The 69,678-nt window shown below is 36.1% G+C and overlaps 2 long non-coding RNA genes across 2 annotated transcripts; both read right to left on the bottom strand.

Annotated features, from left to right (window-relative positions):
* Positions 1-20,302: 20,302 nt before the first annotated feature.
* LOC306641811 lies at positions 20,303-32,772 on the bottom strand. The gene is made up of 4 exons (XR_013758287.1): positions 32,357-32,772; positions 31,147-31,217; positions 27,880-27,997; positions 20,303-20,562 (listed from the first exon to the last, which is right to left on the bottom strand). It is a non-coding gene; the product is annotated as an uncharacterized lncRNA (long non-coding RNA).
* Positions 32,773-34,381: 1,609 nt separating this feature from the next.
* LOC306641812 lies at positions 34,382-59,310 on the bottom strand. Its single transcript, XR_013758288.1, has 4 exons — positions 59,084-59,310; positions 57,616-57,823; positions 55,528-55,694; positions 34,382-34,829 (listed from the first exon to the last, which is right to left on the bottom strand). It is a non-coding gene; the product is annotated as an uncharacterized lncRNA (long non-coding RNA).
* Positions 59,311-69,678: the final 10,368 nt, after the last annotated feature.

A 69,678-nucleotide genomic window follows, 5' to 3' on the forward strand; every position in this document is an offset into this window, starting at 1 on the left:
TGAAGTCCAGGCTTGGACACAATGGCAAGAAAAGGGCAGGCTCCACCATCCTCAAAACATTCTCACTTTGTTTTCTTTTTTATATTTATTTTATTTTTTATTTTTACAGACTGCATTTTGATTCATTGTACACAAATGGGGTACAACTTTTCATTTCTATGGTTGTACATAGTCTAGATTCACACCATTCATGTAATCATACACGTACATGGGTAATGATGTCTGTCTCAGTCCACCATCTTTCTTTCTTCATAGGCCTTGCTCTTTGGATCTGTTTGTTCTTGCTTCCAGGATACTTCAGTGCTTGTTTGTGTCACATCACCCAACTCAAATTAGTTATTCAAACTCACAAACCAGCATCCATGTGGACTCTTCTGAGTTAAGGCACACAGGTTCTTGAAAAGTCTTTGGTACCCCAGGTATGGGGAGCAGCCTGTGTGTGAAAAATGTTCTATTTTCCATTCAGCTCCAAGAAAAATAGGCGTACTATTTATGTTTCCTTGAAAATAGTCACGAACAATGCCTCCCTTCTAGGGTGTATGACTTTGGTCTATAGACTTTTGGTCTATAGATGAGGCAACAGAATGTGAGTGTTCGCTCCATCCATAAATGGCACAGCTGGGTGTGGCTCAAATTCAGATCTTCTGACTCCAAACAGTATTCTTTCCCAGACAGCACACTACCCTTACCTTTTAAATATTGAAAGTTGTCTGAATTAAATAGGAGACATAGCTGGTTTAGTGTTGGGGGCTGTGCCATGTTGATCACATCGGCAGCGAGGAGGTTAATTGACATAGCACACTCAGGTGATTTTATCGTCCACGCACACAATGTATGCACATGTGTTCTCAAGCACTCCTAATTGTGCCTGATCTTTGTGTAAGAGGCGTGGCCCTGCTCTCCACCTCCTGGAGGTGATATAAGCATAGGCGGAGCAAGACAGAGACACAGCAGCCATTAGCAGAAAAGCAGTAGAAGAAGACACACGCGCGGCAGCAGCCAGAGGGAAAAACACACGGAAGCAGCTAGACGCGCGACAGCAGATAGTAGGGAAAAGCAGCACAGCAGCTAGCAGAAAGCAGCAGAAGGCAGATCGCAGAATGGAGAACTGAGACACATCACTAGGACACCTTAGGTAGATACACCCTTAGTTCACAGGATGCAGGACTCACCAGTAAGCAGCAGACCTTAAGTGAGGCGTAGCAAGTCTCTCTTCCTCTAAGCTCTAAGCAAAGTCTGTCCTTCTCTCAAAGTCTCTCTTATGCAAAGTCTCTCTTTCTCTCTGATAAGCAAAGTCTCTCTCTCTCTCCTCTCAAAGCAAGTAAACCTCATTTCCTCTATCCTCTATGAGCAAACAAGCAGGGAAGCAGTGCACTAAAGAGAAAGATAGAAGTAGCTCAGTTTCCAGTCCACCACCCATAAGACCCATGCAAGTTGTTGCTGCAAGCGGTGACAAATATCCACGGATTTTGGAACCGCAAAGAGCCAGCGACAGTTTAGTATTCATGGAGCAATTTTAGTTCAAAACTAAGACTATGATTCCTAATCAGATCACCTATTATTTGTTTTTGTTGGGGGTAGGGCTTGCTTCTAATAATTTATTTACATGATAAGCAGCACATGGGAGTAGTTAGATTCAAAGGTATGACTACTATGATTTGAGATGAACATTTTAAACAAATGTACCAAAAATTACAAATTCGCATACATCTTATCATCTGACAGTCTCATCTCCCCTTATTTCAGTGATGCTACATATTAATTAGATTACATCAGCTCCTAACTAATGTTACAGAATAGCCACACTCATCAAAATCTCAGCGACTTAATAGAATAAAAGTTTAATTTTTATTCATGTAAAGTCCCAAATTGGCTTTACTGATCAGCTCTCCTTCAGCTGATAAAAGGACTCTGATTTCTTCCATGTCACATTCCACTGTCTTTAATATATGGCCAAAGCTACTAATTGACCAGAAAAGAGCATGACGAATCTTATTCCTGGGAGGTGGTTCTTAGGGCTGTGTCTAAAAGTGCCAGAGAGCAGAACTGTCACATACAAGGCCTCTGGGAAACGTAGCTCAGCTATATTCTCAGGAGGAAGAAGGAACAGATTTGATGATCAGAGAGTAGTTTCCACCACATAATTACATCACATAAGATCTCTCTGGATTTGTCATTTTAAAATTACATTCAAAGTCAGCTTATGATCCTATAAGAAAAATAAAGGATAATGTATCATCTATCCATGTATATACTGTTTTAGGGAAGCATGTGTCACCAAAAATTTGTATTTCTAACCTATTAACCAACATTTTCATTAAGCTTGACTTCCAAGTAAGAGTTCTCCATAGAAAAAGACCCAATGGAAGATTTATTTATTTATTATAAGGAATCAACTCACATGATTTTGGAGGTTGAGAAGCCCAAGATCTGTAGTCAGTAAACTGGAGACCCAGGAGAGATGATAGTATAATTCTAGCCCAATAGGCTGGAGACCCAGGAAGAGATGATGTAGTACAAATAGGAAGAATGGAAAAAAAAATTAATATCTTGGCTCATTGATTGTCAGAGAGTCATAAAGAATTTTATCTTTAAATTTTATCTTTAATTTTATCAGACTTTTTGTCCTATTAAGGTCTCCAACTGATTAGATGAGGCCCACCCTGGTATTAGGGAGGTTGAGACTCTATGAATGAAAATGTTGATCTCAGCCAGAAACACTCTCAGAGACATACTCAGAACAATGTCTTACCAAATATCTGGTCACCCCATGGTTCAGTCAAATTGATATATACTATTAATTGTATATATTAACTATCAGGCTCCCCATCAACTTCTGGCTACTTAAAATGTTTATTAAAAAAAAAAAAAAGACAAATCTTTGCCAAAATTAAAAACTACAAAAATTTCACCGTATTTGTGGAAGGCAATTTCCAAAGACATTGTCCAAAGTCTATTAGACTTTGACAACTCAAAGTCTACAGTGAAGGAGATAATTCATGTGTACATGTTTATATGTTCTGCATGACTGCTCTAAATTCAGTTAGATGTATAGAGTTCATTGTCTTTTAGAAAGCACTTATATTAGCTGGACCCTCAGAGTATCATGTATAGAGACAACCTGGCCTGATGTAATATCTCTAATCTGGAAATGGGATGATGCTATTAACAATCTTTGGCTATATCATAAAATAGTACTAAACCAATTCCACTTATTATAGTGTGAACAGGATGGTGGTAGTTTTAGAGATAAGAACAGATATTGATCTTTATTTTCATCTCAATTTTAGATTCCTGTCAGCTGAAGAATCAGTCTTGTACTTTCATATTTCCAGTACCTATAGGTGATCAATAAGTGTGTATATGTAAACTAGAGGTCCCTCAATAAGTAATGCACTGCCTACTGCAGTCTGTCATTGTGCCATCGTTCTGCACAGTTGTGTGCATCCGTGAACACATCCCAGTTGTTTTAGTATTTCATGACATCAGTTATGACCTGCACAACAATTTTGACAAGTCTTTTTGGAGGTACCATCCCATTTTGTGCCCAAACAACATCTTTTCTAGATAAATGAAAAGACTTGGTAGAATGACATCTTTAGTTATTTTATTTTCTTAGGATAACTCTTTTTTAACTCTTGCATAATTTTCTTCCCTGGTGAAAGACCCTGAGCATGACACCTTACATGCTTCATGCTCCAATTAGGGAGTATGCTACTCCATCGAGGGAGGGAGCACATTGTTGTTTAGGCCTCCTGAGGGGCTAATTACCTATGACACATATTAAATCCAATACCTGGTGTTCCCATGCTGTATTGTTTTTTGTAATCTCCCTTATAATGCATGTACTTCTCATCTCCACATCTGAAATTCAGGCCCTCCCCATTCCTTATTGGTTGAGCCAGAGTGCCTCCCCTCGGTGACACGGCACAAGCCAGCCTTGCAGGTTGTGGGATATGCCGGCCGAACTAGTGAGTAACGTCTGGGAGCTCTTTGGCTGACTTCCTCCTGCTCAAGGACAATTTTGCATGTTCACACATTCTCAGCATGTTTCTCCTTTAGGAACAACATCTGACACTGGAATTTCTGAAACCTGCCGTACAGCGTCAAGCCAAACTTCTTCCCTGATTAAAGAAAACATGAAAGCCAATTTTGTTTTTCATTCTTCTGACTGTTTTACTGTGCTATGACCTTGTGCAGACTATTCTTTCACTGTGCCAGAGCTCTGTGTAGGTGACTTGGTACCCCCTTCAGTGCTGGTGCTTTCCTGGTATTCCAGGATCTGGTGGCCTCCCTACCCTCCACAGCTGCCACCTGGTGACTGCCCCTTGGATTTCTGCCTCACTTACTTTCACTACATCGTTTAGAACTTAATTATATATGACTCTATATTTGTGGACTCTTGCTTCTTAGTCTACATTGCTAATTTGCTAAAGGTATGGTTTGTATTTTATGTCTCTTCTGAATCCCACCCAAGGACCCTAGTGTGCTATTTGGAATAACCTGAGAGTCACTCACTCAATAGGTGCCATGACAAGGAAATCACAGTAATTGTTTCTGACAACACACTAGATCTTACACATTCAAATGAATACTTTCCTTGGCAAGGCTGCCACTAGGGGAGGATACTCACACATTCTAATGGTGTTATCAATGCTTGAAATAATTTTTCAATGTCCCTCTCCCTCTTTGAACTAAAGACTCAGAATCTGTGACCCTGATTTAATCTTTGGTATTTAGCATGTACTTCAATGGATGACAGTTTTCAGTGGGAACCATAACTCTTATTAAAGATTCCTGCTTACAGTTTGCAATCTTATGTAGAGGAAAAGACAAGGGTTTAATAGCAATGTTATAAGGCAATATGTGTCAAATTCCAGAGGGAGGTATGACGGATTATGGGGATCTGAGAGAAGAAGGGGTAATTTACAGCTGAGTCTGGTGGGAATTGCACAACCTCAATCTCTACCTTTGTAAATCTTTATCCTATAATTGGTTTAATTTTAGGCATCTACTGAAAGCTATTTGCAACTTAGACTCGGAAATAAGTTAGATGGATTTAAAAAAAAAATTGAGAGAGCAATAAATCATATCCCCAGGTCAGAATCTAATCTTAAAGGGGCTATTTCTTCAAGCAGAAGAAAGTGATAACTGACTGAGTTAATTAGGTATCTTAAGATATGTATGATGTAATTCGGTCTTGTCTAGTATCTAACTTTTGACCATTTATTTCTATGCTCCATGTATATCTCTGTTTCCTTAAAGTAAAACACTGGATCAAAGGTTTTCACTATGAAAAAACTCAGGGTTACAGACCTACTTATGAGACTTTGCTTGAAAAAATAAAAGGCATTAAAATAACAACTGAGAATTGCTGGAGTATGTAACCAAAGAGGTCCCTTGAAACTCACACAGTCTATCTTCTGCATGTGGTAGATGAGGAACAGCCACCAGTGCCACTGAGAAACAAGAAAGTCAACTGCCAGCTGCACATCATCTGTCCTGTGGCCAAAAAGTCTTGAGGATTCCAGACACAGCCCTGCTTATCTGTCATTCTCTCTCTTGTCACCTTGTTTTGTTTTCCCCAGAATACTCATCTTAAATGATTTGCCTATTATATATTTTCTCCACTAGAATATAAAATGATCCACAGAAGCAAAGAATGTGTCTCTCTTGTTTATAGCTACATCTTCAGTGACCAGATCAGTACCAGGGTCATAGTAGACACTCCAAATATTTTGATGATAGCAAATGAATGAATTGATTGATTAATTCTATGTCACATATAAAGATCCTGGGACTGATAGGAAGGTAATAAAATATAAAAATCAATTCAGAAAAAATATATTGAACACTTTCTATATTTCTGGCATTGTGTGAAGCACTGGGGATACAGAGTAACTGTGTCTATTTTTGGTGAATTCGTAGTTTATTTTGGAAATCAAAGCAAAACACCACATGTAGGATAAAAATAAAAATAATCACAAAGATCTCATTAGCAAATGGTAGTTAATCGGGAAATTATTCAACGCATTAGGCAGCCAGAGGAAGAAGAGGGATTTCTGTGAACTGGAAAGACCTAGAAGATGTCAAAGAAGAGGAAAATATCAAGAGTAGAAGTATGTAAGAAGTATGGGAGTCCCAGGCAAAGATTGGGCATGAGAGAGGATAAAGGACAATCTGATTGGAGAGGAAGAAAACTAAGTGTGATTGAGAGACTGTTGTATGCCAGGCACTAGACAAGGCATCCTCAGATACTTTTCTCATTTGTTTCTTACCACATTCCTGCAAGGCAAGCATTATCTCTGTTCTACCGATGAATAAACCAAGACTCAGAGAAGTAGGGAGACTTGCCTAGATTCACAAACCACAGTGATAAAGCCAGAATTTGCCCCAGATCAGCTTGATTCTAAAGACCATGTTTCTCCAACACCTGAGCTATGACAGCAGGCTCCAAGATGTGGAAAGTCCCGGTGTGTGTAGGAATGGTAAACAAAAAGGTTGACATCGATTTGTGGTTAGAACATGTTAAGGGCCTTCAGTGGAATTCTATATTTGAAGACGAGTGTAGTGGCTCCTTGAAAGTATTAATTTAGGAAATTTACCCTGAACGGATGGAGAGAGATAGAAACAAGGAGATTATTTAAAATTGTATCTCCAGAGCTGAGATAAATGCAAATGAAGTAAGAAGGAATAGGAATAATGAATGGGCCTGCATTTAAGAATGGGGAAATCTTCAGAGCCTCACAGGGAGAAAATGAGGAGAAACGTGCTGCCTTAATACAGCTGGCCATTCATTTTCTTTAGCCACACCCCCAACTTACCCTCAAACACTCTCCTTCCTCCCTCCCCCTGTCCCCGCGTATCTGCATCTTGTAGCTTTTATTAAAATCCCAAACAAATGTGGATTATTGTAAAACAGTAAGAAATGTAAAAAAGGAGGAACTTGTTACTAGTGACATTTTTCAAGGGATAAAAAGAAAGACATTCATTCAAAGTATATCAAGAATAGAAAATGAGAAGACTTAAATTGTACAATTTTTAAAGAGATCCATTAATTAAAATGGGAAGAGGGTTCTTTTTTGGGAGAGCTGTAAAACTTGGAGGGATTTTACTGAACAGGGAAGTAGCTGAAGTTATGGTAGACACTCATTCATACATTAGAAATATATAAGTACCTGCCTCTTTTCACATCCCTGAAACACTACAAGATTTTGTGAAACACTACAAGATTATGTAAAACACTACATAACACATGTGAAATTGCTTTTTTTTAGGAAGATTTATGGAATTCTATATTAAAAGAAAGAAGCATGGTCTAAATGGGACAAAAATAAACTTGTATTTTCTCCCACACTCTGTTATCATGAATCCTCTATGTCGTTTCTGGACATCTGGGAATTTAGAAAGACCAGTTATGCTTCCCAATGTGTTAGGCATGACCCTCAGCATTCTGTACTGTGATTATGTTTTTTACCTATTTGCCTAGACTACTGTGGATACCTTGAGGGAGAGGATATGCTTATGTAGTTTTGTATCTCTGGTGTTTTTAATAGCTAAGCTTCTCACTAAATATGTGTAATGAATGGATAGATTTACATAATATAATTTATGCTATTGCCAAAGAATTAATATTATTGAATTACTCTTGAAAGATAATCCATGTGGACTTTTTATTATCAGTTGGTAAAATCTGAATATTTTTGACAACAGGAAATAAACTTTTAAATATCTAAACTATAATTTTCTCCATTGGATTTTTATGAGTCCTCTGAAAATAAGAACATTTTACACTAAGGTATCTCATGGGTTCACAAAGCCACTTTTCCCTCTTCTCGTGCTGGAATGGAACCCAAGGCCTTAAATATGCTACACATGCACCCCCACCTTTGAGCTACCTACTCAGCCCCCCTTTTTTCTTCTTTTATAAATTAATTTTCTAATTGTTCATATCATATGTCATTTTAAAAAATTAAATGTGAAAGGAGAATTTTAAGTTAAAAGTAACTATTGTACATACATGACAATCATACTCCTCCATGCAAACGCCCCCAAAGATAAGAATAATTCTACCATATTTGTTCCTGTAATTGTATTCACATACAAATACTAGAAGGTAAAAAAGCATATATACTATCAAGAAAAATCGGCTCCAGTAAAAATACTGATCAACTTCAAGTAAGTGAAGGGGAAAGGAGAAGGCAGTGATAACTTTTTCCCTTTGGGTCATTCTGAACCACTGATATATTTTGCACATGTGGCTTTGGTCCTCATGTTTTCCCATCTAAGCTCAGGCCAACTCAAAAAAGGGCAACGCTCGGCAGTGGGAAGAGAACCAAATGTACAGTCAGACATTCCTGGATTTGACTCGCTGCCTCTCCACTATTTAAAAGTCATGAGTCCTTGGATAAATCACTTCACCTTTCTGATTCCAACTTTCCCCATTTGTCCATTGGGGATGACACATCACTATGCCATTATCTATTAGGCTCGCAGTAAATACTAGTATGCATGCTCTTTCTTCCCCACACCTGAATCTCTTAAAAAATAAACAGAAATCTCTTTGAATCTATTATTTCATGCTACCTTCTTTTCTTTTCTAAAAAAAAAAAAGTAATTGACAGGTAATTGTACATTTTAAGGGGTGCAGTGTGAAGTCTTCATACATTTACACACGTGTAATGATCAAATCAAAATATTTATCCATCATCTCAAACATTTATCATTTCTCTGTGATGAGAACGTTCAAAATCCTCTCTTCTAGCTATTTGAGATGATGTGATACAGTATTATTTGACCTTCTGTGGTTTTCAAAGTTGAATGTATGTGATAATGCATAGTACATTGTACTAAGATGTAATAACCTGTAACACTGTTTGCTCACACTGGTAGGTTGAGACTCAAGTTGGCCGCCTCCAACTGGTTATCTGCTGAAACACTTTATCCTTTTATAAGGGTGAATCCAAAGTACATTGAGTAATGCATAACAAAATTAGTTTTGGGAGAAGGAACCAAGTTTAAGAGAAAGAGAGAGAGAAAGAGAAAGAGAGACGGTGAGGGACAGATAAGCATAGTAAAATAATCTCCAATGACTTCATTGTGAAGTAATGACTTTTTACCAAATAACTGCATTGTAGTTTTATCTTTCCAACCAAGATTGTGTTAATGCTCTAAAATTAAGTCTCTTGTGAAAGTTATCTGGAATTTCTCAACAAGTTTTAAAGGGGTTTTATTTTTTCACTGGAGGTCATGCCTCAAGAATTTGTAGGAATTCCGCCTGGAAAGTAATAATCAGTGGAAACTGGCAGTCAAAGCTAATTTATATTACTCTTCCAGATAAAAATTCCTTCCGTCTTAGACCTGCATTTCAAAAAAGATTATTATCACTCTGGAGAGAATACATCAGAGTAGAAAAAAGAATGACCTCAAGGATGTCTTTACTGCCTCTGTGCAAATCCAGGTCTGCTCCTTTTTAAACCTCCTTTTAAAATCCTCTCTTTTGAAATGTTTTGAGGATTTTCAAAGCAGGAGGATGTCAGAGTCATGCTTGAGGAGAACTCTCAAAATGATGTTCCCTAATTTGCCTGCTGTGGGAGTTCATGACGCATCGTGGGTGGTGGGAAAGAGGACAGGAGAGGAAATACGGGGGAGAGAGTGGTTCAGTAACTGGCCTAAGAGGAGGAAGATGTTTTTCATACAGCAATATCTTCTTATTCCCCTAGTGTCTAGAGGGATTCGTTGTTCCCATTAGCTGTGGTTGTGTTTTCAAAAGCATGACACATTCACAAGGGAGATACTTAATGGAAAAGCTTTGGCCATTTTTTAATGACAGACCTAAATTTAAACCTCAGCCTTTACTGACTCCTCCACTTACAAGTTAATTAACCTCTCTGAGTCTCAGTCTCTTTCTCTATAAAATGGGATTCGTGGAGTTGTGAGAAGTTGTCAGAAACTGTTAATACGTAGCTCTTTTGGCTCAGCATTTGGTTAGTACCAAATAAAAGTTCATTAGAAAAACCCATGTTCTTTCCACTGGTTCCTTCTATCCTCTTCATCCCATCAAGAGAATTTGAGAAATATCAACTCCAGTGTGGGTAAGATGGAGTCTGTTCAAGGAGACAATCAATGAAATGCAAAAGTATAAGTCCTCTCTTTTATGATTATGAAAATAGAATCTTCCAAATATTTTTGAATCAATACCAACTGAACTCCCCAAAAGACATACACCACATCAGGCTCTGGATGACTCAATCAGGCATTCAGAAGCCCCAACCATTTCTCAAGAGTAGGATCCTACACCTAAGAGGCTAAGAATGACTTTTGAGGGTCACTTTTTATTCACAGGATTTCATTCGGAGACATTGCCAAACATACACGTGGTACCAAAAACAAATGGCCTGCCTTTTCTATCATCCCAGTTTTGAGTAGTGGGTCAGACACACCAAACTTCCAGCAAATCACAGAAAAACAAAACAGAGGAAGCATTCTATTTACTGAGAATTCAATCACACTTGTTGAAATATTTCAACAGTTGAACAGCATTTTGCTAGCATCATAAATACAATTTATACAACTCACAAAGCATCTATTTGGGGCAAGGCCATTGTTAGTCCTATGTGGTTTTTCAGTGGGTAGGTAATTATTTAACAGTAGAAACAGGAGACCGATTTGCTTCCAATTGTGAGCTCATTCCTAAGGTCACAAGTGAAAGCTGAAAGAAACAGACTCCAAAATAAACATCACTTTGGACTAGAAAGCGTTTCTCTGAGGGTGCCCAGGTTTATGTGAAAGAATTCCACCTCGGACCAGGAGAACTCTAACTCACTTTTCCCGGTTATTAGTGGGCATGTCTAGTGTCTGTCTATTCACATTGATCCACTCCCCAACTTCGAATCCATTTTCCAAAGACCCTGGCTAAAGAACCACATGGTCCCTGAGCTCTTCTGACTTGCACTGTAGTTGCTGAAGTGGGGGTGAAAAAATAGAGTTATAAACTATCTGTAGGGGCAGTCACTAACATGGTTGGCCCCAAAATCTCAGCAGGAGAGCCAAAAAGTTTAATTTGTTGTAACCTATGATTTCTTAGTAAATATTAACTAATGTTGGAAGTATGCATGGATTTACTTCCCTAGGCCGTTTGAACCTTTTAAATCATAATTTTTTAAAATGAACAAAAAAAAAAATTAAGCAAGACCTTTGAAGAGTGACTCATAAAAGAAGGGTGTTTGGTTAGCTTCCCTCAACTCCCTCCCAGCTACCCGTCTTCAGAGTGATGTTTTTCTTTCCCGGGCTTGTCCCCTCCACTTACATGCCTGGTTGATGGTTAATTCCCTCTGCAGGTGTCTCAAAGGCCCCACATATCCCTTTGGTTAAATGCCCAAGCAAACTAACCACTGTGCACTGAGGTCCTCTCCTTCCTTACCCTCGGCCTCAGTCTTGACACACTGTGTGCCCAGAAACATTAAGCATGAAGGTTTGACCATTTTCTCAGATCTAGAGCCCCAGGGACCCTGCACAGAATAATAGCTTTGCACATTCCCTCGCCACAAAAGCTATATTCCTGGCCCATCATACAGGAACTCATTTTTTTTTTTTTTTCTGGAAATAGCTATTCATATGTGGTGACTTCTTAGAAGTTTTTAATTTATTCATGTATTTACAGAATGTCAGATTCTACCCCTTTACATCCCATGAACATACATCTACTTTAGAATAGAGAAAATTTTCATCATGTATGCATCAATCTATTGTAATATATTGGATACTAATTTAACATCAACTATGTGCCAACTAGAGAAATGAAGAAAAAGGCACACTGAAAAAAAAAAAAAAAGACTTATAATGGCAATAAAGGCTAGAGGGTAGCATTCATTCACTGAGGAAGAAAGGAATCAACTGAACACTGGAAAGCTGGTGGGTATAGAGGAATGAACGCTCTAGGAAGGTCCATTGCCAAGACTTCTCAAATGCCATGATGAGGGTATTGCATTTGATTCTGTAAGCCCAAGAGAACTAGGAGAGCCATGATCAGATCTATGATGTGAAGCAATGGTAGTGTTAGCTGTTGTTTTTAGGATAACTGGAAGAAGGAAAAGATTAAGGGCAGGGAAGCCAGTAGAAAGACTGCAATCTAAAGGCTCTTGAAATAAGGCAATGAAGAGAAATGAAGAAAAGAGAAAATGGTAGGGAATTTAGGGATATAAAGTCAACCTGACCTCATGACATACCTTTAGCATTTTCTATTTCCTCCACTCTTACAAAATAAGTTGCTAGGGTATAGAAATCAAGAAATTTCTTGAAATTTGAAATTTCAAGAAATCACAGAGCTCTAAGTGAGTGGGCTAGAAAGAACTCACAAGGTCTGTAATGAATGTCAGGTTTTGTTGCTCAGATCTTTCAGGACTAAGGAAGGAACTCATTTCCCCAGAGAAAGGGTGCTGACTTCTTGTAATGCTAAGTATCTCCAGAAGTTGACATTAGGTGAAAGAAATTTCTTCACCCAAGGTTTAGCATGGGTATTGGGATGGTGTCAGTTGCCTCAACTAAAAACACTGGAAAGGTCATCTTAGCTCCAAAACTCCTGAAAGGCTGGTTGAGGTCTCTGTGGCAACCACTTTGCAGTTATACATCTCCCTCTGTATAATATTGCTTCCGTCCCTCCCCAAAGATATAGATTCCAAGAACACTTTCCAATAAACTTCTTGCATGCTAATTTTCATTCAGACTCTGTGCCCTGGAACCTGAGTTGTGAGAAGGCTTGACTTCAGATCTGTGTGTTTAGCTATTGAGCCATATAGTACAAGAATTTGAACCAGACCTGAAGGAAGGGTAGGATTTCAAAGACAAAAATAAATGCTTCAGCCACAGAGATAGTAGAAGGAAAAAAATCTCTGGGGAGAAATGACCAGATGAGTCACTCTGGCAAGAACAGGGGGTTCATTCAGTCATCAGAGATAAGTAATGGAGGGTTGGTATTGGGCTGCTTCTCGTTGCCTGACTGAGGAACTTATGTCTTACTTTCTTTTCTATGAAGATCGGAAGATTGACCTGATACGAACAATATTTTAATAAAATAAATCAGACATTGGTGAACAGAATGGAATGGAAAAGGGGGCAGAAATGAGTACAACTTGGTCCTAAAAAGTCACCAGGATCTTGACTAATTAAGGGAAGTCAAGGAAAATTAGGAATCAGAGAGACTTTTGATGACTTTAAGAAAGGCAGGTGTCCTTCCAGAGAGAGAGAGAGAGAGAGAGAGTATGTGTTTGCCCTCCCAGGGACAATCTTCATGGGAGATTTAATATGGATGTAAATGACTGAGTTCAAGGACAGCTCCTTTCTACCAAATGGTCAATCAAAATGATCATTTTTCATGAAATTTTACTTGATCACCTTCTCCAGTAAATTCTCATTTCCCTGGTGGTCTCAAGAAGACAATAAGAAGCTGGGTATGTTACTGGGGGGATAATCTGCAATTGTGGTATTTCCTCAGGAGTCAGAGTTGATGAACACATGGCTCTGTGTTAGTCATGCAACCCATGGAGCTTGAGGGACAAGGCAGAGAAAGCATGTCTCCTGTAATATAGGACATGTTTTCATGCTCTTACCGAAGGACATCTTTTTTCTTCTTTGGGTTCCTTTTAACCTAGATGCCATACTTGAGATGCAAGCTGTTTTAACAGATATTAGTTCTATCCCTAATATATTAAGATACTTAAGCTATTCGTTTCTATGGATGTGAGTGCCTGGTGACTCAGTCATAATCAGTTACTAATCACTTGGTGTAATTAAGTAGGAAAGACATTACACCAAAAAAAGAAAAAAAAGAAAAACTGTTTTGTGTTTTGTAATCAGCCTTCCAAAGACAAATTCTTTCTGGCGTTCAGCCATAGGAAACAAGATGTTTAATTTCAATGTGAATTTCCTGATTCCATATTTAAATAAATAACAAAATGTGACAGATGAGGAAAACAATGACTCCAACCATACAAGTGCACTAAATTGCCAAATGGTGGGTGGGGAGAGAGTTAGAAGAAGAGAGACCCTATTTTCAGCTGTTAGACAAAAATCAAAATGATAAACTTGGGTAACAGTATTCTTTCAGACTGGTATCTTTTACATAACATCAGAACCAACCCCTCATTTTGGGGAAATATCTTACATCCCTTCCCATTTTTACTGGCTCTCCCTTCCCTTTTATTTTTTCCTTCCAGTTTTTGATTGGCTTTCTAAGACCAGAAATGTCAAAACTCTGTGGAGAACAGCTGTTCTCATTTCTGGCTCATCTGCTGAGAAAGCGGTTGGAATCTCCTTAAGAAGCTTGTCTCCTGTGAGCTCTCCTAGCCCAGATTTAAACGAAGAGATGATTTTGTAGTCAGAGAAAGAAATGGTGAGATCCTGGTCTTGAAGTTTCCTCTTCCCAGGTAGGAATTATCTGGGGTGGCAGAGCTCTCAATGGCCCCCACATAGTAAGTCCACTAGTACATTAACAGGGCGTTAACAATCCTCACCTCCTGGGTTGGATCAGAGATCATTGCTACCCTTAGAAGAAAACTAGGTGGCCCCTACTCCACCAAGCCACCTCTGAAGCCCCATCTGTGAGGCAAGGTCAGTGGCTCTTCTGTGGGTGGTTTGCCTCTGTCTCTGTCTCTGCCTCCTCACCAACCCACTAAGTATAAAATACATATTTTACAATAACCCCCTATGTGATTAGAAGCTCAGGAGGTACCTTACTCAACATGGTACTCAACGGTGTCTGGCAACAGTATGCAGCACTGATGAAGTGTGCTCATGCGAGTATCCTCAAGATAGAATCTGATTTTGAATCTAGCTGGATGCACCTAGAAGATAGTTGAGGAGTGTAAAGATAGACTGTGTTGGAGAAATGATGAGGGCAGAGGGGCTTCAGCCCCAATTTCAGGTTTAGGTTCAGAGGGAAGAGCATCCTGCAGGCTACCAGGGCACCAGCCAGGGAAGTATGCATTCATGTCAAAAGAGTTATTCAGACAGTCACAGAAAAAAAGTTCTCTTTGGTGATAGACTTTGGTGATAGATTTAGGGCAGACCCTCTGGGCTTGGAAATAAATTGGAGTCACAGGGAGACCTCAGAGGTTTCTCATTCCCAGGAGAGATGTGGACAGGTCAGCAGGGAGGTCACCTGACCCCCAATTAGCTCCAACACAAGGTTAAGAGAGCGGCAGCACAAGGAAGTGTCAGGAAAGACAACCATCACTATGGAACCCTTTGTGGAACAAAGTCACATTTCTAGAGCCCAAATACGGATCCCCACCAATGTGGGCCCAACACATGCCCTGATAACCTTGTAAAGAGAACAAGGAGAATACAAAGGAAGGACTGTATTCATAAACGCCTGACATATGGAGGTTGTTTCCATTGTTGTGTTGAACTATCACCAATCCTAGAAAAAAATAAGCAATCTTTTTTGGGGGAGGCTTTATTTTCTAACCCTGCTATACATGGGTGGAGACTTTGGATGGCAATGAGAACATTGTACAACAAAATAAAGAAGCTATTTTTTTCTCTGTACATTTGAAGGAAGCATGAAGACATTTAAACACTCAAATGGTTATTTTAATTTCTTACCTGGGTTTAGAGAAGAAGAAGAACTGGCTTAACTTGAAACTAAATAGAGAGCTAACGACTGGAGCAGAGCTCCTATATTAGAGTGGAAGTAAAATTATGATTGTGGTCACCATCTCCAGGCCCACCAGAAGCCCAGAGAATCACTTACATGAGGTGTACACTAGGGAAAAGGTGGGTTAGTACTTAATCCATGAAACAAAGTATTTATCATCATCATCGCATCATCATCATCATCATCTTTGAAGAATTACTAGGAAAACATAGACTCCCAACAGAACAAGGGGCAGCAGATTTAGAGACAATTCAAAACTGGCATGCTGTTTCGCATGCTATTTACTTCCAGTACTTCCAAATCATAAAAATGAGTAAGCAAAAACAAACACCCAATGAAATACAGAAGACTGAAACACAAATTGAGGATATCTGGCTCTTTGATCTTGTATTATATAAAGTATTAGAATTTATTAAATATGTAAAAATTGAGTTTTTTGTTTTCTGACACTAAACACCACTGTATTAAATAATATACAAAATAAAGTTTATTCAGCACTTTCTCTATGCTAAGAACTTTGCTCAAGTTTACTCAGATGATTAACAACCCTACAAAGTAGTCACTATTAATTTCCTTTATTACAGAAAAGAAAACCCAGTGTCATTAAGCAACTTAAGATTTTACAGCCAATAGTACTGGATGTGGGATTCGATTCCAGGTTTTCTGTTACCATAGACTACGCTTAACTCCTACACCAGACTGCTCTTTGAATAGAACAAATTCAACAGAACTGTGTGTACCTACCTTGTATGACGTGCTATGTAGAGGATATAGATTACTCATGCAGGTTTGGTCACAGTCAGGATGTCAGCTCCAGAAGTCCACCAGCAGGAGAGACACAGTGTGTCTCTGAAGGACAGAGCCCAACGGACTAACAATTAAGTCCCATCTTGTTACCATTTCTACATCATGAGAACCAAAGCACCTAGTAAGAATGCCAGTGTGGACTATTGTTTATAAAAGAGTGACATTTCTCAGAAAGGTCCTGGGATCTTGCTGCTGACCTGCAGCTCTTCCTGAGCCACAGGTTTATCTGGGCATGGAGGATTTAGGATCAATGGGATTGCCTCTTTGATGCTATTTCTCATTCAGTTAAGGAGGAGTTGATGCATAGACATGTTTCCCTGTTAAAAAAGAAAGTGGGGTGGCCTGGTGGATTTATCTCAGAGAGACTTGCTTAGAGTTAAACCAAGTTTCGTCACTTAATTATGTCATCTTGGGAATGTTTATTTAACTTCTCTGAAGCAGAGTTTATTTATAAAATGAGGACGCTTAAATTATTGTGAGCATTAACTAAAACAGTGCACTTGAAAGGATTTGACAATAACAGGAGCTCAAGAAAAACAGCTAAAACAGAACATGAGAGACAAGGCTGAGAGGAACTTTTACTGGGACCCAAGAGTCCTCACTTAACACCCTTCCTCTGGCCATTCCTACATTCTACAGCCTGTGGGTTTGCAGATGGTGTATTTTCCCCTTGAACTAGTTCTCCTACCACCCTACTGATGTGTTTTGTCCCCTATTTGTAAGATTAAGTACAAGGATTATGAATCCTATATCTTTTATATTCTTCTCCCATAGTTCCTCCATAGAGCCTACATTCTGTGATCAGAGTGAAAATACACTGAATTTTACAATTAACATCACTATACCAGCACCACACAGCATTTCACAATTTAACAATTTTACACGCATCACCTCATTTGATCTCGCCACACCTCTCCTGGGTTTTCTTGGTTCTCAGATCACGAAGATTGGGTGGTGGGCAGAGTAAGTAATGATCAGGTTTCAGCATTAAGCATGTACTCTGATACTTATTGAATTTTTCTTTGCCACCTCCTTCTTCTCTCTAACCTTGTGCACTCAGAAATGTATCTCCATTACACACCCTCGGGTCCTGTACCTCCAAGAGGGTTCCAAGAGCCAAAGAAAACCAAGAGACAACTTGAGCCAGTACCATTTTGCACACCCTTCCTTGAAAGAAAACAGCATACATTTATCATCCAGATTAAGACATTAACATTTTTTGACCCAGATCAAGGAAAATGATTTAAACAAAAGCATGCCCTGTGGCATTTTGTGACAAACGTATGCCTTGATTTTTAAACTTTAATTCTTCTCAAATAGTCGCAGACTGAAGTAAATGTGATTTTTAGAATACATTTAGGACAATTATTTTAGAGTAGTTCACAACAAGGAAAGTACAACCTTTTCACCTACACCCCATGCATGCCCACAGCCTTCTCCACTTGAACAGCCCCACCAGAGTGGTTCCCTTGTTACCTGTCGATGAACCTACATTGACACATCGTTGTCACTCAAAGTTCATAGTTTAACCTTAGAACTTACTCTTGGTCTCATACATTCCGTGGATTTGGACAAATGTGTAATGACATGTATTCATCCTTATAAAATCACACGGACTATTTTAACTGTTCTAAAAATTCTCTGTGTTCTATTTAACCCTTGGCAATTACTGATATTTTTACTATTGCCATAGTTTCACTTTTCCAGAATGTCATGTAGTTGGAATTATACAGTATGTAGGTTTCCAAAGTGACTTCTTTACTTGTTAATATGCATTTAAAGTTCCTGTATATTTTTTCATGGCTCAATAACTCATTCCTTATGAATACTGAAAAATATCCTATTTGGATGCACCACAGTTTTTTGCTTGTTTTGTTTGTGTGTTTTTTTTTATTTATTTTTTTTTTTTATTCATTCACTTATATGTTAGTGTTGGTTACTTTCAAGTTTGGGCAATTATAGAAAAAGCTGCTATAAACAGCATCCATGCTCTGTTCTTTTTTATTTTTTTGGACATACATTTTCAACACTTTAGGATGAATACCAATGAGTATGTCTGCTGGATTTTATGGTTGGAGTATATTTAGTTTATAATGAATTGCCAACTGTCACCCAAAGTGGCTATACCATTTTGGATTCCTACTGGTAAGAAATGAAATTTCCTATTGATCCACATCCTTGTCAACATTTGGTGTTGTCAGTGTTTTGGATTTTAGCCATATGAATAGGCATGAAGTGGTTCCTCATTTTTGTTTTAATTTTTATTTCCTTGAAAACTTGCTTTTACATTTGCCTATTTGCCATCTATATAACTTCTTGAGTGAGGTTAATGTAATTTTTCAGACCAAACCCAAGATGACCCATGGGTTGCATGGGATACCAAAGGAAATCATCCAGAAAATATTTTCTGTAGGTTGGTTAACTCTCCTTTAAATACACTGTTAAGATTGTTCATGTAAGGGGAGACTAAGACATCTGGGCATCAGTCCTTGGCTTGCTTTCTCATCTCTTTCTCTGCATTTAAGAGAAAGAAAAGATAGTTGTGATTCTATAAGTTCAACAGGAAAGTCAGTGTCATCCCTATAGAAATTCTGAGGCAAGAGAATCAAATCTGGTAGCTTGGAGAGCAAATGATGAACAAATCTAACTCAACAAATGCAAAGACCATATGTTTCTGCTGCAGTATTCTACAATTCAACTGGAAAGATGAAAGAGTATGTTTTTCTATCATTTTGTGTTCTCCTTCCTTAATATCCTCTAACCTCAATTCTATGGTAAGTTTATTTAATGAAGAAGAAAGAAGGCAAGAAAAAAGTGGAAGAAATCCACTACAGGAAGATGTCAAAAAGCAAACGTGGTGGGCCATGAAAATCTATATAGTGAGCAGTTATTATACAAGGGACAGACAAAACTTTATGGAGAAAAAGACATTAGCCATTTTCCTGGAGTGACAATCTAGCTGAGTAGAGATGATAAAGTATGTTTTTCAGAATTCATGAATAAAACTCTACTTCTTGATGGGATGAGTGTCATGTTACCTGTTCTGACCAATAGAATGAAGTAGAAGAGGCCTGTCTCACTCTGCCTACCCAGTATGACTGGCAGCTTCTGTTTTTATTCAGAGAAGAGGAGACTCCTCAGTTAGTTACAACATATTGTGCAGAGGTAGCTGTAAAGTTCAGAGAGGACCAGTTTTAAACCAAAGCACCTTTGTTTTCTTCTTAGTGACCTCGACTGACTGCACTGAGCCAAGGATAGCTATCATTATGAAACTGGGATAGTTTTCACATCACATGAGCAAGGAGGGTATGCTGTTTTGTTTTGAAAGTTTCAACTGAGTTTCATTCCAATAAGGGCTGAAATTTAGAGGTATTAATCTTTGTTGCTGAAATATTGCAGTATTTCCTTTCTGAGTGTAAATAGCTCCTAACTGTTCTCAGAGTCCCAGTTTTTCCTTTCAGGGAAGGCCACTATTCAGCCTACCACAGCTGTCATGTACCAGTCTTCCTTTCCTGTGCCCAGTGGAAAAAGCTGCACCTCTACCATCCTAGTGAGCAAATAACTGGGGGCCATATGGACCCCATCAGGCTCAGTTCCCTGGCTACGTATAGGACCTGTCCCTTTTCAAGTGTATTGTGCCAGTTGCTTTATCTGTGTGTGTATTTTTGTCTTTCTCTTCTCCTCTATCTCTTACTTCCTTGCTTCCACTTCCACTGCCACCACCTATAAATGTATCTATATCTATTTACCCATGTAGAGGTTTACATAATACACCATTACTAAAGTACACAGCATTGTGACATACAATAAATTCTCTCATACTATTGTACAATGCCTTCTCTAACAAGCTTCAAAACAAATTCAATCCCCAACGAAAACCTCATTCCAATTAGCAGTCATTACTCATTCTTCCCTCCCCCAGACCCTGGGTCAATCTCTAATCTACTTTCTGTCTCTCTAGTTTTGCATAAACAGAATTATATAATATGGAACCTTTCTTACCTCGTTTTTATTTTTTTTGCTTCAGGTCACATTTTTGAGGTTCTTCCATATGATAGAATATATCAGTAGTTCATCCATTTTTGTGACTGCATAATATTCTGATTGTGGATAAAACACATTTTATTTGTTGGCGTATTGACAGATGTTTGTGCTGGTTCCACTTTTTATCTATTGTGAATAGTGTGTTAGATATGCTAGTATCTGTTTAGTGATATGGCACATGGGGTGCACCATTCATTCATTTACAAATTGTCTAATGCCTACGGCTGTTTTTAATTACCACAATAATTAAATGTATATAAATGTATATAAATGTTTACCTCTTTTGCTAATAGCATGTTCATTACTCAAAAACTCACATTTCCTTCAATTGATCTTAAATTTAATTTCTTATTTCTTGTGTATATTTAAGATGAAGAAAATAAAAAATCACTTTATTTTTAAAGTTGATTTGTTTTCTCAAGGAAATCCTACAACTGAAGACATATTCATGCCAAATTTTTTTAAGTAAAACTTTCTGCTCATTTTGTGGTAAGTGGGTCCTGAAATCTAAATTTCCTACATAATTATTTTAATCTTGCTGACCATCTTAACTATGTAGATGCTAACATGATGCAATTTTAAAATGTTATTTCCATTAATTTCATGTTAGTATTTTCAGTGGGTTGAATTTTTCCCTTGGTTGACCATGATTTGGGGTAAATCCAAATGCCTCAGTTGTCTTTGTAGAGGATTCAATCCTATTTACCATCCACTGTCATCCTTTCAGAACCAGTGTAGCGCACTAAGAAAGCAGAAGGTCAAGGAAGGGAAGGGGATAGATGTCTGGTCTGGGAGCCAAGCTGTCTAAATTCCAATCGCCCCTCCCCTGTGCACCAAGGCAAAATTTTTTATGTCTCTTTGACATCAGTTTCTCATCTGTATAATGGAGATAATATAAGAAGTTCTTATCCCATACAATTGTTGTGGAATTTAACAAGTTAATATATAAAAAGCACAAAGAACAGTCCTTGGCATAGAGTGCCCGCATATTGTAATAATTTGCTCTTATTATATTGATCCTTTTGAAGAGGATGGAAGAGGTAGAGCGGTCCTCTTGGTTGTTTAATCTCTCATTTCAATGATAAGGCCTCTTACTCACTAAGGAAGCTCATTTTTTTTTTTTTCTGAATCTCTCTTGCCTGATTAGTGTCAAAGCATGGAGTGTCCACCTTAGGCACTGTGTCTGCCTTCTGATATTATGAATAAGATCAAAATTAGCATCTCTTTGAAATGGGTTCTTAAAATATCTGACTTGTATTTTCTCAAATCGTCAAAAGTCAATGCATATAAGAGTAAATTGTGTTTAGCAATGATTTGTGGTTTGATACCTATGAAAATTTACATATGCTTCTCCTAAGCCAAACAGATACATCATTCAGAATGTGTAATATGGTAATGAGTCACTTTTTAATATGAATCCATTATCAGTGATAAAATTAGTCATATTTCCCCCCCTCTCCCAGTGGTGTACAACTCAGTAAAATAGGCAAAATTGTAGTTTGACCAGAAGAATAAAGTGAAACTTCAAATCCTGGGAAAAGCAGGTATCTATTGTCTAAGTGAGTATCATAAGGATATTAGGGATAATAATGTTATAATAATAGCTTCTATTCCAATGCAAGTATTTTGATAAGTTTTAAAAATATCTACTTTAGAAATATATTTATAGCCTTATGTAACAGGTATTATCTATGTGCTTACATGTAGAAATGAGGCTTAGGAAAGTTCTGTGGCTCAGTGAAGGTCCAGAAGAAATTTGGACTCAACTCCAAATCTCTATAAAGCCCAGATACTTCATATTGCTGTTGGGAGTGATGAAAATGACATTCATTAGTAAACTTTTAAAAAAATTATTGGGCACTCCCATTGAGAGTCTCCTGTCCATATAATGTTGATTTTATTCTGCTCTCTCACCTCAGGGAAAGAAGTTAAGATGTATGGTATATTTGTGATTTTCAGTAATCCCAAGCTTTCTTAAAGGTGGAAGCTTATCTGTAATTTATTCTACCATATTTTTTCTTTTTCTGATTTTTAGAAAGGCCAGCAAAGGTTTGGAGTGTCTTCTTAGATACCTAATGGAACTCTGACTCAGAAAGTCTTCATTTGAAGGATGTATAAATCTCACAGTGAAAAATCCTTTTGACTTCAGTTTTCTCTACACAGTTGGAAACACTTTTATGATAGGGTGGCTTTGCTACAATTAAACAAACATCCTATAAAGAAATTCAACTTGTCAAAACTGGCTTGTTAAATAAGCTTGGAACCACTATCTGAATAACAAACTAGATCTGAACTTGGATAGCAAGCTTCAGTTTTATGGGTCTTCCAATGACCTCATTGTTATAATAAATGAGTACATCAGGTTTCCTTATCCATCAGGAAAGTCCTACACTTCGTGTTTCAGATGACTCAGAAAATACACATAGGCCTCCCATGTGGAAAGATAAGCTTTTTCTGGATTTTCTCCATCCAGTGTCCTTACAGCTACATGCCAAAGCAACATCATCCTGAAGTCAGGTCCTGATGGGAAAATTCCTGTGTCTCAGTTCATCTAGGCATCAGGTCCATTACCTCATGGTGAGCTTGATTCCTCTCTCTCTCTCTCATTTTCAGGGATATGCTACGTGCACCAGTATGTAGCCATCTGGGAGCATCAGAACCTACTATATGACCCGCTTCCTTTCAGGAATTCCCCACCCATGTAGTCCTTTCCCCACAAAGTCAGAACATTACCTGGTTGCAAAGACATATCCCAACAAGTGTTGCCGTTGGGAGAGGAGGTAAAGACCACAGGGCACTCCCATTGAGAGTCTCCTGTCCATATAATGTTGATTTTATTCTGCTCTCTCACCTCAGGGAAAGAAGTTAAGATGTACGGTATATTTGTGATTTTCAGTAATCTCAAGCTTTCTTAAGGATGGAAGCTTATCTGTAATTTATTCTACCATATTTTTTTCTTTTTCTGATTTTTAGAAAGGCCAGCAGAGGTTTTGGAGCATCTTTTATTCTGCTCTCTCACCTCAGGGAAAGAAGTTAAGATGTAATTTATTCTACCATATTCATTCCCTGTTCCAGATTATATTAAGAGAAGGAAGTCAGAGGGGAGCATTCTTTTTTTTTTTAATTCATTTTTATTGTAAACAAATGGGATATATCTTCTCTCTGTTTTTACATGAAGTAGAGGCATACCATTTGTGTAATCATACATTTACCTAGGTTAATAGTTTTTGATTTATTCTGTTATTTTTTTCTCACCCCCACCCCTCCCACCCCTCTTATCCCTCTATAGAATCCCTCCTTCCTCCATTCTTTTCCCCTTTCCACCCCCTATATATGTCATCATCCGATTATCAGTGAAATCATTCATTTTTTTGAGATTGGCTTATCTCAGTTAGCATGATATTCTCCAACTGCATCCATTTGCTTGCTAATGCCATAATTTTATTATTCTTTATGGCTGAGTAATATTCCATGGTATGCTGATTTTAAGTCCTTTGGGTATAGGCCAACGAGTGGTATAGCTGGGTCAAATGGTGGTTCCATTCCAAGCTTTCTGAGGAATCTCCATACTGCTTTCCAGAGTGGCTGCACTAATTAGTAGCCCCACCAGCAATGTATGAGTGTACCTTTTCCTCCACATCCTCGCCAACACCTATTGTTGCTTGTATTCTTGATAATTGTCATTCTACTTGGGGTGAGATGGAATCTTAGGGTAGTTTTGATTTGCATTTCTCTTATTACTAAAGATGGTGAGCATTTTTTCATATGTTTGTTGATTGCTTGTAGATCTTCTTCTGTGAAGTGTCTGTTCATATCCTTAGCCCATTTGTTGATTGGGTTATTTGTATTCTTCGTGTAGAGTTTTTTGGAGTTCTATATATATTCTGGAAATTAGTGCTCTATCTGAATGAAGTATGAGTGGCAAAGATTTACTCCCACTCTGTAGGCTCTCTCTTTGCATTGCTGATAGTTTCCTTTGCTGAGAGAAAGCTGTTTAGTTTGAACCTATCCCAGTGGTTGATTCTAGCTTTTATTTCTTGTGCTATGGGAGTCCTGTTAAGGAAGTCTGATCCTAAGCTAACAAGTTGAAGATTTGGGCCTACTTTTTTTTTCTATAAGATGCAGGGTCTCTGGTCTGATTTCAAGGTCCTTGATCCATTTTGAGTTGATTTTTGTGCAGGGTGAGAGATAGGGGTTTAGTTTCATTCTGTTGCATATGGATTTCCAGTTTTCACAGCACCATTTATTGAAGAGGCTATCTTTTCTCTATTGCATGTTTTTGGCACCTTTGTCTAGTATGAGAAAATTGTGCCCTCTTTCACCACTTCTATTCAACATTGTCCTCGAAACTCTAGCCAGAGCAATTAGGCAGACCAAGGAAATTAAAGGGATACCAATAGGAAAAGAAGAACTCAAACTATCCCTATTTGCTGATGACATGATTATATATTTAGAGGAGCCAGAAAATTCCACCAGAAAACTTTTAGAACTCATAAGTGAATTCAGTAAAGTAGCAGGTTACAAGATCAATGCTCATAAATCCAATGCATTTTTATACATAAGTTATGAATCTTCAGAAAGAGAAATTAGGAAAACTACCCCAGGGCTGGGGAGATAGCTCAGCTGGTAGAGTGCTTGCCTCTCAAGCACTAAGGCCCTGAGTTCGATCCCCAGTACCGCAAAAAAAAAAAAAAAAAGGAAAACTACCCTATTCACAATAGCTTAAAAAAAAAAAAATACTTGGGCATCAATCTCACAAAAGAGGCAAAAGACCTCTACAATAAGAACTACAGAACACTAAAGAAAGAAATTAAAGAAAGCCTTAGAAGATGGAAAGATCTCCCATGTTCTTCGATAGGCAGAACTAATATTGTCAAAATGGCCATACTACCAAAAGTGCTATACAGATTCAATGCAATTCCAATTAAAATCCCAATGACGTACCTTACAGAAATAGAGCAAGCAATCATGAAATTCATCTGGAAGAATAAGAAACCCAGAATAACTAAAGCAATACTTAGCAGGAAGAGTGAAGCAGGGAGTATTGCAATACCAGACCTTCAACTATACTACAAAGCAATAGCAACAAAAATGGCATGGAATTGGCACCAAAATAGACAGAGGGGAGCATTGTTGATACTGGAATCCTGGAATGGTCTAGCAGCCATGTCATCTTCAAAGTTGTACCTCCTGTCTATGTCCTAGGCCAGGAGTTTTCAAGCCAGGGTTGATTTCTCCATCCTTCTGCCTCTGCTTCCATGAATATTTGGTAATGTGTGGAGAAATTTTTCATTATCACAATTGGGGGATACTACTGGCATCTAACGGGTAGAGGCTACATCCTGCCATGCACAGGATAACTCTCACCACAAAATATTATCCAAATAGAGATCTCAGTTGTACAGAGGTTGGAAAACCCAGTTCTAGACTCAGAGTCAAGGACATATGATGGCAGGGTACGATCTCTAGTTTCCCAATCCATAAAGCATTTACTAGGGCTTATATGTAGCCAAGGTTGGGCTTAATATTGAGGGAGAGAAAGAAATTTTGTTGAATTTAAAGAGGGAATCAAGTATAGTGGGTAAGAGCAATGATTCAAGAGCCAGATTTCCTGGGTTCAAACCCCAGTTTTATCATTTAACAGGTGTGTCAGATTGGGCAAGCCCTATATTTCCTTTGGGTATCATTTTCTTAATACCCCACAAAAATAGTAGCTACCTTATGAACCTATTATGATAATTGAATTATTGTGTATCAGAGCTTTGAACAGACTAGTCACATAGTGAACACTAAGTTTTCTCTCCCTGCTTTTTCCCTGTCTCTCTCATTGTCTCTCTTTCCTTACTACTAAAGAAGACTAGGATGTTTTCTGGGTCCTCAGACAAAAAGAGGCCTGCCTCCCATACAAAGGGAAGACCTGGCATGGAACAGTCCATGGTCAGGTTATTTTCTAATGTTCTATTTCTGACTTTATTAGGAGCCTTGGCAAAACAACTTAAATAATAATCCAGGTCTCCATTTCCATATGTGCACAAAGAGGATATTTGCACTTGCCACGTCACAAGGTCAATGGGAAGACAAAATGAGATGGAAAACATGAAAACAATTTGAAAAATGATCATAGATTTGAACTTTGCAGATCCTATATTATGTTATACATTTATAACATACATCTCCCCCAAAACTTAAATAATAGCAACAGTAAAAATCATTCATTTCCCTTGGAAACAGTGGAACTAGAAAAGTTTTATTTATTTAAGTCTCAAGATTTGTTTTTGGATATAGGCCAGTGAATTTTCAAAGTTTTGTTTGGATATTTAAATAAAAAAAAAAAACACAATGACAGTTGTCTGGTTTTAAGAGTGGGAGGGAGGTTAGAAAAACATGTTAATTATTTCAGCCAATTAGTTAAAGGCCTTCAGGTAAGCAGATATCCAAACATGGCACATTTATTGAGAATGTCAATTTTCTGTCACTGCAACAAATGCCCGAGATAATCAACCTACAAAGAGAAAAGTTTTATTTTGGTTCACAGTTTCGGATGCTTCAGCCCATGATTGGTTTGCCCTGTTGCTTTAGGGGCTGTGATGAGGCAGCACTTATCTCATGTCCAGGAAGTGAAGGAGAGAGAGAAAGGGCCAGGGTCCTGTAGTCCCCTTCACGGGCATGCGTCCAAAGACCCAAGGACTGCCCACTGGGCTCTACCTTCTAATGACTCCACCACTTCCCAATAGTGTCACACTGGGGATCAAGGGTTTAATACTTGGGCCTTTGGGAGATACTTAAGATCCAAACCATAGCAGTAAGTAAAAAGAATAGCAGCAGACACAGGTCATGTGTGAGGCCCTCAGACAGACTCTATCCTTTTGTTTTTCCAGCATCTGATGCTAAAATGCAATGTATCTTCTATATCTTCTAGTTTTCATTGGAATTGCTGATCTTAGTGTCCACTAGCTCTGTTGATAACCTCACTTCCTAATGTCCATCTGTATGGAACAAAGCCCAGGGTTAGATAAGCAGAATGATTTCTAAATCCACAGACTCTCTCCCTTTCTTTCTTCCTACTTAAGCACATGCTGTTTTCTGTGATCTGTGATCAAGGAAACACTGCAGCTACACCTCATTGGCAGCACCAAAATCAGTGACCAAAGTCAATGAATGTTCTCAGCTTTAGGTGAAAGGAGCTGTCAAAATGAATCATAATGGACACGTGTCAATGTCATAAAGCTCTCAATAGAAATACCAGAGAGAGGAAGCATGACCCTTTGTAAAATTAATTATTCCAACTGGGAATTACAGAGGATTAAGTGGGAGTATTTCCCACACTGTGATCGCGCTTGTCACTGTTCTGCTAGGATAAAAGGAGCCCTCACCTGTAAGGACCGGTGCACTTGTTGGATATTAGGCTTGTTTTTGCCAGATCTCCTATTTCCACCATCGAAATCCTCCAGTTTGCACATTTGGTCATCATAGTTCATTTTTCCTTGTGAACTAGATAGCAACAAATAGGGTAGTCATGTGGGTGATTTGAAAAGTCCATCATGCAAATTAGTATTGATGTGATAAAAGCTGTTCGCAAGCAATTCCAGCATTGGGACAAACTGGGGAGAGAGGTCTCAATTTCTATACAAGAAATCTTGTAATTCTTTATGATGAGAGCTATCATGTCCTATGTGTGTCCTTTGAGGGATGCCCCCCCCCCAAACCCAGCCTTGTTCATGCTTCTATTGTACCCTGATTTGTCCATGTGTCATGTAAAAGGGGCCAAACTGAATTTCCCATCCATTATGCAATGTGATCTCCACTCGGAGCAAAATCAATCTTTCTTTGTCATTTCCCCCAGAGGCCTGAAGAACTATACCATTTCAGTTGCACAATTTACACATGGCCCCCACCCCAAGGGGCAGGAAGCAAAGCCACATGATCTAACTCTAGGGTGACCTTTCAGAGTTTCCATTAAGATACTGGAAGGGTTTTTCACTTAATTTATCCTCTGGCTGACTCGATCCTATGTCTTAGACAATGGATGCTTTTATAAAGAAAATGCTCTTGGCTTGTAAATCTTTATGCTTTTTTTTTAAAGAGTCCACAGCAAATCTAAAAATTGATTTCCTTCGCTGTTTTCTCTTAATTCCAAATAATGCTGTGTGTACTGTTGCTGCCTCAAGGAGCAGGAAGGCCATAATTTACCAGATGTGAGGCTATTAGGCCTTCATTTCCTGAAGCAATGAATTAGCAACTCTTTTTCCCTGTCACAGAAAATTGTCACCAAAATAGTCCAAGACACAATGGCAAGTCCAATTAATGTCTTGTTTCTTCAGGAGAGTCCAGATGAAAGATGAATTGACTGAGTGAAAGGAAAATTGGGTCAGAAATTACAGGGTTTCAAAGACCAGGAGGGGGCAGGGAAAGAGCTACAGTAAACATTATTTTATTTTACATATTCCATATCATAAATGTTTCAAAAACTACATAAAGATTATCTTTTTCCACTAGATTACAGATGAGAACTTTGCCCCAATTCTTTGGAGGGATACACTTAAATTGCACTTTAAAAATTAGTTATAAGTAGTAGCAGAAAGATAAAGTTCAAGGGTGTAAGATCTGTTTTAGTTGGAGTCGTATCTGAGGGGAAGTGTGAAGCTGGAGTCTAGGATTCTGAGCTTTAGGATTAATATTTGGAATATTGTTTTGTACATACATTGAATATTAAAATATTTTCACATATATTTAATCCTGTGCTGTTGGTTTTATATTTAAGATGTTAATAATTTTAGAAGCATACTAATTTTGTCTATAGTTCACCTTAATGAATGGTATGTTCTTGACCTACTCTATAGTAATATCTTTTTTTTTCTTTTTAAAAATTTTTAAATTTTTATTTGTTCTAATTAGTTAGACATGACAGTAGAAATCATTTATATATTTTGATAGATCATACATAAATAGAGTGTAATCTCTCATTTTTCTGATTATACATAATGCAGGATCACGTTGGTCATGTGGTCATACTTGTACATGAGGTAATAATGTCTGTTTCACTCTACTATCACTCCTTCCCCCTTTAATATTTTATATGGACTTATGTTTGTCAGCTTTCTGTCCCTATAATCAAATACCTAGTAATAGAGAAAGATAAAATATTTATTTTAGTTCATAGTTTTGGAGGTTCTATTCCGTGCTCAGTTAGCCCTCTTACTTTGAGCCTGTGGCGAGGCAGCACAATCATGGCAGGAATCTGGGTATGGCCAAACAATTCACTTTTTTTGAGCCAGGGAGCAAAAGAAAAGGAGGAAGAGATGGGGGTTCCCCTATTCCCTTGAGGGCACACCCCAAATAACCCAAAGCTTTCCACTATGCCCCACTTCTTTGAGGTTCTGCCACCTCTTCAAAGTATCACCTTGGGGTCCAAGACTTTAACACATAGGCCTTTGGTGGATATTCAAGATCCAAACCATAACAATGCATAATTTGGTTAAAAAAAAAACTGCTCTAAAAGTGTTGCTCTTTTCCTTTGATATTGGAAAATCTACTTAGAATTTAATGAGAAGAATATAGGTTAGAGTTAATACAATATAGTCCACATTTCTGACTATATAGAGAATAACGACTGCTTTCTCCTTGTTTGTGCCTTCAATTAATAATCATTTTTCTGCCACACAAGATTACGCTGCACACGCAGGAGAGGTGGAGAACATAGCCTGCCATGGAGGAACCTGAGAAATCTGTGAGCAGACTGGGGGGATGAGTCTGGAACTGCGCAGAGTTACTACCAGGCAGCCCACAGGGGAATCAGAGGCAGTGTGGGGGTTATGGACATTGGAGTCGAGGACATAGGGAATGAGGAAAATGGAGAAAGATTAGTCTGGAAAGTCTTGCATTTCTTTCCTTAAGAAATTTTACAAACTGAAGAAGAGAAGAGTAATTAGAAGCAGGGAATGGAGTTTGGGTCTCAAGTACAGAGAAGAAAAGGAAAGAATAGAGTACCTAGGCTGAAAATCATGTTTGAACATTACAAGTCCTTTTTTTCTTTTTAGAATTAGGTAAAGGTTTCTTTGACACCAAGGGAATAGGTTAGGAAAAATAACATGTACTGGCTGGGTGATACAAAAGGAGAGTTATCTTATGAGGATCCTAAAAGCCATAAAACTAAGTTTTCCATGTTTCAGGTTTTCCTCAGGTAAGTGGATAAATTTGTCATTTTCCATTTTATCATTTCTGGCCTCCCCTTTGCACCCTACTCTTAAGCTCTGAGAATCTAGTCAGTCTTCTGGTCTTCTCCATAAACTGTGTATGAATTAGGGCATACTGTCCACAGTGCCTGAATTTATAAGTGGAACACACACATATGACATTGTTGTTCAAAAATCCTTCCTTTTCAAGATCTGGATCAAATCCTATACCCAGGTTCTTTTCCATCCTCTCTTAGTTACTATATTAGTAAAACTGGTAAAACACATAACAACAGCAACAAAAACACTGTGGTTCTTGCTTACATAGGAACAATTCTGTTGGAGAAGAGAGAAATAGGAAGGGAACAATACTTTGGAACACAAGTTCAGACCACATCAGGAGCTCCAAGTCAGGGCATAAAGGCTGAAGAAATTAAGTTTGTTAGTTTAGAATTAAAAATGTCCCACCTCTAGTCATTAGCCATTTAATTCTATCACACCAGTAAATCGAATCTTCCTGAGTTGTCGTCATCAGGTGCCTAAGAAAAACACAATTAAATCAAAGTCAACACACTTTTATTTATTTATTCAGAGATTTGGGGAAAAAATGATATCACAACGAGGGTTCTGATTATGAATGAGGTATATTGAAAAAGTCTTACATCAAAAAGTGTGTGTTGGCAGTTCCACATGACATCATATAATAGATACAAGAAGGATTTTATGTTGATTCAAACTACTATTTTATTGCAGTTGTATCAAATAAGTCAAGCCTCCTCTTAGAGACTTTAAAAATGTTTACCTTCTCCAGGCAATTACTTAACTTTGCAATTATCCAGAAAGTGAGCTCATATGGAGACCAAAATATAGTAAATAATCTTAACACATGGTATTAAAAATCAGAATTTCCATCTGGAACTTTTAAATAGCTTTGATTTCTTTATTGATATTCTCCATATATTAAGTCATTATCATCATTTTCAGTTCCTTAGTTCATTCTTTGACTGTATTAACAGTAGCTGCTTTGAAATCTTTATTAAATCAAATCTATGTGGCCTATCAGGGTAATAGTCACTGATTGCTTTATCTCTTTGCGAGGATGGGTCATTCAAAGCTTCTGCTTTGAATCATGTCTCTAAATTATTGAACACCAGACATTTTCAGCAATATAACAACCCTGATTCTAATTTTAGCATTTTTCCTCCTGAGGATTTCGGTTGATGCTTTTCTTATGTATTTCCTTCCTCCTTCCTCCTTTACCTTTTTTTCCCCCCAAATTAGCTAGCCTAGACTCAATCAGCAGAATCCATCCACCCCATCCCTGCAGTGTATAGCTGCTAATGTCTTTGCTCAGACTTTTTTTTTTTTTTTTTTAATTCTTATTTTCATTTCTCAGCTTGCCTTCTTAGGGGTGACCGGTCAATGATTAGTCAGTTTTTGCTTCAGTACCTCCTGTCTCTAAGGCTTCCACTCATGGATCTGTGTTTGCTTTGGTGCTGTAAGCCTGGGCATTTTTCCAGTGTGCCTTAGTTCTTATTTTGGCTGGGCCTTCTCAGGCCTCTACTGCATGAGTGCACAAACTCCAGACAGCCAGGATGCATGGAATACTTATCTAGGTCCTCAGAGGCAATTACATTCCCAGGATCTCCCTAGTCTAGTGCTCTGGTATTGCACTCACCCCAACAGGGACTGCAGAAGTTGGGCAAAGATGCCTGCTGAGTGTAGGTTATCCTCCCTCAGATAAAGTCAGCTTCCGGCAGCCACAAAGCTTCTATATTCACAGACTGCCTTCAAAGATTTCTAGGTGGTTCGGATAATTTTTGTCAAATTTATCCATCTTTATAGTTGTTTAAAGGGGAGAGGATTTGCTGATCACTTTATTCTTTCATAACTGAAGTTCTACCTCATTCCTCATAGTAGAGTCATGCCTTTTTCAACATATTATTTATCTGTGGTACCCAGTATCAGTCCTTAGCAGGTGATCAGCCATCACCACACTGGAAAAGTGGTCAGATATTTGGCCGGTAAATCTGAAGCATGTCTAGAAAGGAAGAAAGGTAGTAAGTAGCCTTTCAGTTTCATAAAATACTAAAGGTGAACATTAGGTAATCAACTTTATATTTCTTAATTAAATGTCCAGTCTTTTAATTGACAGCATTTTTCAAATGCTTTTCAATGTGCAGTAGGAAAATAATTTTTGAAAAGACTATATAATTCTTTAAACTCATGGAGCTGGTTGTCTAGTTAGGAATACAGAAAATGAGGAAGGCGAAATTCTTTTCTCTAGGTAAGTGAAGTGTGCACTTTGTCAGACGCTTAGCAAATGAAGTTGCTTTTCCATCTGGAATCTGCCCCCAACTTGAGGAACATCTGATCTGGACTTTATGTTCCATTTTTCCATCAGCAATATCTAAGCTTGAGATTTAGACAAATTTGGTATTCTATCAGACTTTAGCCATTAACCAAGCATTATGTTCCATCCAGTTAAAAATATAAAAACAAATAAAAAACAAACAAACAAAAAAACTTCATACATATATCCTTGGCACTTCCAGGAGATAATAATTTGGGTACTTTTACTATTTCTAGTTGCAGTCTTCTTTTTCTTCATTCCTGGAAAAATGATTAAGAATATATTTATAAAATTATGCCTTATATATCAGAGATTTTCTGCTTCATAGTACATTTATACTTATGATTTATTTATAATCAACATGCCTTTAAAAAAACCAAAAATTTGGTTCATCAGTTTAAATCTCTAGGAATAAAAAAATTAAATGAGGCAGTGGGATGTGTTCCAACTGTCCATTAGGCTGATATATTTATAAAACAAAATAATCATGCCATAAAATTAGCATAGATTGAGCAGGATGTAAAGTCCTATGAAAAACCTTTTAATGTGAACACTAAAATGACCTTGTATTAAAGCATAGGTAAGATATTAATCAGACTTTTTCTCCCTCCCTGTTTACCCCTTCTGAGTAAGAAAACTTAGGCGACTACTATTCTGTTAGGCTGTGCATTACCACACTCTTTCCACTACCTGTGAAGTCTGTGAGCTGGATCATTTAAAAAGAATTAGTCACTATGTTAAGATTTTTTTTTTCTGGCATGCCTCCATCCCATGTTTTGCTATTGCTCTAAAGTATTTTCTTATTCAGTGGCAATAAAAATAAGTTTTAAAACATACACTACACAAGTGAAAGTAGCTTGCTTGAATCATGCTTCCCTCCTGCTCCCCAAATGTCCTACACAGCATCTTCCTCTCCCTTGTTTTCTCTTCTGGAAAATAGAAGAGGAATTTCTGAGCTCCTACTGCCCGTGCCCTCCAGTTTTCAGATATGCTCCTCTCTAACGATCATCTCCTGTCAGTCTCCATCTTCAGATAAACCTAGCCATATAATATTTTTCCCTACCAATAAACCCTTGGAAGAGACAACCCAGTCATGGCTTGTCACATCCAGCTGGTGACTACCTTGACTGACAAGTCACCTATTGACAATCAGCCAAAGGAAAGGGGGTTTAATTACAATGGAAGTAATTAGGCTGTGAATAAACAATGATTTCACAGGCAAGTTGGACCACATACATTGCTACTCAGACCCATGAGGACCTTGAGGGCCAAGTCATAAACCCCATAAAGCCTTCTGCACTTAGCACAGCACCTTACACAGGGTAGGCTGTGGGTTTAATAAACATTTGGTTAATGGATGACTGAATGAAATGGATGGGTGACTAAAGAAAGAATAGACCTCCTTTCATGTGAAATCAACAACAGTTTTCGTGAAATGGTGTAGAAAAATACCTACCTTTACGCAGGAGTCTGGATTGCATATATTTCGAACTTTTCTAGCCTTTGTAAATAGAATTCTTTGTTTTTAATTTATCAGAGCATATAACTCTTCTGATCAACAGCTGTCAATTGTTTCCTGTTTCATTCAGAGTAGCAGTAAAAGTACCCACAATCGCCTATAAGACCCAACAGGAGCTCACTTGTTCCTTCCCTTTGTTACCTTTCTGATTTTAGATTATATTCCTCCTTCATGCCTGTGTCCTGAACCCAACTGACCTCCTTGGTATTTCTTGAATGTGCGAGGTGCATCTATAGAGGCAGTAGGGCCTCTATGCTGGTTGTCTGCCTGCTTCTTTCCCTAGAAAGGCACATGGTGAATTCTTCACCTCCTTTTCATATCACCTTGACCATCTTATTTCATGCATACGCCAAACACAACCTTGCTGATCACTTGCAGTTCTCTAGTTTTTTTCCTTGACATTCAAAACTCACTACTGTAATACAGAACCTATTTATTACGTTTTTGACCGACACCTGTGACCTGACTATACTCCCACACTAGAAAGACAGCTTCATGAGGGCAGGAATTTCCTTGTTTTCTTTCTTACTATGCCTCTAACAAAGCTTGGCATGTAGTGGGTACTTAATAAATGTTCATCAAGTGGATTATGATTGACCGAGTAAATGTTTTGGAACGGTAAGAATGTTAGGAGTTGAAAAACTAATGTGGTGGTGTTATGGTTGTTCCTAAACTGAGCTATATATCAAAATCACTTGAGATCCTTGTTAAAATAAATTCCTGGACCTCACCACAGAAAATTCCTATTTGATATCCAGAAATGTAGGAGAGAAGGAGCTGAGATGATTCTGATAAAGGTCCTGAATGGCAAAGAGGGCATTGCATTGGGGTCACATTCATCTAACTTCAAGTCTCTGCTCTGTAGTTTATGAACTGACTGTGTGATCCTGGGCAAATTACTTATTGAACTTTATTCTCTACCAGCTTATTTCCTCATTTGTAACATGGAAGCAAATACTTAGCAAACCCATAATTGAATGAAGGAATTGATTAGAGGCCCTTGAAGGTATATTTTTTAGCTACATAGCACAAGGAAAGGAGGTAACACAATCTCAAAATATGAATGGCATTTAACGATATTAATTACCTAGTTTCCCCTAAGTATCATTATATTTGACAAAAATAGCAGAGGCATATCATGTGCATATTTGCAATTTTCTTGGCCTCACAAAGGTTAAGCTTACTGGGGCTTCATCCACACATGAACTATTTAATCTTTGTATTTGGAGTAGATAGAGGTTGGCTAAAACTGGCAGATTTTTTGTTGTTATTGACCTTGGTCACAGGTTCAGTGTTATTAGCTCTTTGGGAAAATTTCCCAAGTTTATGTGATGGGTACATTTGGATAAAAATAAATAAGTGGTATGTGGCCAGGGGGATTAATGAGTGTGGTATTTGAAATGACCCTGTGTTCTCTTGAGTCAATGATTGTGACATTTGAGAGTTCTTCTCCAGTTTGGGAACATAAAAAGAGAATGCATGCACTTGTTTAAGAAGAAATGCCAGGGTTTATGAATGTTCATAGGTAACTACCATATGAAACTTCAAGTTTTCCTGTAATTTTGGAGTTTATTTTCACAGATTAATTGGGGTGATATTTTCCAGCATTAATTCATCCATAAATTTACTGCGCTCCTTCTCTGACACAATCAGTACCAGAGACCATATTTACAACATTATTTATCTTCTGACTATTCTCAGTTTTATCTGAATATTTGCATATGTAGTTTACATTTGACAGTCAAGCATTGCTTTGCATTTTGGGGTCATTATATTAAAGACTATTGCATATCTTTTGAATCATGATTTAACATTTACTTGTTTAAGATGAAAATTCCATGATGTAGGAAAAGTACCATGTTTGTTATTTCATGTTATCTGTGGGGACTGGATCCCTAACTTCAACATAAGAAGAATGTAATAAGCATTTATTGTTCAAGCGATTGGCTTGCCACATATAATAACCTGCTGCTTTTAATCCATGTAATCAAGGAAAGGAACATTAGCTATAAAATTATGGAAAGTGCTATATATACCCCAGGGCCACACCTATGCTGAGGCAGCCCTCCAGGCATCCTTTCTCTTTAGACCAATTTATTGCCAATAACACTCCTTCTCTAAGAACGAGAAAAAAAAAAAAAAAAAAAAGTAAAATTAACACAAGTGAATGGAAACTTTCAAAACTAATTTCTAATACAGAGACAATTAGCTGCTTAAGAAAAAGATATTATTATTCATTACTCCCACCCTCACCAACAGTAAAGTATATATTTTTGAAAAGACTCTTGGCAAAGTCATATGCGCAAGGCACTGAAATCATAATTGGCACTACTGTTTTGGCCCCATGACCAGTTTTACATCAGGGACTTATTTTCCAGTTTTTTCCTCTGAGCTGTTGTAATCATTTGCTCTAGTAGAGTCTAAATTGAATGGCATGCACAATAAATGTGCTCCCCCCTGGAGCTCACACAGGCATTGTAAAATGCAAAGGAAAACAGTGGGAGGCATTGAAGTGGTTCACACGCTGACCTTTTAAAAATCAAGTAGGAGAAAAGAACATCTAACAGCCCAGGTTCCTCAAGGATCCCACCCACACTCTTCCAGTCTGCCTCTGCCCAGCTCAATCAGTCATTCATCTCCACAGGTCACAGGAGTCAGGCCCCAAGGATAGTGAGGTCGGCTCAGAACCATAGGTGTCAAGCCATCAGGTAAGAATGAAGTCGGAGATGGAGAGTCTACGAAATTATGTTGTCCATGTTGGTACATCTACTTAATGTTTGACTTTGCAATACAAACCGAGGGCCAATAAACAGGGCCAACTAAAAGAAGCTTTTTCCTACCTGTTCATGAAGAAGTTTACAGGAAAAATGTATTTTCAACTGATCATAAACTCCATCACATATGTCCAGAAAAAAAGAGAGGGTGTATCTATCTAAATCCCTCTACTCACTCAATTGGTGATCAGAAAATTCATTTCTCTTTCTTGGATATTATTTCCAATAATAGATATTTATCAATTAGAACAGAGTGACATTTTCATCAACAATGCATGAAACAGACCTAGAAATAGGATTATTCTAGAAAGATTCTGGCTCTGGAGATACCATATAGTGGTAATTTATAGAAAAGAAAAATGTATGGGATGACCCAATGAAACAAAGGAGCTAATATGCATAAGAAGTATGCTCATTTGGGTGGGAGGGAGACAAGAATGGAGGAAGGATAGATTGTATAGAGGAAAAAGAGGGGTGGGGATGGGTGGGGGGAAGGATGAATAACAGAATGAGACAAACATCATTATTCTATGTACATGTATGATTACACAAATGGTGCGATTCTGCTTCGTGTACAACCAGAGAAACAATAGTAGCCCATTTGTGTACAATGAATCAAAATAAATAAATTTTAAAAAAAATTGGAGTGGGAAGAATTAATGACTTTACAGAAAAGAAAAATGTATGAGATGACACAATGAAACAAAGGAACTAATATGCATTCCCAAAATTGGAATGGGAAGAATTAATGAATATGACTAGAATACATTTGAGTAATTAAACCAATGCCCTGATAACTTCTAAATAAAGCTACAATTTAAAATTCACTCTTAAAGCTCTTATCACTCCTGCTTTTTCTCCCTTAGTTGTTAGCTGGTAGCAAATAATAGTAATTTCCTAGCACATCCTCCTGAATCAACTCCAAACAATAAACTAACTGTAATATATTTTGAATTGTTGTTTCTGTCCTAGAGTCATAGTCAGCAACATAACCCCCAATTTCCCCTCTCAATATCTAAGCCCGAGCAGATATTTACCTCTAGGTGATGAAGAAACATAAAGAGGACCATAAAGGATTTAGACTTCAAAGGTGCATCCTTGACGACTTAGATGTATAGGCACATACAGGTCATTTTAATATCCATGTAGAAATACAGTTGAGTTAATTTGAACATTATGTATGCTATGGGGGGTGATGATAGCAAATTTCTTTATATATATATATATATATATAATCTTTAGTCTCTAATAGTGAAGACAGGCAAGGCTACAGCTTTCCCTCTGCATAGAGTTATTATTGTGCCATACAGATTCTGATATGAAGTATTCTTTTTCCATTGCTTTGTACATGGTTTATAGTTCTCTTTGATGCTTTCTTTGTGATCAAAGGATTCTTGAAGGGTTTGTTTCTTAATTTTCAAGTATTTATGACTTGAAATCTTAATACTGTAAGAGTGACTCATGCTTTAATTATTTTTCAATGATTATGATTTTAAAGTGTGACCTCTAGAATCTAATTCTTAAGGTCACTAAAGGTCTTTTGTACTGTTGTAAGAATATGAGTGGTTTCTGAAAATATTTCATGGATATACACAAAAATTCATTCTCCATTTGAAAATATAAAACCTTTTCTTTCTATGTACAAATGGTGTTCATTTCTTCTATCTTAGCATTATCATTTGATTCTGAGAGTTCCATTAGAAATTCAGTTTTAATAAAAACAGCATTTCAGTCTCATTTAATAATCATACACTCTCATTAAAATATTTGAAAGAATGAAATTAACAATTTTCTTCAGAAAAATACACTGACTTCCAGTGGCTGGGGAAGCTGAGGCAGGAGAATAATGAGTTCAAAGCCAGTCTCAGCAATTTAGTTAGGCTCTTCACAACTTAGTGAGACCCTGTCTCTAAATAAAATATTTTAAAAAGGACTGAGGATGTGACTCCATGGTTAAGTACCCCTAGATTCAACCCTTAGCACACAAAAAAAGGAAAGATAGAAAAGAAAAGAAAAATACACTGACAACACCCCAACTAAGTCTTTTCTTTTTCATCTTGTTCTTCCCAAACACAAAACTTTGTAATATATATTCACTTCTTATCTCTTATTGGTAAATGAGGCCTTAATACCTTACTCTTTCTAATAGAGTCTCATTCTTGTGGTTCTAAAATCCTATCATAATTTTCTAAATGAATTGAGTCCCTTCTCCAAAATTCTTTTTAAAGACATACACACAAATTCCTTATCTACTTAATATCCTTCCCTTTTATCTCCAGTTTAATGTCTCTATTTTGGTTCATTCTTTATTTGATAAGCATGTAATTATTTTTCTAAAACTTTTTGTCACATGTGCTAGGTAGGAGACATCAAACAGTTCAACAAATTTATGTTATTCCCATGATATAATAAATTTCAATGAAAAGTATCTGTCTAGGAAGTGTAGATATGTTTCTCAGTTCTTCTGGTAACTACAACCATGTAACTATTCTCACCAATATAGTATATGATCACAAGTGATAGTTATTACTTCTGGCCCAATGCTCTTTATAAAAGATGTGTGACATTGTAGAAAACATAGCTTTTTAACATAAATCGAAGTCTGAAACTCTATCCCTATCTTTCACCCAGCACAAAAATCAATCCAAAGTAGATGAAATACCTATGAATTGGCCTAGAAACTGCAAGTGCTAGGAGAAAACATCGGATCAACATTCCAAAACATTGATTCAAGTACTGACTAACTCAGTAAGACTCTTAAAACTCAGGAAATAAAACCAAGAATTGTAAAGAACTAAAAAAACTTAACACCAAAAACAAAAACAAAAAAACAAAGAACCCAATCAATAAATGGGCAAAAGAACTGAATAGACACTTCTCAAAATAAGAACTACGATTGGTCAGCAAATATATGAAAAGTGTTCAACACCTCTAGCAATTAGGGAAATGCAAATTAGAACTACACTGAGATTCCATCTCACTCCAATCAGTCAGAATGATAATTATCAAGAATACAGTTAACAATAAATGTTGACCATAAGGTGAGGAGAAAGGTACTTTCATACATTGCTGGTGGTAGTGCAAATTGGTGCAACCACTATGGAAAGCAGTGTGGAGAGTCCTTAGAAAATTTGGAATGGAATCGCCATTCAATCCAGTTAACCCACTCCTTGGTCTATATTCAAAGGACTTAAAATAAGCATACTGCAGCAACATAGCCAAATTAATCTTTATAGCAGCTCAATTCACAATAGCCAAACTATGGACACCTCAGTGTCCTTCAGCCAATGAATGAATAAAGCAAAGATGGTGTATTATACACAATGGAGTATTACTCAGACATAAAGAAGAATGAAATTATGGCATTTGCTGGTAAATGGATGGAACTGGAGAATATCATGCTAAGTGAAATAAACCAGTCCCCAAATACCAAGTGCCAAATATTCTCTCTGATATGTGGATGCTAAACCACAACAGGGAGGGTGGGGAGTGGAAGAATAGAATCCATTAGATTAGACAAAAAGGAATGAAGGGAAGGAAATGGGAAAGGAAATAGGAAGGACAGTAGAATTAATTGGACATAACTTTCCTATCTTTGTATTTGAATACATGACCAGGGTAACTCTGCATCATGTACAACCATACAAATAGGATCCTAATTAGAAAAAGTTATACTTCATGTATGTATAATATGCCCAAACATATTCTACTGACATGTATATATAAAAAGAACAAATAGAAAGAAAAAAAGGAAATAGTTAGATTTGTAAAGAGCCTACAGGATGGAAGAAGAATGAAATCTTTTCCAGCTACTCTTCTAACAAAAAATTAAAATTAACACCCAGAATATAAAAAGAACTAAAAAAAAATTAACACCAAAAAAGAAAAAACAGAAATCATTAATCTAATCAATAAATGGGCAAATGAGTTAAACAGGCATTTCTTAAAAGAAAAATAACAAAAGGTAAACAAATATATGAAAAAGTTTTCACTATCTTTAGCAATCAGGGAAAGGCAATCAAAATTTACTATTTCGCCTCCAATTACAATGGCAATAATCGAGTATACAAATAAAAATAAATGCTGATGAAGATGGGGAGAAATGAATACTTACACACTGTTGGTAAGATTGTAAATTAGTACAACCACTATGAAAATCAGTATTGAGATTCCTCAAAGGACTAGGAATGAAAGCACCACATGGACTCAGTTATTCCACTCTTTAGTATTTATCCAAAAGGATGAAGTCAACACACTATAGCATTGCAAGCGTGCCCATGTTTATATCAGCACAATCCACAATAGCCAAGTTATGGAACCAGCCATCAAATGTAGAAATGGATAAAGGAACTACTGTGGTACGTATATGTGATGGAGTTTTGTTTAGCCAAAAAAAAAGACTGAAGGAAGATGGATGGAACTGAAGAACATCATGCTCAGGAAATAAGCCAAACTCAGAAAGACAAGGGTTTTCTCTCATACATGGAAGCTCTAGAGAAAAGGGCAGGGGTGGGGAGAGAGAGAATCTCATGAAAACAGAATGGACATCAGTAGATTTGGTAATGGGAATTAGGGAAACAGAGGAGGATTGGGAAAAGGAAAGAACAGGGGGAAAGTACACCAAATTATGTTGTGTGCAGGTATGAATATATCACGATGAAGCTTTCTAATACTATATGATTGTAATTCACCAACAAAATTATACTGGCTGGATACGGATAATAAAGATAAATCTTTAAGGAAGAGAATACATGATGAAAGGAGCTTGCATCCCTTAGTACAATAATCCCCCACGTAACACAACCACTTCATCATACCGCGTCCAATTATTTCATAAATGATGAATAAACTTGTGTTGTATATTAGACACTACAGCACTTTGGAGTTGATTTTTTTCAGAGTAACTGGCAATATGCTAACATGTCACTCTCCATTATACTCAACTGTCTTTTGCTCTGAAATAACCTAGCCAGCTATAAGTATATTAGATTACAGTTTTTTAATTTTTTTTTACATGTGCTCTTTCAGTATATTTTACCTCTTGGCATTTCAGATGAGACATCTATATACTTTTATAGGTAAATTTTTATGTAACAGTTTTATCAAAACATAATTCACACCATGTATTTTATCTCTTTAAAGGAAATAATTTAATGACTTTTAATATATTCATGGAATTATGCAACTACCACCACAATTTTTATAACAATTTCATCACCCTGCACAAAAGTCTGTTGATTGTCAATCTCTCGATCTTTCCTCCAAACCCAACCAGATCTAGGCTACCACAACTCTATTTCCTGTCTCTATGTATTTGCTTATTTTCCACAGATATAAATGGAATTACACAGTATCCAGTCATGCGTGGTGGGCTTCCTTCACTTAGCACAAAGTTTTGAACTTTATACATGTTGTATCAGGAATCAGTACATCTTTTTTATTTTCAACAGTATTTCATGGTGTGGATGTAGCATATTTTATTTAATCATCAATTGATGGATATGTGGGGGTTTTATCACTTTATGGCAATTAAGAAGAATGTTGCTGTGAATGTTCATGTACAAGTTTCTATGTGGACATACATTTTCATTTCTCTTTAAAATAGAAAAAATGGGCAATAGGAAAAGATACTCGAGAGATGAAAAATTGGAGTTATATAAGAATTATTATTTGTAACTGCAAGATCAAGAATACTTGCAAAGAACTAAACCACATATTTAAAAAACAGATTCATATTAAAATACTAAAATAACAAAAACCAAAATGAAAAAATTTAATAAACAGGTTTAGTGTCAGACTGAATATGGCCAAAGAAATATAGGCAAACTGGAAGATAGTGTATAGAAAACATTCCCAATGAAGCACAGAGACGAAAACATAACTGAATAAGCATAGAAGACAATGTAAAAGAAGGTTTGGTACAGCACAAAAGAGATTCATCTGTGTAGAATTGGATTTTTAGAAAAGAAATGAGAAAAGAGGGTAAAAATAATACTTGACGGGATAAGAGTTGAAAATTTTTTTAAACTGAGGAAAAACATCAATCACAAATTTAGAAACAACAGTGAAACTGCAGATTGACCTCTCAGAAGAAATAACTGAAAAAATTAATGGAATGACATCTTCAAAGTGCTGAAAGAAAAGAAAATGCCAACCTAAAATTAATATGCTGTATATGCCTTCCTTCTTAACAATAAAATAAAAACAAAGACATTTTCATACCATCCATCCCATGCTATCCAAAGGGATAGTCATGGAGTTCCTTTTATATGTGAGAATGATGTGCTAAAATTGATTGTGGTGGTAGATGCATAACTCTGTGATCATATTAATAGCTATTGGATTACATGATTCAAATGAGCGAACTGGATGACATGTGAATGATAGCTTGATAAAACTTTGCTTTAAGTTGCCAGTTGACTAACAGAAAAGGAAACATGAAAAGAATGATTTAGGTAAAAAAAAAAAAAAAAAAAAAAAAAAAAGAAGAAGAAGAAGATCCTAGGTGGAAACATGTCAATACAGAAAAAAATGAAGAGCAATAAAGAGGTAAATACATGAATCCAAATAAATACTGGGTATGTTAAATGATGATGGTTATAATAATGCCTGATAAAATACATAAAAAACTAAAAAGATGGTATGAAAGGAATAAATAATGTAGTGCTCTAAGGTTTTCCCATTGTGTGGGTATCAACAAAAGGATTTATCTATATTAAAGCTATAAGCAAAGAATATTTGTTGCTATGTCTAGAGTAACCATAAAAACAGTGAAAGAATATAGAATTAGTAAGCTAACAGAAAAGAGGTGGAATTTTTAAAAATCATTCAAAAGAACACAGAGGACAGAATGTATAAAAAACAGAAAGGGAGAGGGTAGATGTATATACAAATGTATCAGCAATAATGTAACTGGCTAATGGAAAATAAACAATGTACACCTATTTAAGTCATGGATCAAGAATAACCATGATGAAAATTGAAAATAATTAGAATTAAATGGTAAGTAAAGTATGACCACTTGTAAAATGTGGCTAAAGCTATGCATAGAAAGATGCCTGTGGCCTTAAATGTATGTGTTGGAAAAAAGAAAGGCTTAAATCAATCATCAACTGTTCATCTTAAATAAAGAGACAGTTACAGCAAATTAAACCTAAATAAAGGGATGGAAAATAACAAAGGTTAGAGCCACTATTGATGAAATATGGAACAAATGGAACAAATGTGCAGTGAGAAAGATCAAAAGAGCCCAAAATTGATTCTTTTAGAAAGAAAATTGGCATTACTAAGAAGACTGGTGAAAGAAAGAAAGAAACGAAAGAAAAAACAGAGGGGAGGAGGTAAGAAGGAAGGAAGGAAGGGAGAAAGAAAGAAAAATTGAAAGGAAAGAAAGTTCAAAATAGCTGTTTCAAAAAAGGGTTAATAATTACATTTTGTACAAATATTCGAAATATGGGAAAATTATTAACAGTTAAATGCTATTAAGTCTGAGATTCAAGACAAAATGCACGCATTTAAAAAAATACAACATAGCAACGTTAACTCAAGAATACATAGAAAGTCAAAATAGTTATCTATTAATGGATTGAATCTGTTATTAAATACTCTCCCTACGAAGAAAATGCTAAGCCCAAATGGCTTTACTTGTGAATTTTACTAAACATTTAAGGACATAAGAAAACCAACATCACAAGAACTTTTCTAGAGAAAAGGAAAAAAGGGATGCTTCCTAACTCATTTTATGATGCAGTTGAACTTTGATATAAAGACATGATAAGAATGTTACAAAAAGGAAAATTATCTTATGAAAAAATTCTAAACAAAACATTAGCAAATCAAATTCAGCAATGAATAAAAAGAATAGTACCTCACGATCAAATGGGGTTAAAACTAAAGACAGTGCAATTTATCACATTAAAAGAGATGAAAAATCCAGTGGATTTTCTTTCACCTTTGTTATTTTTATATTAAGATTATTTCTGTAAAATTCAACATTCATTCATGATATGCAGTCTTTGTAGGAACATGAAAAACCTTTATCATGGTAAAGTCTCTGCAACATACACACATACACAGACACACAAATTTCTAACATCTAAAAGTTTGTCAATAGCAGAATGAATCAGTAGTGGTATTTTAATGATGTGGACTATTATACAGGAGTGAATTATATTAAAAATATGGTTCAGTCTTGAAAACATTCATAATGTGCAGACATAAAAGAAAGAAGTTCACAAACAAAATGATACCATATTTACAAAGGCCAAATTCCAGAGGGAAAAACCCACATATTGTGTGCATACCCAAATGTGTGTGTGTGTGTGTGTGTGTGTGTGTGTGTGTGTGTGTGTGTGTGTAATTTTTTAAAAAGAGAATGAGGGACAGAAGCCAAGAAACTTGTGATAGTAGAGAGAAAGAGAAGTAGGTGGTGAGCTTGAGGGACACATAGTAGTGACTGTCTAGATTCTGTTAGGTGGTGGTTTCATTGTGATTCATATAATGAAACATCATGACTCCAGGGAGAGAGAGAGGGAGAGAAGGAGGGAGGGAGGGAGGTTCCCAACTTATTATGAGAAAACAGTTTCTCAAGTAATATGTGAAGGGAGCAAGTTATTTTTTTTAAAGGCATACATACATATCTGTATATTTGTGAATTTGTGTATGTTCATAGAAGTCAGAATCTATCTAAATGTTTTTTTCTAGGGGGCAGAATTTCTTTCCTGTGTGTTAATCTCTGTTATAAAATAACAGAGATAGTAAACATGTAGTACCGTTCCTTTAAAGAAGTATGCTTTCAGATAGGTAAGTCATCATGTCATTATTGCAATATTCTTTTCTTTTCTTCTTCTTCTTTTTTTTTTTTTTTTATTTTTTTTTGAGGAGGGTTAGGTTGGGAGTGGGGAAAAGGATCTTGCTATGTGTTGCCCAGGCTGTTTCTAAACTCCTGGGCTCGAGTGATCCTCCTGCCTCAGCCTCCCAAGTAACTGCAACTGCAGGTGCATGCCACGATGTCAGGCTCACTTCAGGATTCTTCGATGTTGAAAAAACTATTCACTTTTACCGTAGCTTCAAGCAAACACAAAATTCCAACGTGAATGCATTCTCTGTGCAAATCACTGGCCCCCGCAAAGACTGAAGTAACTACCAATGATCTGAAATCCACTTTGTGCCATACTGACACAGCCTTAGCAACTTTCATAATTACTATTTCAACAGCTTTGATCCTTTGCATTCTTCTAATTTGATGACTGGTTTTGCTTGTTTGTTTGTTTGTTCCAGAAATGGAGAAGAAATAGAAAGTCAGATAGGCCAGAAGAGTGAGTTTATTCTCTGAGAATGCATGTGCTGAGTGTCAAGAAAATAAGGGTACCCAGGTCAGCATCGAGATCTGAAGCCCTATGTCAATTTGATTTCACAATCTTTCACTCTCATCTCCCAGAGAGCCAGGTGTGGCAAACATCCTCTTGCATAAGTCTATAAAGTAAACTTCATCACTGAGGGTGTCAGAGCCTGGAGATTTATTATAACGTGATGTATTTTCAAAGAGCAGCACAAAGAGTCTTTTAACACTGAATTTGTCAGGGACCTCGCCGACATCAAACAGATGCTTTTAACTTGGAGCATTTGACTCTGAACTTCAGTGTTTCATATGTTAAGTGATTGGAAACTTGGGAACCATGAAGTAATACTTTTCTCTGATTTGGAAAATTTGAGTCTTTAACAATGAAACTTTAGATGCATATTAAGAAATACTTTGAGAAATGGTATAGTGTTTTCTTTATAGAGGGACTATCATTTGGTCCAGTAATATTATTCTTTCAAGGATAAAAAAAAAAAAAATCCCTAAAGTTGATTTCATGTTTTCATGAATTTTTTAACCCTCTCTACCCTTTAACTCACCTACATTTCTCACTGACTTTTAAAAATCAAATAAGCATCACAGCATAAGGCTTTAATAAAAGACTCCTAACATGGGTCATTTGATTTTTTTGCCCTAAGAAAGAAATCATATGCCAACAGTCGATTACTATCATGCCATATTCTTGAATAAACATGGTGCCTCCCCTAAGCTGAGATAGTTGCCAGTGTTTATAATTTTGCATACATTTGAACCCAGATGGTTATATTGAGCGTTACTGGTTACCAATCGCATTATAAACCACAGAAAGCGTGCAAACTGGGGGAAGCAGACCTTAGCTCTGGTTAATAGCCCTACTCAGCTTTTTGGTCCTGCTAACTCTGACTACATTTTGAGTTGGATCATAAGGGAAAGAGCTATTGCTTTTGGATTTAAAAAGTATGCAGTGCCCAGCATTCCTAATGCACAGGAGAAACAGCTGGGCCACCCAGCATGATCTTAAACCTGTACCATAAATTTCATTATTTATTTATGAGCAAAAACTTGAACTTTCCCAAGTAAAGACTTATGAATTTCACTTGACAGATGTTTCTTTATTAGATTTTTGCACTAAAGTTTTTAATTTAACAAATAAAGTGAAATTTCTTTAGTTTGGATTCTATTACTCATTCTTCAACAAAGTTTGGACTAAAAGGAATTAATGTTTATTGACTATCCATAATGCAGCAGAAACTGACAAACATTATCATCAGAGTCTGTGTTTCCTTAACCAGTTATGCACTTACCAACAAGAATACTCTGTTTTGGAACACTTTTCTGTTCTGGGCATAGTACTAGGTGCCTTTTGATATGTTGAATTTAATATTCAAAATAATTTTGCTAGAGACCTATTATCTTCACTTTTCAAATGAGAAAACAAATTCAAGGAAGATGATTTATGTGCTTATGGTCACATCATGATACATCCAAAGTTCCTCACTGTAAGGTTCTGGACTTTCTACTTTTATTTTTGGAAAATATTAATCAGGCTTAAATCCACTTGCAAATGAGAACTTTGTCATCAAAGGAGAGAGCTCCAGTGTCAGTCACTCTAGGCTAGGTGACAATACAGAATGCACAGAAGGCAAGTAGTAAATATTACCCTTTCTTCCCCTCTCATCTGCAGATATATTTGAAAATCAGACCCAGATGGAGATGAACATGACAGCTTTATTACGGATAACATGAATTTAGCTATGTCGATGAAAAGGCCTCACGACCCCACTTCAAGTTTAGACCTTGAACCAACCTGCCTATAGGATCTTTTGGAACTAGGGAATAAGATTTCTTCCTTTCCTTGGGTCGAAGCTTGCTGCCTTTTAGTGAATCAGTTTTACATGATTGAGAAACACAGATCACTGTTACCATCTGCCAATCAAATAATCCATTTCCTTCATGGAGGAAGTAAGAGATGGCAAGAAACCAGGATGGCTTTGTGGGCAGATTTACAGAGAACCAGGAGACAAAGGGAAAAGAGGTTTCCTCATAACATTCTCTAGCTTTTTAATTTCTTAACCATTAAACCTAAAATTAACTAGACTTATGGTCAGCCCCTCTCCCCCAATATTCACTCCCTCTTTCAACACACAAGGCTGTGGGCCCCTTGTTTATCCACCTTGGTCTGTGGTGTATCGATACTGAAATGGGCTAAATCTTAAACTAATCAGATGAACTCTAGGACAGTTTCTGTTCTAGGATGAAAATTCTCTCCTTACTCTATTTCCTATATCAAGTTATTACATATTTAATTCAATTTGGCTTCCCAGAGATAACACATAAAATAACCTGACACAAAAGAGACCCTCCACTTACATGGGCAGAAATGCTTCAAATTTGATGATAAAAAAATCTTTTTATTATCAAATCTGCAGGATATAGAATAAAAATTCACTTGCTCTCTTATAGTTTAAAATAACATTAAATGCATGTTCACAATTTTTAAAATCTGGAAACCACCTTTCCCTATTTATCATTCTCACTCCAGAGACTGGGTAGAGCAGGGCATCCTTTCACAACTGCAGTAGAGAAATAGTTGATATTCTTGAGAACTCGAGACATTGAGCAAACTAAAACTTCCTTCATTCTTCATCTTCCCAAAGTGTCTTTAAATGCTTTTAAGTTATAGCTTAATTTCTCCTTTTTAAGTCCTGTATTTCTGAAACTGTAATGTGACAGAGAAGATGATCACTTTTTAAGGATCTAAGCCACAAAAAAAGGAGGTAAAGAGGGGAGGAAGGAAGTAAAGGAGGGAAAGGAAGGAGAGAGGAAGGGAAAGAAAGAGAAAAAAAAATGAAAGAATCTATGTCATAGCCCTCCTATGACTTGTATTGTGGTTTCTACCGTGGCCGCTGGCTAGTAGGAGCAACAAAATTCAACTCTTAGGAATACTTTTATCCTGGTCCCCAAGTGTGTATCGGCTGGAAAATTACCTTCCACACTGAACAAACTTGATGCTTCTGAGACCTGTCTCTCCTGTTAGGACCCGTCATCCCTCTTCCATGTGTTCCACAAAGTAGAATTCCTTCACATGTCTGAATTTTCCAGGTCTTTGACGCTGTGCTAGCTCAGAGGTGGGACTTGGTACTTCTTCACAGGGGTTTTTCTTCCATCTTATCAACATCCAGCCCAGATGGACTCTCTGATTCATTGCCCAGCCTGGTTTCTCTTCGGTGGTTTTGACTTCTCTGTGCCTTTCCCTCATGACATAGGAAATAACAGCATCCCCCATTACTATTGCTATGTCACCATGAAGGTCGCTTAATAATGAAGAATCTTCAAGGGTTGATTTTCCTAGTGTGCATATGTGGATTCCATCACTTACTTTAAAAGATCCCCTATTGAAAAGAATCTTTCCGAGCTGCTTTCAGATCAGCCTGTCTTCCTCTGGTACATTTCTTTGAAACAGTCATTATTTCCTAATTGTTGGTAACGAAGAAACACCCCTCATTGTCTTTTTAAAAGCACTTGAGTTTATCTCCCTTTCCCTCTCCAAAACTCTAGCAAATTCTCTCAGATCTTATTTTCTCCATCATATCTGCCTAATCTTGTGGAAATCTCAACATTTCTCCTAAGAAAATCTAAGAAAATCTTCCTTCTTTCAGCCTAATGAAGTTGATCTTCCGTTTTTTTCTTTTCTGTTTTCTTTCTTTCTGTCTGTCTTTCTTCCTTTCTTTCTTTTGTTTTCTTTCTTTCATTCTCTTTGCCCTTTTCTGATACTTAGACCAAAGTACATATCACAAAGCATTTATTTCTTCTTTGATTTTCTGATTAATATTGATTCTTAGCAAGAATGTTCTGGACTTAGGTCTTTTTAATTTTCCTTCTTGCCTCTGGGCTTGGAAAATTGAATTTTTTTCTTTATTTTAATTCCAAAAAATTTTTCATTAAAAAAAATTGTTTATAAATAAAACTCAACACACTTTTTTTTTGTGGGGGAGTGGGAGTACTAGAGATTGGACTCAGGGAAACTCAACCACTGAGTGACATTCTCAGCCCTATTTTGTATTTTATTTAGAGACAGGGTCTCACTGAGTTGATCAACATCTTGCTTTTGCTGAGGCTGGCTTTGAACTTGTGATCTTCCTGTTTCAGCCTCCCTAGTCACTTGGGATTACAGACATGCACCATCGTGCCTGGCCTCCAACACTCTTGCATAGGTGAAGCTAATATCTGGATCTCTGAAATCTATAACCATGATCATAACTTACATAATTAATAAATGTAGAGCTATCTTGAGACCACATGTTTGGGGAGCAAAGATCTGTGGCCAGATTACATGGATCCAAGAGGGTAGCACTCCCTCCCGTTATTTCTCTCCTCTGTTTCTGATTGCAGCTATGAAACAGTACAAAATGTGGAGCAACTAATCTCACACAACTTGACAATGCCTGGCTTGACACAGATTCATGTTTCTTAGTCCATATGGGACCAGGGCGCTTTTGTAGCTTTAAGCCCCAATCTGTAGATTTGACAGAAAAACTGTGAACGATGGGGGCATGAGATTGTTATGTCAAATTCTCTTTTCATTTCCATGGAAACCTGTCCATCTCCCAAAGTTTATGAATGTCATCTTAGATATTAGTTGTATATATTAATTTGCTGTGACAAATATATAGTTTTAATGATAAGTCCTAACTGAATTGTTTTCTCAATATTTATTTTTGTATCTCTATTCTGGAATATATATAGGTTCCCCGCCCCCATGTGCATTCTTTTGTTAGTTGTTCTCTATCACCATAGCAAACACCTAAGATAATCAACCTATTAAAAAAGTTATTTTGACTGACAGTTTTAGGTTTCAGTCCATGATGACTGGGCCTGTGCTGAGGCAGTATACCATGGCAGAAGTACTCAATGCAGTGAAACCACTTATCTCAAGTCCAGGAAGCAAGAGAGAGAGAGAGAAAAAGGGAGAGAGAGAGAGAGAGAGAGAGAGAGAGAGAGAGAGAGAGAGAGAGAGAGAAAGAGAGAAAGAGAGAAAAAAGGGGGTTGTTTCCCTATAATATCCTTCAAGGGTATGCTCCCTATGACCTCAGAATCTTCCTTCCATAAGGCCCCAGCACTTAAAGTTTCCACCAGTTCCCCTTGGGAAATGGTGAAACCAAGTCTTTAACACATGGGCTTCTTGGAAACATTCCAAATTCAAATTACAGCAAAATCTAATAATTTTTATTTAGTTTATTTATTTAAAAAATTATTGGTGCACTATAGTTAAACATAATAATGGTATTCATTGTGACATATTCGTACATGCACATAACACAATTTGATCAATTGCATTTCCCCATACCTTCCCTTTTCTTCCTTTCTTTCTTCCCACTGATTCCCTTCCTCTTCTCTACTGATTTCCCTTGTATTTTTATGAGATTCCCTCTTTATTCCTCTTCTCTCTCTAACTTCCAAAGATGAGGAAAGATATACAATTCTTGACTTTCCGAGTCTGATTTATTTTGCTAAATTCTGATAATTTTTAATAGAAGGCTCACTGGTGTCAATTTTGTGGGTACCACATTCCCTCAACCAATATACGATGATGTATCAGGGACAGGATAAGCCATGATTAAAATATCCCTTTCAGAAAAAGAAAGAGTAAAAGGCACATAGGAGTTCCTGTTCCATAGCAATGATGACATCCAGCAAGACAGGCTACACATTGTAAGGGTCCTTACCATGTTCTGAATAGGCCAATTCCTATTCTCAGGAAAGGTCTCCTTCATCCATTATTCTCCCTGAGCCCCTGATTTCCTCTTTGAGTGGGTTCTTCCTTGTCTATTTTTCTCCTTGGATTCATGGGAGGTGGACTTGGATAGTATGGAAGCTTGTATTTTGGAAGGTTGGAGGCCTATGTTTGATTTAAGTCCAGATTCAGGCATTCTCTGGCAAAACAGTTAATTCAAAAACTTAGTTGATTTCTGATCTATTGCTTCCAGTTAGTTCTATGTGAATAGAACTGACCAAAAACTATACCCCAAATTGTTTTTTCAGACATGGTTCTTTATCCTGATTTATCTTTCGTCCTCATTGTGATGCCCTTCTTGATCAATTTAATACTATTTTAGAACTACCTAGAACCATAGGTGTGCAAAGTGTATTTTAAAAATCTGTCAGTCTAAAGAAAGGATGGACTATTTCTTGACCATCAGAAGTAACAGCTTGAATTTGTTTTAAATACATCCTACTTTACCAGTGACAACATTGGCCCTTTGAAAATCAGCCAACTCAACATCTTCACTTCAGTGAACACCCTTTTGAAAGATAGCCATTCAATAACAGTCTGCTTTACTTTATAGCTAGAGGTCAATTTTCAAATTCTGTTTGTGAAGATCTGTCAATTCCTAAAGTTCATCTTTCCTCAAGCCCTATATACCCAAGTTCTGGTCTCTGTTTTACTCATAGATCATCATATAAGCACAGCTCTCCTTTCTTAGTGAGTAATAGATTCAGATTTGTGTTTGTTTCATATAGTGAGTGGTAGTGTCTTCCACTGATAGCCTTCAGTCACTTTATTAAATGGAGAAGTCCATTGAAACAAATGCCTCAAAAGTTCTCTCTCTTATTTTATGAAGTATAGAGATAATTGGATTTTATAATTCTAGAAAGCAAGAATTTCTAACCATCCAACCTTCTTTGTTTCTTTGAAGTTGAGTTTCAACTTCTAGGTCAATGTACATTATTTAGATTTTGGTTTCACCATCAATTTCTTATGATACAATCTTTCCTATAGATGTTAGGGTAAAATAAAATAAAATTAAAAATAGCTATTATACACAACCATATTGCAAATACAATGGATATAATAAAATATTATTTCTAATTCATGTCATTGTCTTTTGTAGGTCAGATGGCTTTACTTTGTGCAAGCTCTTCCACATGGTATCTCAGATCCAGGATCCTTCTAGTTAGTGGCTTTACCATCTTAGATATCTTCTCTTCTAGTCATGTCAACAGGGAAAATATCATGGAAGAGCTCATGTGGCATTTTAAGGACAAGATGAACAAGTTGATGTATAATCATTTGTGCCCACATTTCATTAAGAAAGGGTATAATAACGTGGTCTTCCCGTATGCATAGGAATAGACAACAGAAGTAGAAAACATTTAGGCAGTCTCTAACATGTAAGACTACTACTCAATTTTCTAAGTTCCTGGAGATCAGGTTACAATTTTCTCTTTGTATGTGATAAATATTTATCAAATTCATTGAAAACAATTTTATTGGAAAACAATGAAACATGAGCATTTACCTCTGAAATACTCAGTTTGAGGAATTTGGATTTCATCATTTGAAATTAAAGCAAAATGTTATTAAAGCAAAAAATATGTTTTTTCACTTATATTTTCCACCTGATATTACAATTCCAATTACATTTCCACAGTGTTTTCAAATAACCCTACAGGGAAAGAGATAATTAGCCTATATATCAATAGACTTAAGGGTCTACCCATGTCCCAATTTAAGCATTTGTGGCCCATAATTGTGCCATCATGCAGTGCAATTTTATTTCAATTCTGTTTGCATAAGAGCTTGTAAAAATTTTTGTTAGTATATTACAGAGTCAGGTCAGTTTCACTTTAAAGGTACACTCTTGAGAAGTCCAAGCATTTTCCCAGGATTGCTTAAAAGTGTTTTCAATATACAGATATTTGTAAATTATATTCTAGTCAACTATTTACATGACATAATTCACTAATTTACTTGCATTGCCATTATTAGGTCCAGAAAGATGTTCAAGGGAAAAATTGATTTTAAAATGTTTCAGTAGTTGTTTTCCACTGCATTATAAAAACTACATAGACATACAACTGTAGTGTAGTATGCTATGAAAGCAATTGATATTTCTTTGTATGCCTCATAAAGAGTACCTCAAGATTTCAGACTGCATCATATCATCCTTTACCATTTGGAATCATTATTCTACAAGGTTTAATGGTGATGGAAATGTCATGACCCTTTATTTGCCCCAAAGCTGAAACTATTTCATCTTAATTGAACTTTTTCATATCCATTGATAACTGTCTAACAAATAGGGGAAAGTTCCATGATCACATAAAAATGAGCAACTGAACAGACTTACTGGATTAAATGCCAAAAGGGAAAATGCTCTAATTTAACTTTATTTCAGGTCTAAATATGGAGAGAGATAAATGTTGTGATGTATTCTAGTTGCGGACTTGAGGGCCTGCCAAGATTTCCATTATAATCCTTACCTGTCAGGAGTTTATATTCTGTCACATTTAGTTTGGATATGAATTGGAAAAATAATGCCTAAATCTCACTTTGAAGATAAGACTTTATTACATTTAAACTATTATATATGAAAACACAAGAAAATACACACGTATACACACAAATTGAATAAAAAACACACTTCTATGATAAAATCTTTTCCCTGTGGATATTTCCTTTACAAAAGGAAGTTCACTGTCATTTTTGTCCAGCTCCATGAACTGTCTTCACATTTCTGTCCTCCCCATTTAATTCTGGAGTCCTGTTTGTTCATCTGTTTATGAATTTAACAAGCATAAACTGAGCATCTACTATATACCAGGAAAATGTTGGATGCTGGATATACAATAAGAGATAGCAGGTACCAAAAGTCAACTACATACTTGAGATTGGCTCAGACAACCTGTATTCAAATTCCGGCTCTCCCATTTGTTTCATAATTCCCTAATCTGTACATTGGAAATAACAATGTATTTGAATCATAGTGAACTCTGAAAGAGTTAGCTATTATTATTTGATAATCTCCCTGATTGGGTCAAAGAGGTTAAAACAGACAAAATTATAATTAAAATAATTTACCTTGATTGATAGATTTCCTTGGGCAAACCTTCATCTGTACATAGTTCACACACTTTCAAATACTTTCTCAAGGTCATTCATTGTTTATTCAATGTCTGCTCTATTTTTCTTCTAAAATCTTTGTTAATTAATTTTTGGTTGAATTCACATAGCCAAAATATGTAAATCTGAACAATTGCAATAAGATATTTTCCTTTTTATTCTTCAAAGTTCTTATTTTATTCCAGCTTATTTTTTAATATAGTTAATAATAATTTTAAATCAGATGAGGATTATATTATATATTGTTATTTTTCTGTACAGACACAGGTAAAATAGGGCCCTACTTTAATTAATTGTTTTCCATTTGATTTTCTCTGATAGTCTCTGTTCAAAATCTGTCATAGCTTAGGACATTGCTAAACAAGTCTGTTCAAAATCTGCCATAGCTTAGGACATGGCTAAACAAATGCCCTACATCTGGTTATTAGCTACCGATTTACTTATGGAAGTCAATTCTTCCTCAACATGGTATATGAAATTAAAACAATAACAACAGCAGCAACAAAACATTCTTCAGGAACAGGAAATAGATTTTTTTTTTCTGCTTTTGGTACTGGGGATTGAACCCAGGGGTGCTTAACAACTGAGCCACATCCGCAACCCTTTAATATTTCATTTAGAAACAGGGTCTTGCTAAATTGCTTAGGGCCTCACTAATTTGCTGAGGTTGGTTTTGAACCCTGTTGAGATTACAGGCATGTGCATGTGCCCAGCAGAAATAGCACTCTTGAAAGAAAGACTCCTCAGAATTTGCCAAAAAACATTAAAAATTTAGGTTTGTAAAGTTTTTAGAAATCATCTTGCCCACATCTCTCATTTTGAGATTGAGGAAGTGATTAGGCAACTCGTATGAGTCAAGGGATGGGATAGATGCTGGGGAAAGTGGCAAATGATACAATTCTACCCTAATGGAACATAAATCAGGAGGTGGCAGCTGGACAGGGGGAGAGAATATTAAACAAAGAATTGCAATATAGATTCCACCCAAAGAGGACACATTGAGTGCTATGAAAAAAATTATTCAAAGGGAATCATTCCCAGAAAACTTCTAAAACTAAATCTAGCCTAAATGAAATATGGAGTGGAAGGTGGGAAGACTTAGGGAGGAAGATAGGAACAGTGGAAACTTCATGATGAAACTGGACTCAGCAATGAGATAAATAATGTAACTCCTTATACAAACTCAGTCATCATTACTACTCTGAGATCATACCATATGCCGTAATTACTAATACCACCTGTGTCATGAGTCTTAGTAGCACATTATCCAATAAAATGTGTTGACAAAATTGTTGGTAACTGTTGAAAACTTCTCCTCACCACTTATTTCTCCCAAACACAGGGTCTGAGTCTTTGTTAAAAGCCTCAGAGGTTGGTAAATATGTCATTTGAAAAAAAAAAAAAAAAAGATAATTTTCTCTTATACTAAAAATAAAACAAAATATTTAAACAATGAAATTGTAATAATATGTATTTTATTAAGATGGTGATTTATTTAGAAACATAATTCACTCAAAATTTTCTCAACCTCAAACACATAGTAGGAAATTTGCAAGGAGTATGAATGTGTGTTTGTGCTGACCTGCCTTTTTGTGTTGTTTTAACCATTAATTTCCTATGATTAAAATATTCATTTGGAAATTACTGGTTAATAGCATTTACTTTCTATGAAGCATTTTCTAAGGACTGTGTAGTTTTAGGGACTACCACTGAAACACTGCTTCCATTTTCTGCTTTTGAAATTCATGAAAGTTTCAAGTACATTGTTCAGGTAGATTCAATGCATTATTTTGTTACTTTATACTATCATAAGAGACTACTGACATCTTGAGATGTGTGAAAAATGTTGTCACTAGGATAATGTGAATGAAAGGAATGTTTTGATAAAGGGAGATAAAATGGTACTCTTATTTATCAACAGAATGTCTTATTGATAGGTGTTTAATACAGGTCTTGAATAAATGAATGTCTGAAATTAATGTAAGGTCTGACATAGACAACTAAGTCATGCAAAATTTCATACAAAATGGAAGCTTCTTTACTTGCCTGGAGATAATAGTGAATTCTCTAATTACCAGCTCCATGACATGGAGCTTAGTATCACACTATCCAATAAAATGTGTTGAATAAAATCCTGGTAACTGTTGAAAACTTTGTCTCACCCTTTCCTCCACTGCACAGGAAACCACATCTTCTCACATCCAACACCCCTAGACAGTAAGAGCAGTCCCCTGCTTGAAAGAATTCCATGCTCCTAAATGGATAGAATCCAGATACACATGTTAGTGGATGACTTCAATCATCCCACGTGGGACCCATAAAATGCACATTTTCCTTTTTTATTTTTAATGTCCATATGTTTGTTTGGCTTGAAATCAAGTTTCATTACATGTTCCTATTATTCCACTGTATAACAATTTTATTTATAGGGCATTCATATAAGGACTAATTTCTTTGATAGAAAGGCTGCTAATGCCTATTTAAGCTCACTATAATGAAAACAATATTGTTGGAACTCCAAACAAATGTTAGAGCCCTGCATTTGGTCCCTTCCCCAATAATGTAACTTCACAATGTCAACCTATTCTCTTGGCTCCTTTCACAAATGTGCTGAAGGTAGACAGGAACTTTATTAAATGCTGGGAATTCGTATATAAAGCAAACATGGTGTACTTAATCTCCATATTGGCGTTGAGAAGTCATCTTGATGCCAAAACTGTACTTGAATTCAGGGGCTTACATAAGCAATAAATGTATCTTAGAAAACCATGTAGGAAGTAAGCAATTTTATTTTTGAATATACTATATTTGTATACCATATAGTAATGGAGATCTTGATTTCTCTATAACTCCGAAAAAATATTTTTGGTCATGGTACACACTCCAAGGCTGAACATAAAATAGATTGTCTGAAATATTAAAAGCACATTGATATTAAGTCAGATCCTGAACTATTTTCTCACACCAATCCATAGGTAATTAGATTATGTTCTGTAAACAAAGGCTTGGTTTGACAACCTCACTTTCGCATTTAGCAGGGTCTGGTAGCAATCAATGATGCCTCAGTATTAACTTTAAAAAGTTTATGTTCCAAGTGAAAAAAATTTTTCTGTCTCAATAATGTCACCTTTATGTTTCAAATGTTTACATTTTTGCTTATAGATGTAGTCATGAGCAGATACATCAGTTAGTGTGAAATTTAATGGTATGGTTATTTCAGCCTCTGCAAAGTGTCTTAGCCATCTGAAACCATATGTTCTGCAGCCAAGCACCAGTAATATCTTAATTAACAATATTTTTTCAGAACATCTTAGTCAATGTGAATTATGATGTACATAAGTGAGAGATTTTGTGTTACAGTATGAAACATGCTGAAAGATAGTTTGAGAAATTAACTTTAAATCATTTTAAGTGCCTGTGAATTTTGTTACACTAATATGTTCATAAAATATCATGAAATATAGGGATAAAGAGATGAGTAATCTTAAATATTTAAAGATTAAACTTGATTTACCTCTAAACTAGAGAATTCAGATACATTTTGTCCATAGTGATCACTTGCCTTAGGGAGTGCTCAATGCGTACTTAATAAATGTTCCTAAGGGATAAAAGTACCAGTTCAGTCAGTAAACATTGCATTTTACAAAGAAGCCAAATGAAAGATATTTCAGAAATTAGAATTCGATAGGAAGAAGACCACTAATGCCTCAAGTGTTTGATAGCACACAGAAACAAAAGTCCATGGAGTTCTGGAAAATTACTAACGTAGTAGCAATAACTTTATTCCAGTTTGACTTGCAGACTTTCATTATTATTGTATATCACATTCAGTACTCTTTCTCTAAATACAAAGTTGATAATATTTTTGGTTAGCATTAGATTATCCTTTATGCGTAAGGAAATGTGGGACTCTTTACATAGAATTCTATGAGTATTTTTTACTTGTTTGGGGAAAGACTATTATTTAAGTTATTTGCAGAGACAAATATATTCCTTTTTAGACACAAATTTATTGATTAAATAGCTTTTACACAAAAATTATATCTATTAAATACAATCCCTAACATAATATTGCTTTGTTTTTCAGAGTTTAAACAATTTTGATTTGAAGTAAAATCACATTTTTATTTGAAGAAAAAAAATAACCTACAGTATTAATAATTATATATGAGTATATTCTTTACTTCAGGCTGTACGTCAGATACTTACCAAATCTCACAAGATTTGTATTATAACCTCCACTTAACATGGAGAACTGAGGCAGCAGAATATTTAGTGAACTTGGTCCAATATGGCAAGACTTAATATGCTTCAAATTCTAGAACAAGTGACCCAAGAGACCATAGTCTTTCCACTATTCATTTCTGCCCTCCTCCACCCCATCTCTCCTTCAGGTTGCCTGTCCTGGCCTCTGTTCTCCTATGAATGGAAGGGCAGAGATCTTACTCCCTAGGAAAGCATTTCCCCATTATTGATATCTGACTGCATTTTGTCATACTGTGTTTTTTTAATTGTGCTAAAATATACACAATATAAAATTTACTATCTTAACTATTTTTGAATTTACAGTATTGTTAAATATATTTACCTCGGCAACCAATCTCCAGAGCCTTTTCATACTGCAAAATTGAAACTCCTTGACCATTATATAGCCCTCAATTACTCCTCTCTTATCCCTGGGCACCTAACATTCTATTTTCTGTGACTATGTTTGACTACTTCAGATATCTCACTTAAGTGATTATCCTTTTTGTTATTGGCATATTTCACCTAGTATAATGTCCTCAAGTTTCATTCATTTTGTATCATGTTCAGAATTTCCTTCCTTTTGAAGTCTGAATAATATTTTTGTATGTATATGACTTTTTGCTTGCTTAATTCATCTATAGATGGATGTTTTGGTTGATTCACCTTTGGCTATTATAAATACTACTGATAGGAACATGGATATACAGACATCTCTTTGAAAATTCTGTTTTTGATTTTTTATACATACATACCCAGAAGGAACTGTGAGTTTTCCATAAGAGCTGAATGATTGTATATCCTTACCAGTGTTACTAAAAGTTTCCAATTTCTCCACATCCTCACAAACACTTTTATTTTTTTTTCTTCTTTCTTTCCTTTTTAAAACTAGTGACCCTCCTAATGGGTGTGCAGTGGTTTTTTTTTTTTTTACATTCCCCCAAAGAAATGTAAAAGAGTGATGTTGAGCATCTTTTCATATATGTGGGAGTCATTTATATATCTTCTTTGAAGAAATGTCTATTCAAATCCTTTGCCCATTTTAAAGTTGATTTTTTTTTTTTTTTTTTTTTTTTTTGTTGAATTGCAGGAATTCTTTACATATTCCATATTTTAACCTCTTGTCAGGTAAACAATATGCAAACAGTTTCTCCTATTCCATAGGTTGCCTCTTTACCCAATTCAGTGTTCTTTGATGCAGTTTTTACTTTTGATGTTATTCAATTTATCTTTTTATTTTGCTGCCTGTATTTTTTGTATCAGATCTAAGAAATCATTGCCAAATCCAATGTCACTAACTTTCCCACTTTATTTCTTTCGAAGGTTTTTGATTTAGCTCTTATGCTTAGGTCTTAAATCCATCTCAGGTTAATTTTTGCATATGGTTTAAGGTAAGAGTCTAACTACACATTATAGTTTTTAAAATGTGTGTATGTTTGTATGCATGTGTGTTCGTGTGTGTGTGTGTGTGTGTGTGGTATTTTTAAATGAGCTGCAGTAAGGTTATCTGAGCTTGGACATTAGTGTTAACTTGTAGAAGAGCTAACATGTCTGAGGTAAAGATTATCATTCTATCGCAAATCTATGTAATAAGTACCTCCTTAAAAACTCACAGACTTTAGGTGATATAGGTAGTACAAGCACTCTTTCTGAAGAATGTATGACAGCTAAGACATTAAAATATATAATTCAAGAGAACATTTGTCTCTTAAAAGCTGACACCTAGTTTTATGGGAACGACTATGGCAGAAACATACATAATTTCAATTATGTACGTGTGAAAACATTCTATAGTGTCATGAAATATCATGACATAGTAAGTATTCTTAAAGTATGTGTCATGGAGAATACAGGAAAAATAAGAAATGATCCTTACTTCTAAAATATCTTAGAATATAGTAAACATCAGATGGTTAGCATATCCACATAGAAAATGATTACATACACATATTGGTAGTTGTTTGACATAGCCTTTACCCTTGTGAGAATACATACCTAGTTGCCTATAGAAATTGATGTCCAACGTGTAAGGGAAGCATGCCAAGCATGTCAAGGCACGGTGGATGGTCCACAAGGAAATTGGTTCAGACAAAACATCAGTCTGGTTGGACTTCCCCAGAGAGAGTTTTTGCCATATGTTTAAAATCTTATGATCCTTTTTTATTTCTATATTTTATAGTTTTGAGATTAAGAAAACTAGAAAATAAAATCTTAATGAGCATTTTCTACAATTTGCTGATGAAACTTGTCCTCTTAAATACCTATATGCATATAAGCACACAACATACATACACATGCAGTGTATGTAACATATAACACATTTATTAATGTGCATGTTTGTATGAATATATATTCCAGCTAACTCTTGATAAAAAAATACAAACGTACTTAATCCAGAGAAAGATTAAATGAACATATCCCGAGTTTTGACATCTTCATATTCTTGTATTGTTTTAGAACTTGATAGTTATTTCTATTGCTCACAAACACAGTGTTTGATGTTTTCAATGTTCTCCTCTAACATGTTTCAAATGACTGGTTCTTCATTCTTGTCATCTGGATCTCATCTCCAAGTGTGCAATATACTCACCCACATGGCTTCCCATCTGTACAAAATTGGTAAGGGGTCTTAAGGATGATTTACTTAAAATTCCAAGCATTTCAACATACCACAAGAGGAATTAACTTGAAAGTAGAATTATATTTCCTTAAAAATGGTCTATAGAAGTTAGCTGTCATTGTTAGTGGTTTTATTGGCTATTTTCAAAGATTTATGTAATTGCATTTTGATAAGTAAATTTTCAAAAGGGCCTCTAAAAATCGTGTATGAATCAGAGCAGTGTCCATTTGGGTGGGTGGCCAAGAGGGATTCTGAGTCAGGCTTTAGGTTGAATGAAAATGTACCCTGACATGGTTCTTCTAGAGAATTCAGCTTTTGAACTAGGACTTCAGATAGTGAAAATGCTTTTCCACTACCACCCTAAAAAGCTTCTTTGCACCAGTGCATGGGGATTTAAACTGAACAACAGTGGATCTCAGGTAAGCACTTAGCTAACATTTTAGGCATTAATAACCAACTGAGGTCACCGAACAGAGTTAAAGAAGATACAAATTGAGGCAGATTATTATATTTGGGGATTGGAAGTTGCCTAAATTTACGATTATAATTTTAATGTCAAGAGATTAGCTTCATACACACTTTACTTGTGGCTTGCTATTAGACCCCATGCAAACACTATGAGTCAGGAGAATACAAGCCTAACTAAACGAAATTTCTTTTGACCAATGAATCGATTTTGATAAGTCAATCAAATAGCAATATATGAATCTTCTATGTGGTCATTAAGTCATAGAATAGTAACAATAACTTGGGTTCTTATTCTTCATTCAAAATGATCTTCATACAAAATGGTTCAGAAAAATTCATATGAACAAACTTGGCAAGTTAGCTAGAAACATGCTGATTAAGATATTCACCAGAAGTGAAAACCACAGAGAAGATTCTTTTGAACAAGAAAAAACAACTTCTCTGTGACTTCCCAATGACTTTTAAAACATTAATGTGATTCAAGTATCTTAGCAACCATAAAACACTTTCATATTTAATTTGCTTTAGTTTCATTTTTATTAAACCTTTAAATTTAGCATTGTAAGACTGAATATATGAAATACTGTTCCTCTACATTTTAATTCTTCTGTTGATTATTTTGGAATTTACCTATACCACTCTAAACAACAGTTTTTAATTGTTATTTCTTAATTTTTCAATTTTAGGCTTTCTCATCTTCTCAGTAAGGAAGAGCAAGTTTGTTTTCTTTTATCTGTGCTTTTTCTTTTACCTGTCCCAACCACACACATGCAATTCTCTTCTCTGTATACATCCAGATCTCTTTCCAGGCTAGCAATAAGGTAAGACCTTCTCTTGTGATGTTGGACAGCAGCATTCAGCTGTCAGCTACACAATCACAAGGGTAACCACCCATATTCCATGGTATACTGTGTTGCTAAGCCATGATATTTGATAGGTTAGGTGTATTCAGTGCATTTTCATTTATATTTTCAATTTATACTGAGTTTAATGGCATATAACCGTATCATAAGTCAAGGAGTATTTGCATATTATCTTTTATTTTTTCAATGATTTCTGTTTCAACTATGATTATGTAAGTTCTAGTTGGTGCTGAGATTTGTTGTATTCTATGGTGCATTGGTCCTCCTGTATAATTCTATTCCCTGTAGTTAATGACTACTTTATTTACTTTATTGACTTCCTATTATATATGTACTTTTCAGTAGTTCAAACTTGCAGGTTTCCCTAACTTGTACACATCTTTTCTCAATATATTGAGTGCATATTGGAAAAAAAAATTGCTCCTTTATTTAGAATATGTGCTTTCTTATTATAGAATATGTGCTTTCTTATTTTTTAGAATTAGAATTTCTGGGGAAAAATGCCTAGATAACAGGAAAGTCCTATTGAACATATTATTAACATTTATTGGATTGTTTATTTTGTGTCTTTCCCACTAAGCTGTTAGTTCTATGAGGGCAGAAACCATGTCTTGGCTGTTCAACTCGGTATCCCCTAGACCTGATGTGGTCCCAGGTCCAGAAGATTCACTCAACAAATATTTGTGGCAGAAGATGAAATAAATACATAGTTGTTATGGTTTGGATGGGAGGTGTCCCCCAAAAGCTCATGTGTAAGACAGGTTCAGAGGAGAAATGATTGGGTTATAAAAGTGTTATCCCAATCAGTAAATTAATCCCCTGATTGGGATTAACTAACTCATAACTGAAGTGGTGGGGTGTGGCTGGAGGAGGTGGAAATTGGGGTATGACTTTGGAGTATATATTTGTATCTGGCAAATGGAGACCTCTCTCTGCTTTCTGATCACCATGTGAGCTGTTTCTCTCTGCCACACTCTTCCGCCATGATGCTCAGCCTCACCATAAGCCTGAAGAAATGGAGCCAGCCTTCTCTGGACCAAGATCTCTGAAACAGTGAGCCCTAAATAAACCTTTTCCTCCTCTACAATTGTTCTGATCAGGTTCTTTAGTCATAGCAGTGAAAAAGCTGACTAAAACATTAATATTGTAATTCCCTAATGCAACATTTATTAGAAAGCCCCTATTTCAGAGAAAAAATATTCAATTTTTATTTACATGACTAAAAGACCATTTGTGTGACATTTGCTCTGAAGATAAATTTAAGTCACTGTTTTAAATGACAAATGATATTTCCAATCTTGGAGAGAAAATTTTACTCTCTTCAAAAATATCTCAGTTTGTATAGCTAGAGGGTTTTGATATTATTTGAGTTGGGGAAAAGGGTTTAAGCCATATGGATACCTCTGTCTTTTTCTTATTCTAAATGGTTAAACATATATTGATTAGCTGGGTGACCTAGGGTAAATTACTTAGCCTTCTGTGGTTCATTTTACTCAAATATAAAATGGGAATAATAATAATACTTCAAATGATGGTTATGAATATTTAAAGAATTATGTTTTCATCAGTTTTTTCACCACTGTGACCAAAAAACATTTTAGAGGAGAAAAAGTTTACCTGGCTCACATTTTCAGAGATCTCATTCCATAGACCACCAACTCCATTGCTCTGGGCCCAAAGTGAGGTAGAACATCAAAGTGGAAAGGCTCAGAGGAAAGCAGCTCAGGAAATGGCTACAAGGGAGCAGAGAGAGCTCAGGAACAAACTATGTAGACCAAAGGCACACCCCAGTGACCTACCTCCTCCAGCCTCATCCTGTCTGCTAATTAGTCCATTCCAGTGTATTAATGCACTGATTAGATTAAGACTGCCCTAATCCAATCATTTCATGTCTGAACTTTCTTGCATTGTCTCATACATGAGCTTTTGGGGGACACTTCAGATCTAAACCATGACAAGTTACAATAGGTAAAATGCTTATTAAATATGTTTGAACAACATTTAGTACCAGATAAATAGTTAACATAGAGAAACATTAGACCAGTAGGCATATGTCCTATTCTTGGGATGCTAAGGAATATACACGTAGCTGTGGTAAACAAAATATAAATTAAATGATGTTATATGGAAGAAGAAATCATATTTGTCTTAGGTGCTAAAATTTAGTGATATTCCTTAAGAAAGAAGCATTCTACTGTTGGAAATGGTTGCAGCAATTCTATTTGCTTACTTCACATCCCTTGCTTTTCAATGTCTTTCCTAGCTGAGTTCAATTTTGTCCAGGTATCTGCACTCCACAAAGGCATGTGTTTCACGAGAAGGTGATCCTATTTCCAGCATTTCACAATAGTCTCACTTTGCTTCTCTTAGTAGTGATGGGTTTAGAAGGATACATGTGAACTAAGTGTGACCAGTAACATGTTAGAGTGAGTCTCCTGGGAACTTCCAGGGAAGGTATCTTATGCCTAAGAAAGAAAGAGTGAAAGAGATGATTTTTCTTCTTCCTATTGATGGTGTCACATCTGAATGTAATGTCAGGAACTACTGAGGACATCACTCTACAATATTGTATTTGGGAGCTGGTAAATGCTGGCTCTAAAACAACTTAGGGAAAGAATAATTACTATGATTAGAATTGAAAATACCTGTGTGAACTTATCTATATGGCTATATATGTGTATGTAAATATGTAAATGCATTTATATCCTATAGATACATGTTTATTTATGTATAAATTTATATATTTATAAATGTGTTGTAAATGGGTATATTTGTAAATATCTGTGTGTACATAGCTACATAGATAATCCCTGGTTCTTTACCTTGAGTGGGCCTGGTAACACAACATCCCAATAAGATGAGTCTACTTTTAGTCCATATGTTGGTTTCTTAATTCCACATTACACTAAAAGGAACCAGCAGTTCTCCCACAGATGTTTGACTCAGGAGCTGGGGCAAGAAAAGTACAAAATAAGCCTGACACATTTTTTTTGAGCCATAAAACAAAGCAATGTCTTAAAGATGAAGGGGATAGTGAAAAATCGCCCAAAGCCAACTAAAAGAGGCTCAAATTAGCCAATGTTGGGACAATTTCGGCATCTCCCAAAATGACAATAGCATATTACAACCCATTGAATAAAATAGGGAGTTAGGAGTTGATTTTGATATAAATAAATAAATGAGAAGGGGGAGCTGTTACCATAGTGTCAAAATAAAATGCTTATGGAGTGCAAATAGCAAAAAACTAACTTCACTGTCAGTAATTCTGAAAGTCACCCTGTTGATAAAATGGTGGAAATGAGCATCTCCAGTAGTGGTAAAAATTGAAAACATGAACCACTTGAAAGAATATGATGAGAAGTACACTGCTACTTCTGTAATATTTCTGTAAATGAGGAATTAACCTAAACACAATTATAAGGTAGTATCAAGAAACCCAACTTACCTGTGAAACAAAATTGGTCAAACTATATTGTTACATTGTGTGCATGTACTAATATGTAACAACAAGTCCCACCGTTATGTACTACTATAATGAGTCAATAAAAATGTGGAAAAAAAAAAAAAAAAGAAAACCCAACTTGCAAAATTAACTAGCTTGAAAGTTTCATGAATGTAAAGGTCATAAAAGGGAAAAATGACAAATTTATTCAGACCAAAGGCAACTAATGAGACATAACTAGTAAATGTAATGTGTGATTTTGGTCTGGATTCTTTTATTACAAAAAACACCATAAAACAGTTGCTGAAAATTGGATGAGATCTGATGATTAGACAGTAGTAATGTATTTGTTTGAATTTCTTGATTATTATCAATGTATTTATATCTTTAGACTGCCCTTCTTTGTTGCAAATATACACAAAAGTATCTAGGGATAATGGAACATTCTGTTTGCATTCTTTCAAGCAGTTTAGAACAAAAAAAAATTTTTTTTGTATTGTATTTGCAACTGTATTTCTTTTCTTATACATTGTAAATTATTTGAAAATACCAATTGGTACTTTATATATGTCTAGTTTTTATAATGCAATCATAAGATACTAAATTAGTTTTGGGAGTTTACTATTTCATTGTACATAATACTTTATCTTAATGATACTATTCTTTACATATCATTTTAAATTTTTCCTAATTAATTTACTTTTCTCATTATAGTTTTTCTTACACCAACCATCAAAAGTAGAATGGAAACCAACTCACCTATGCCTGAATAGATAAGATTGGGCAAAAAGAGTTTAGAAATGAACATTAACTAATATATAATTAGCGGTTAAATATCTATGGGACACAGATATCATATAAAGTACCATGCCATGCATCTCAGAGTTGTGAGCATCAACATGGAATGAGAATTTGAGACCATCTGATATTCCTCTTGTGTTCGGACTACTTGTTTTCCCAAACAGGTTCCACATCAGCTACTAATTGCACTCAGTTGATAGTGACTGCCCAGGAGTGCTTCACTAGAATGCCTGCATTTTGTATTTGACTACCAAGTGTTGCTTCCTTAAAAATTAAATCAAACCTCAGGGGAAACTAAGGCAAAAGACAGAATTAGGACCACATCCCTGGATTCCTATGAAATCAATTCGAAAGAATAGACAAATCTGGCACTTGAAGCTTGTGAGAAATGTAATATCATCCTCTATTATTGCGTGTTTATTGTCTGCCAATCACAATATTAGGTACTACGAAGGAAAAATGCCTATAACCTTTGCTCATGAATTCACAATATAACAGCCATATACAAAAGATGGACAAACCATCCAGAACAGAGTAGAAATGGGAACCTCCTGTCAAAGACAACTGGACAAGGCATCCAGTCACTCAACTGAATTTGTCAGTTGAAGGAGGAGACAGCATCTGAAACGGAATCGTATGCTATGGGCAAAGTTATGAAAAGATCTGGCATGTCTGAGAATATTTTGCATGTCAGAAGTTGTGTGGAGTATCTGATATATGCAATGGACTCTGACGTGGAAAGAAAAAAAGAGGCAAGAAGTTGAAATAGGTATGGACTAGAATGTGAAGGGATTTATTTCCAAGTTAAAAAACAATGTTAAAGTTATTCTGAAAACAGAATAACATGGGAGCCCACAGGCTTATTACGTGCTAGAAGAGGCCAGTATCTCTCATGTACACTGAAGAATGACTAAATAAAAGACAGGAAAGACCAGAAGTAGGGTGGTCTACCCAAATGCATGAGGAGGCCAGAACCAAGATAGAGGCAATGAGGGTGGTTTAGAGGACACAACGAGAAGAGGTTTCACTGAACATCAAAACTTTGTGTTAACTGACATGACAAAAATTTAAGAGAAGAGGAAGAGCAGAGGATGACACAAAGACGTTATCACCTAGAGGGAAGGTAATATAAAATGGATCACAAAAAAGGGAAAGCAGGTTAAGGGTTGATCCACAAAAGCAATAACTCTCAACTAGTGTACTAGGCTCTTTAAATCCAATCTCTCTACAAACCCACATTACACCTGAGGGAACAGAGACTTGGGAGAGTTAAATTCCCCTTACTCCAAATCATAAATTTAGTAAGTGTGAATATTTTACAATGTTTTGAACATATTAAATGTGTCATGGTTGTCAGGTAAGCAGGTGGGGAAACCTAAAAGGAAGTTAGAAATGTGGATCTGAAGCTAGAATGGGAGCTTGGGGCCAGAGATACAAGTATGAGTCCTCAGTCTGAAGCCATGGAAGTGGGAGATCACCCAAAGAGAGAATCAAAAAAAAACAAACAAACAAACAAACAAACAAACACAAAAAAAAAAACAAAAAGAAACCTCCATATTAAGGGACTAACAATGAAAAAGTCATTGAAAGAAACAAATAATAGCTTAGAGAGACCAGAAAAGTCAGATTGAAAGGTCCAAATTTCTAGAAAAAGTATCAAATACTATAAA

This window comes from Sciurus vulgaris (assembly GCF_902686455.1).
Source record: "Sciurus vulgaris genome assembly, chromosome: 12".
In the NCBI taxonomy this organism is placed as follows: domain Eukaryota; kingdom Metazoa; phylum Chordata; class Mammalia; order Rodentia; family Sciuridae; genus Sciurus; species Sciurus vulgaris.